Source organism: Nicrophorus vespilloides, unplaced genomic scaffold (assembly GCF_001412225.1).
Source record: "Nicrophorus vespilloides isolate i.1.1-1 unplaced genomic scaffold, Nicve_v1.0, whole genome shotgun sequence".
Lineage (NCBI taxonomy): Eukaryota > Metazoa > Arthropoda > Insecta > Coleoptera > Silphidae > Nicrophorus > Nicrophorus vespilloides.
Window position 1 is genome coordinate 1,079,994 of NW_017100112.1, and position 70,677 is coordinate 1,150,670.

The 70,677-nt window shown below is 32.3% G+C and overlaps 7 protein-coding genes and 1 non-coding gene across 10 annotated transcripts; 3 read left to right on the plus strand and 5 right to left on the minus strand.

The window, feature by feature from the left end:
- The first annotated feature begins 22,488 nt into the window (after positions 1–22,488).
- Positions 22,489–26,116, plus strand: LOC108568647 (akirin). Of its 2 annotated transcripts, none has more exons than XM_017929854.1 (4): positions 22,489–22,963; positions 24,441–24,595; positions 25,697–25,853; positions 25,917–26,116. In XM_017929854.1, exons 1-4 carry the CDS (start codon positions 22,732–22,734, stop codon positions 25,925–25,927), a joined length of 555 nt encoding a protein of 184 aa, XP_017785343.1. In that variant the 5' UTR covers positions 22,489–22,731; the 3' UTR covers positions 25,928–26,116. The 2 variants fall into 2 exon arrangements, with proteins under 2 accessions (XP_017785343.1, XP_017785344.1); XM_017929855.1 differs by having other exon boundaries at positions 24,444–24,595.
- Positions 26,117–28,892: 2,776 nt separating this feature from the next.
- Positions 28,893–32,059, minus strand: LOC108568633 (ankyrin-3). Its single transcript, XM_017929834.1, has 7 exons — positions 31,545–32,059; positions 31,321–31,484; positions 31,149–31,261; positions 30,953–31,095; positions 30,664–30,901; positions 29,905–30,341; positions 28,893–29,849 (listed from the first exon to the last, which is right to left on the minus strand). Exons 1-7 carry the CDS (start codon positions 31,719–31,721, stop codon positions 29,085–29,087), a joined length of 2,037 nt encoding a protein of 678 aa, XP_017785323.1. The 5' UTR covers positions 31,722–32,059; the 3' UTR covers positions 28,893–29,084.
- Positions 32,060–36,461: 4,402 nt separating this feature from the next.
- On the plus strand, positions 36,462–38,752 carry LOC108568634. Its single transcript, XM_017929835.1, has 3 exons — positions 36,462–36,649; positions 37,757–38,471; positions 38,546–38,752. Exons 1-3 carry the CDS (start codon positions 36,635–36,637, stop codon positions 38,689–38,691), a joined length of 876 nt encoding a protein of 291 aa, XP_017785324.1. The 5' UTR covers positions 36,462–36,634; the 3' UTR covers positions 38,692–38,752.
- A 510-nt stretch (positions 38,753–39,262) lies between these two features.
- LOC108568558 (PR domain zinc finger protein 16) lies at positions 39,263–41,294 on the minus strand. The gene is made up of 4 exons (XM_017929728.1): positions 40,851–41,294; positions 40,499–40,796; positions 39,497–40,151; positions 39,263–39,434 (listed from the first exon to the last, which is right to left on the minus strand). The coding sequence occupies exons 1-4, from the start codon at positions 41,028–41,030 to the stop codon at positions 39,263–39,265; spliced, it is 1,305 nt and encodes a 434-aa protein (XP_017785217.1). The 5' UTR covers positions 41,031–41,294.
- Positions 40,199–40,280, minus strand: Trnas-cga. Its single transcript has one exon. It is a non-coding gene; the product is annotated as a tRNA-Ser (tRNA).
- A 2,037-nt stretch (positions 41,295–43,331) lies between the features above and the next one.
- LOC108568570 (uracil phosphoribosyltransferase homolog) lies at positions 43,332–44,572 on the minus strand. The gene is made up of 4 exons (XM_017929744.1): positions 44,212–44,572; positions 43,843–44,155; positions 43,632–43,787; positions 43,332–43,579 (listed from the first exon to the last, which is right to left on the minus strand). Exons 1-4 carry the CDS (start codon positions 44,337–44,339, stop codon positions 43,505–43,507), a joined length of 672 nt encoding a protein of 223 aa, XP_017785233.1. The 5' UTR covers positions 44,340–44,572; the 3' UTR covers positions 43,332–43,504.
- A 1,010-nt stretch (positions 44,573–45,582) lies between these two features.
- Positions 45,583–46,870, plus strand: LOC108568571 (SET domain-containing protein 4). Its single transcript, XM_017929746.1, has one exon. It carries the CDS (start codon positions 45,590–45,592, stop codon positions 46,847–46,849), a length of 1,260 nt encoding a protein of 419 aa, XP_017785235.1. The 5' UTR covers positions 45,583–45,589; the 3' UTR covers positions 46,850–46,870.
- Positions 46,871–47,070: 200 nt separating this feature from the next.
- On the minus strand, positions 47,071–52,228 carry LOC108568587 (radial spoke head protein 3 homolog). Of its 2 annotated transcripts, XM_017929766.1 has the most exons (9): positions 51,368–52,228; positions 50,833–50,917; positions 50,548–50,601; positions 50,125–50,424; positions 49,613–49,979; positions 49,457–49,543; positions 49,229–49,393; positions 49,126–49,169; positions 47,071–47,109 (listed from the first exon to the last, which is right to left on the minus strand). In XM_017929766.1, exons 1-8 carry the CDS (start codon positions 52,102–52,104, stop codon positions 49,144–49,146), a joined length of 1,821 nt encoding a protein of 606 aa, XP_017785255.1. In that variant the 5' UTR covers positions 52,105–52,228; the 3' UTR covers positions 47,071–47,109; positions 49,126–49,143. The 2 variants fall into 2 exon arrangements, with proteins under 2 accessions (XP_017785255.1, XP_017785256.1); XM_017929767.1 differs by lacking the exon at positions 50,548–50,601.
- Between the last annotated feature and the right edge of the window lie 18,449 nt (positions 52,229–70,677).

Here is a 70,677-nt window from a genome sequence, read left to right on the forward strand (position 1 = left end):
GACAATAAACATCTGAATTGGTTCCTTGGATGCATTCCTTCAAAATATACAACACCTTAGTAATTCCACTAAATTCATTATTTTTTATGTGTTTTTTTTATGTCTTTGATTTGGTCATCATAATCTCCAGAACCGAATTTTTTAAGCAATTCTAATACTTGCATTTTGATAAACAATTAACATCACAAAATTCACATATCTCTTTATGAGCCTCAATAGCTTTCTTGCCTTTACGAAATTAAAAATAATTTTATTAACGTTTATTAAGTCGAAAATGTTTGCTTAAAATTGATACTAAACTTGAAGCTTCAAACAAAATTATGCGCAATTGGATTTGTAAGCTAAGAGTAACATCTTTCAAATGATAAAAGGGAAAACAAATATATATAAGGGAAACCCGAAATTACTTTCTTGCTAACCCATTATTTAATTTTGTGGTAATTTTTCTATTGTTTTATTTTAAAAAAAAACAGTTCATCAAGAATATCCTTTCACGTTATTGTTCATGCCGAAAACAATCATTTTTTCAATTTCACATAAATATATTTTTTCTCTCAAATATGAGAATATTCATGATACTTTTTTTCCTTCTTCTTACGTCCGTAGTGGGAATAAGCAATAAAAAAATGCATCGCTTGAAAATTCTGTTCTCTATCGCGTTCAGAAAAAGGGGGGAGTGGGGCAGGGACTGCTTTTAAAGGACGTTTTGTATATCATCGAACGCACGTGTATCGAGAAGAGTGATATAGGTTTATCTGCTCTGAATATGTCATGAAGCGAGATGACAGGCCAGGGATATGCCGCTTATAGATTATATGAATACGTGCCCAAAGACCGATGCGAACTTTCCGATCAGACTTTTGGATTTTTGATGAGATCCAACTCCCCCCCTATTTTCCACCCCTTTTTCCATCCCGACCGCAGAAAAAAAAATATATATTGTAAACGTCGAGGAAGTTTTACGGCCTCGCAATAAAATTTCGCCATGGTCATAACAGAATTTAATCCATGCATTTTTTACAGCTGTTGGAAAAGAGAAATGCAAACACTTTTCACTAAAGAAACACTCAATCAAATATTTAAATATATTCCTTATTTTTTAATAATTTCATAAATATATTCTTGAACTACTGATTTATTTCATTAAATAATGATATAATCCAAACTTTATTCATGAATAATCTATTTATCTTATTATGAAAATTTTAAATTGTTTAAATTTCACAAATATATATTTTTTTCATTATGTATTAGTAATATATACTAGAAACTAAAATAATTCTGCATGGTTTATAATTATTTAGCTATAAACAAATATAACGTACTGTATAATAAAAGAAATTATGGAACCTCGAATAACGAGCATTTTGCTTAGCGAGCAAAATGACTCGCTTAATGAACGACGATTCGCATAACGAGTGACGATAAGAAGAGAAGTCCCGGATTGCGCGCCTTCTACATTATATATAAAACTTGTGTACACATATTATGTGTATTTTTGAATATGTTTCACTATACGAGTAAGAATCCGAAAATTTTGTTACGTATTAAACTCGTTAAGCGAGGTTCCACTGTACTATTTTTAAGTTTATCTCCATATTGTAATTTTTAATAAATATAAAATAAATTCTATATTAAAGTCATATTATAACTGAGACTTTTTCCTAATTTTGTAATAATTAGTAATGTAAAAGGATGTATACATCAAAATATATAAATACATTTATAAATAAAACTATTGAAATTATAAAGTTTATGATATGTATCATATATTCCTGTGTTGTTAATGTATCGAACGTGAGTAAAGTTTTATGTATAAAGATTAAAACAAGGTAAAGATGTAATTTGATTTTGTTCGACGGCCGTTGTAAAATTGGGAAACGTATGCACGTTGGGAAACGATACTCATGCATAGATAGCAACATATATTTGGGGGCGGTAATGGCAGCAGGAGGAGCAGGAGAAGCAGCCCACAAGTAGCGACCATATAGAATATTTAATCCGGTTTAGTGTCGTTCTAACATTAGATATCGAAGCGTAGTAAAATAAGGTGCCCTAAGTGTCCAACTGAAATATGACATTGAGTGTCCCAAAGGGCCCAAAACCGAGCCCAGGCCAGGCCAGCCGCCTATTTTACTATCAACCCGAGATATGCGATCGCGCTTTTCAATAACTCTAAAAGGTACAACTCTCCGCACATGCATCCCACATACTCAAACACACACACATGTTCCCAAGCACCCGTCTACATCTAAGTGAATGATAGAATGTCGGACCAGTGACGTGCAAACTTAATCATACGTATAGAAACAAACAAAAAAACATGTATTTTGAACATCTTATATACAATACTAAACAAAGATTAACAGATTGTAAACGACATCAAAGTTCGTTGCAACAATTATACAATTACAAGCAAAAATTACGTATGAAATAAAATAATTACAAGAATCATAGCAATGGGTTATTAGTATGCATTTTATTTTACTTTTTATTTTTGACCTAAATATAGTGACAAAAAAATTAGATAAGGAAATAATTGGCTATTTTATAAATATTGATGAAATAATTAATCAGTATATATTTTTGTAAAGTATTTAATTGGTAAAGGTTAAGTTAAGAAAAGAATAGTAAAAATAATATGTAGTTTTCATAATTGACATTTTTTTAAATTATTGTAATTTAATTTGATTATAGTTTATAAGTATGCTCAATACTCTAGTGTAATCTGTTTTGAAGTCAGACCAAGGTTCTGTAATCATTTGTAAGAAAATCGTCTTAAGAATATACTTACATCAAAGAGCGATATTGGATGAGTGAAAGAAATGGTAATGAAGATTAAATTTAAAGAAGAGAAACGTTCATAATTCTGAATGAAAATTTAATAAAAGTCGAATGTGATGAATTCGGGCTTGTATTATTAGGAATGAGATGAGGACTGTTTGATTAGAGAGAGATATCAAGAAAAATGTTTGTTTATAGAAAAATTGTTATAAAATAATAAAGTGTTGGTAATATGGAGGTGGGACGACGCTGCTGGGGGCCGTATAAAGTGGGAAAGGAGGCAGCGGTCGGATAATATCGATGATTGAAAGACATCAAGACAGGGCCAAAAGCTTGATGAGATGCACAAGATTCGGTCGTTTTATGAATTTTGTTCCATATTTTATGCCGCGTGTGCCCCCACGGGGACACATTACCTACGTCCCTCCTTCGAGCTGAACATTCCCCGTTATATATATAACAGCAATATGTTCTTTTTTATTAGCGATTTTTGCGTATGAAAATTGAAATTTCCAAAAAAGCTAATTTTCAGAAAACATTCGTGATAGCAAGTTCGATTTTCAATGGTGTTAATGTTATTGTAGAGGAAATCAGGGGAGGACTCTTTTGATATATCCTGGCCTCCTGCTATTAGAAAGTGTGTTTCGCAAATATGGACAATATGTGTGTGTCCCTTTTCTTTGGGTTGGCACCGACGCGAATCCTAATGATCGGTGCAGCTTACGTTTCACACCGTCGAACAATGGTCCCAGTGATTGCCGCAGGATTATCCCCCGGATTACATCCTCGATTGACAGGATTCGCGGTGGGCGCACTCGTCCCCCTCTCTTACAACAAAAGCTCCCACAAAACAAGTGCCGCCTAAGGCTATTTGCCCTACATTTAACACCCCACATACACTAAGACTTTATTTATATTATCTTTACGGCAAATTTGTTTTCGCGCATACAAAACGAAATTTACTGTTATTCTATTAACATGCCTTCATTTATATTGAATTGCATTACTGTTTATTACTCATTACTTTGTTATACAACTATATCCAAAGATATAATTAATATTTATTTTGTATTTCTGTAACTATTCGCAATTTTTTTTTATTAATTTTTAAGTAATTTTTATTTATAAGTTTTCATTATTTTACTTTTCAGAAAGAATAATTAAAAGTTACTTATTAACAGATATAAAATTTTAAATTGCCAAACATTAATAATTCATCAAATTTTGATTCATACAAAATAAGTAAATCTTAGTTGACTTAGTTAACTTCATGACAATTTCCAATAATAATAATATTTGTTAATCACAATTGTAACCAAAGGGCTATTGACGTAAGTCTTTCCGTCCAGAAACACAATGAAAATGGCGTTCTGAAAAATGTGATACGTACATATATAAGTAAAAATAAAAATATGAAATTATAAATAAACCAAATAAAAAGTAAAAGAAATGAAAGAAATAATAATATATTCTGAAGCATCATTTGGCTGAAGAATTTTCAAAATTCTCTTAAATAATAATTTTATTTGGATATTATTTTCATTTTTTTTTTTAAACTTGTGTTAATATGAACATGTTATTACCTTTATCTTCAGCGAATGTTCTCAAATGTCTTGATAATAATAAAAAATATCTTATGCAATTGCATTAGATAAATATAAAAGTTTGAATATAGTCTCACAATCAAAGAGTGTTTTTTATTATGAGAATCAAATAGAATATTAAAGATGCACTTTTGTTAATGACGAACATTTTTGGATTTAAAGCTTTTGAGAGTAACGGCGAAGAGAGAAACAACGCGGCCTCAGATTTGCATGCGGCAAAATCATGTAATATTAAAATAATTTAAAGCTGCTGCGGTGCAGGGTGGGTGAAACGAGTCATAACTAATTCATGCAGAGTTCGCGACATAAAATATGTCTCTGCATATAGAAACCCCAAACGGGGGCCAAAAGGCAAAGCGCCGTTGGATTTGTCGTAAAGTGTCGAGACCACAATAACTTCTTGTGCAGACACGAACGTACATTTTTTTCTCCACCTCTCCAACTCCTCCCTTGTTCTAGCTAAAATGGCGAACAATCTTGGATTTAAGGGCTTCTTCGCGACAACATTCCGAATACGTTATAAAATCCAATCTAAACTTCAGGGATGACAAAGTGGCGACCTTATAAATATGCGGCTTGCTCTGCGACGCCTTTGCCGTAACTCAAGTTACGCCCAAAAAATGAATATTTCAAAATTTTCACTACTGGATCAGTAGATTACTGGATCCTTGGTACTCGACGGTTTCAGAACTTGTCAAATTTACATTTTAAAAAGTTAGGTACTTGACAAAATTTATAACTTTTTCCGCACATAACTTTTATCAGTAAAAATAAATTTGTATACAATTTATCAAACATTTCGGTACTTAATATAAGTTCCGGAACAAATTAGAGACAGGTACTTTACTACACTTTTACGAATTGTTCTCAACACACGTGTTCTCTTATTTTTTAATAAATGATTCAAGTAACTTAATTCTATTCCAAACGTTAAATTTATTCTTGTTGTGACAACGCCGTGGCACAAATGAAGACACATACGCTCATTAACATTTCAACATTTTTGGAATTATCTCGAGGACTAATGAATAAACCACACGCAAACCAAGTAGAAAGAGGAAAAAAAAGTAATTTTCATGCTCATTTCGTTACGTTTACCCGGTCCCTCTTTTTTTATATATATTTGTTGAAGATACGGTGATGATTTGCATTTGGTCGCATGCCTCCGTTGTGTTTAACAATAATTTATTAAGGTACTTAACAGCTTAGGAAGTAATGAAGATGTCGGAACGTATAAAATTATAGAAAAAATGTGACTTTTATTAGGTGGGCCATTTACATATAATTCGGTTAATTTTATCGTAGCCATTTCTCATTTTCACCCATAGTAGATTACCTTCAAATAATCCATAAAATCATCTACAAAAACAAAAATATCATGATAATTTTGTCACACAAATTTTAAAATTTTACCATTTTTATTGCATTAAAATTTATTGAAAATAAACATACAATGAAAGAATAAAAATTACATTATGTAATATTATATTTTTATAATATTTATATAAATAATGTTATGGTTAATTATTGCAACATTTTTTTTATATACAAGATATATTTCTGTAAAATTCAGTAAAAACACAGTTATTTCTTTTGAACAACCGCTGATTAATAATTAATAAATGATATTTGTTTCTAATTGTAGAGTAGGGAGTCGATAATCACCATTTGTTTACAGAATTTCGATTTTTGATATATACAAAATAAAATGCTTACATTTGCATTAATATAACTGGGCGACTAATAGCCGAATGGTCGTCCTACCCACGTGCCAATGATCATAGGATCAAATCCTGGTCAAGGGACTTTGTGGGCCCTTTAGGTGCCTGCAGCAATAGGGCCATCGTTCATCACACATGGACAGTGAAATGAATGAGGTTCAGCATATGGATCTTCAGCCAAGTCAATGAACAATGTGTTAAGGATAGCAGCAGATTTACAGTGAAAGGAAATATTGGAATCGCATTATACATTAATATACTACTGAAATCATCATAATGGTAGCTATCCACCGAGAAATATTACCATACTATAATGTCAACCGCGATCTTAAATTTACTCACATTGATGAACAGATTGTAAATAAATTACAAGACATAAAAAAATAATATAACTATTTTTTTATTACAATGATTATATTGTAAAATTATCGATGTCTAAATATATCAGAATTCTTAAAAACAATTAATTTGTGTACATTCAAAGTTTAGTTTGGATCAAATGATTTGGGTTAGTTTAGTACTCTTTGGAAGATGAAACTATTGCTTACGGAGAATTTGCTTTAGCAAAATAAACTTTAAGAACATAATTATCTATGTTTAGAGTTGATGATTTCAGCCTTATAGTTGATCGAGAATAACCCGCACTACACGACAAGTAATTGAGCAGAGAATATCTAAAAATGTCAAAAACAACTATCGACGAACGGTTTTGAAGCTTGCTTACATAAACCGTTAAGATATATAATTTTTGCATAATTTAATGGACAAAAATCACAACAATATCAGCCCTTAAATTTCTTTTACTACTCAATAGAAATTGTTGGAGTTGGACAGAGTTGTATTTGCAAAATTCAATTATCTGCAAGAACGATTAATTTTTCGATATAAAAAACCACCTGAAGAAGTATTTTTGAAGAAAAACCTAATACATTCTGAGAAGATGTAATGTTTAAGTTGAATGTGATGTAATGTGAAAGATGAAGAAAGGTTTATAGAACAACCCAATGTATTTGATATATCTTTCTATATGTTAGCGTATGTTAGAATAGATGCATATAAATTCTGGGCTAATTTAAAATTCCAGTAGGAAAATTATGATTATGATAGAAAAAGAAAAACAATGTGGCGTGTCAACGTTGGAAGCGCGATAATTTCCTGATTACGTCCAGTTTGTTTGCCAATGCATATATGTAATGTCTAGGTAATATAATATATAGGTCGGGCCCATCGCATATACAAAAAAAAACAACACACCACACACATAGAAGTATTTATTAAATACCCTATAAACCTGATTAAAACTAAACCCTCTCTTCGTTCACCCCTCTCCCTCTCTCTCATTATACATATCTCCCTCGAACATATAATGCCCTTTCACCTTTCGAACAGCTAATTAACGAATCGCGAAACGCACAACGTATTTCATGTCAACGGGCGCGACACCTGGGGGACATCTAAAAGGGTTAGGTTTCGAACTGTTTCCAACTGACAAAAATCTTAATTACAGAGCAACAAAAAAAAAATAACATACTTTGCATACAAATGATTGTAAGGTGCGCCTACGAAGCTTCCCCCAAATTCTATTACCGTGAATTTTTAGAAAATTGTTACCTTCCTTTTTTTTCTCTGTCTCTCCTCGCTGCGTTCGTAATAGATTTTGAATTTAATCAGTACCGCACATGTGAATGGATGATAACACTGTCATTTTAAAAGAACGATAGCACCTACGGGATATACGCGCATGGTCCCCATAGAAATATATTAAATTTGTTCCACTGTTTTCTATTATAATAGCTTCTGCATTATTGTATCAGCATGTGCATATTTTATGGCCGAATTGTGACGCTTTTATTATAATTGCCGTGTCGATCTCTTACATTTCATTCATCTGCATGGACCAATTTAATTATGATTGGCTAAACGCTTTATTGCCTTATTAACAATATTATGTTAATACCAATCATTTATAACATACTCCCTTCGTTCTAAAATAAGTGTTCGTTTTTAGTTTTTTTAATGAATTATTGAAATATTGAAATTAAATGTTTCAATAGATATTTATTTAAATTAAGCGTGAAGTTTCACATTTGTCAAAATAGTTTTTGTAGTAAACAGCTAAAATGTTGTAATATTCGAATAATTAATTCCCGCGATAAAAGAAAAATTGCCTATTGGGAGTAGAAATCAACATCCAAAAAGATAATGCTAAACCACATTGCAGTGTTGATAATGAGGAAGTTGTTTGTGGTAGTACTGAAAATGAGTTGAACATTAGAATTATTTGTCAACCATCAAGCAACCCCGATTTGAATGCCCTCGATTTAATCATTACAGCAGTCCAGTCCCGTCCAATATTGGTGAACTTATTGCGGCCCTGTATGGGACGAAATAACCGCGGAAAAGCTAGACATTTTTTTCATTATATTGCAGAAGTGTATGAAATTGACCATGTTTCATAAAGGAGGCAACGATTACAAGATTCCTCACATGAGCAAGGACATGCGTTTGCACGGAACATTGTTAGCATGTCAAAAACGTGACCGTTTATAGTTACTAATTTGTTAAATGTTACACATAATTGTTAATGTTTTCTATTTCATGTTTTGTTGTGAAAATACATATGATAGCATATTTTTTTATGAAATTGGACACATGAAATATGTAACTAAATTTGTTTAAATTGTGGAATCAGATTAATCCCTATACATAATATCCCTATATTAAAGTCTTCCTGGTCCCAAACCTAGAATTAGATTTTTCTTATTTTCAGAGTTTATTATGAATTTATATTTCTCTTAAACCATATTAAAAATTAAACGCAAAAAAAATATCGATTACTTAAATGGAAATTATATTGATTTACACAATAATAGACGAAATGATGAATATATAGCAATAACTAAATTTCTTATTCATTATGTAATTTTATATAAATTTGGTGATTACTATTATTAAGCAAGGTACAAATATGTAATATAATAAATATAATTCATATTTATTTATTCATATATCGAAATATTTGAGGGTTTGCGTTTGAATCAATCAATAAATATTGGCAAACGCTAATCATTTCGTGTGATGATTTTGACTATATAAAACTGAAAAATTTATTATGCAATAATAATTATAAAAATTGTTAAAGAATCTAAACGTATGTTTAGATCTTAGAGGAATTATACCACTTCCTATAATAACATATTTTAAAAATTAATAACCAGAGGAAATTAAGTCCAAAGCGGACTTATACCACTTTAAAAATTGATATAATAAATAAACTTTTTAAACTTCAAACTAAATTAATTGCCTTAAATTTGTTCACTCCACAATATTATTGATAAAAATACATTTGTATATTTTAATTTTAGTATATTTGAAATATTGACATTAAATTAATATAAATATTGATATTTCTAGTCTATTTAAAAGAAGATTACGAGTTTGTGTGTGTGCAATTAAAGCGGAAACGGGGCCCGGCTTTAATCAATTAAACAAGCAAGCAGGCAGACAAATGAATATAATTTGCGAGCTGCATATTGATTGATTGCAATGGGTCAAGGGGAGAGAGGACGGACAGACGGACGCAAAGAATATTGGTCGTTTCGGCAAAGCGAGGTCGGACGGAGGAGGCGATATTTATGAACAGTCACTGAGGTATGTAATAATCTGAGGCCGGATTTAATTTGGCGGACTGATTTCACACTGCCTCTGCAGAAGTGTAGTTAATCACTCTCCCGGTTACCAACCACCCCTTCACAAGGGCAAGAGCACAGACGTACAGTGCCGTAGACAAAATACGAACAAAATTTTCTTATTATAATAAAAAAAATTTAAACAAATTATAAGTTGTTTTATGTTGTTTTAATTATAATATTTAAGATGTTTTCAGTTTAAATATAGTATTTTTTTTAAATTTAATATTACATATGTTTATTATATTTTATTACACTATAACTGTATAGTACGGGAAATCAGTTCCGGACTGTTTGAAACCGGACTAATCGAGGACCTTAAATGAAAAAAACAAAATTAAACATTTTCATACAATAACAATAAAACAAAGTTATTCAAATTGAGTATGTTTTGAATTGAAGATATTATAGTATTATATTGCTGTATTTTTAAAGAATTAAATCATAATTAAAGAAGCATGTATAGAATATAAATATTGTATTTTCGGACCATAAGACGCACTTTCATTTTCATAAAGAATTTGGTTTAAAATTAGGACATGTCTTATAAGTTTTACATATACTAATACATATATCATTAACAGTATTATTTTCAAATTTCTCAATTTTTGTTATAACACCACACTCAATAAGTTCGTAGGATGACAAATAGATGGCGTTTCTATCGACAATTCCATATGATTAGGAAGTACCAACCTTCGGACGACGCCTGTCCAAATTTCATGGAAATCTGACGTTTAGTTCACAAGTTACAGTTGATTTAGTAACGCTACTTTTGTAATTTGTTATAATACATGTGATATACAAGAATAAATATAAATCACTCTTATAAATTAAATATAAGATATAAGAAATTACATGCAAATCTATATTAATGAAATTACTCAATTTTCTTAATATAGAACAAAATTTAAATGGATATTGTATAAAAAAACATCAATTTACTCTATTTGTTAAATATATTGAAATATAAATTTAAACAGCAAATAAAAATGGTAAATAAATATAAAAAAAGTCCAGTAAATAAAATAAAATAATTGGTAATAGATTGATTCAATTCTGTTAAATTTAGTAAATAAATAACAAACATTTTGGTAATGTTATTGTAAATAAAATTTTAAAAATAATTTGATTTTTTTTTTTCGTTTGCGATGCAAAATTGTAGTATTTCGTTGTACGCTACTGTGGGGTTCTGTGCAAAGTTAGCGTCGGAACAAAGCGAAGGGGTGGGTCGTTCGTTCCTGTAGGATGAGTGCGAATACCTCCCAGGGATAACTAGCTTCATAAACAGCTCCTGATAAATGGGAATTCTAGCATGTACATTCTCTGCAAATTGCATCGCGCCATTGCATAAATTGAACCCGATAAACCATCGGTTTTCAGGAGCTCCAAATCCAGCCGCCGCAACAGCATGCATGCACCACCACCATCCCTACGAGCGAATAATGCCGACAACCCCACAACAAAAAAATCCAACATCTACCAGACAGATAAACCGGACATTGAAGAAGAAATAGATAAAGAATAAGAAAAAAAATCCAAAATTAAATTCCTATCGCAACTGTTTGCGTTCTCGGGAGGAGGTCGAGCGAGCGTCGTCCATTTAATAGATTGCAGCCATTTCATTAGCAAGTCGCTAATACAACAAGGTAACTTAAGCTAATAAAACGTAGATAGAGAGTTGTGTTTGCGTATTATCAGGATTATTAACTGATTGGTTTCGTGTTACGATTGATTCCCTTCATTACGTGATTAGCTCGCCCGCAGAAACAACTCACACAAGTATTCAATTACACCCTCAAGTCGATCAGGAAGTTAAAACTGTATTAGTTCCATTTCTAAATTATTAATAAATCTCGTTGGAGAATTGAAAGAGCATCCCTTTTGCTCTCTCATTCTTCTACGTCCTTCCATCCTCTCCTTTATTTTTTTTTATTTTGCTCCCTCCGCTGGAAGCTCTGAATTGGTTTTTGGGTGAATTTCAATGAACTATTCAAAAATTCAATTAAATACATAACGATTTATACCCACGGGTTTCGTTGTTACTGCACCCACGAGTATTACAACTAATCTTAGATTTCGAAGCAGGTTTTTTTCCCTCGCATTTATATGTTAATTGAACTATCTAAAAATCATACATTAATAATTACTATTGATGTATCAATAAAACGAAATCAAATAAAGTTTCAAAACTTTATAGTTGTTCTCAAAATTACCACTATTTTATATGTTTAATATTAGTCAGTTAAATAAAGTCACGTTAACACTTAGAAATATAGGTAAAATTAAAGTTTTTTTTAGTAGAATCAGTTCTAAACGAGTTCTTTTTGGTGTATCTAAAGTTATTAAATAGTAGATTTATGCAATTAATCAATAGACATAATTTTTAGCATAATAAATCATGCTTTTATAAACAGAAATAAATAGTTATATACAAAAGATAATTTCATTGTATACCAAAAAATCACTACTGTAAACGGATATTTTGAAAATTTGTATAATAATAAATACATCAAATTCTATTGATTTGATATTAATTCTTGTGTCTAAAGAGATTTAAAGTTAACGTTATTAATTACATTTTCTTTTTTATATTAATTGCAGAAGCATATTTCTAAAGCCAATAAACCATTTTTTTTTAATATTTCCATCGAATATCAAAGAAATCACCAAAATTTCTATATGGTCCAGATTTCTACAATTAAATATTAATATTAGACACACTCATGTTTCACATAATTCTCTGAATATAGAAAAAGTACAAAATATTATAATTAATTAATGAGAATAATAATACTCAAAACAATAGCCTTAGCATGTTGTTATACAATAAATATTGTTTATTATTATGATTATTGAACTAATTTTTCAACACAAAGTTCAGATTATCAACTATTTATTGTAAATAGATTGTTTCAAATAAATGTATAAAAATAATATATATTAATACTTAAAAATAGAATCTTCTAGAACTGAAATATATATTTTCATAATATTTAAAATACTATTCACATGTTAGAACTAATTATATTTGCTTGCATTTATACAGAAATGAAAACGATTTGGTATAAAAATATTATGATTTGATTTTGAAAATTGAGTTTCTCTGGCTTTATGAAACGGCGCAATAGTAATAAAATTATTGAATAAAACCAAGTACATTTAATTTTTTGTTATAGGAGTATTCTAGGCGGTAATTGTGATTGAGGCAGTTTGAAATGAAAATATATATACGGAGTGGAAATTAGGATGAAAAGTGTTCCTGAATAAATTTGAGAGTAATATCGCTTGGGGATTTCTTGAAATGTTTGGAGTGATATCAGGGACGGACGAGAGCAACGCTGGATGAGTATGAGTGTATGTGTGTTTGAGAGAAGAGTGTATATTTTGCAGTAATATCCGAGCACGATAATTAGTAGTAAGGTAATCATAATAACCCAGTGTAGAATAATATCACTTTTAACCGGTTCCAGAAATTAGAATAAAACAATAAAAGGCAGCAACGGTGCTCCCATTAAATTAGTATATAAACGGGGGTCGAAGAGCCGCCGCCGCTACCTCTGCCACCTCTCACCGCCTCTTCCTCACTGTACGGCTCTTCGACGGCCACCGACGCTCGGCAACCCCACCAAGTATATAAACAATTACACACTCACACAACCTTTTCCAGGATTATTATTTCTTCTTCCTGGAGGGTTGTGTAATAAAAAGGTTAATTATATAGTGCGGGGTGCGCTACCCCCTCACTCCCGCACAATATTTACACACCGTACAAAACCCCTCTTTCTGTGTGCGTCGCATGTGAGTGCGACCGAACCAACTTTTAGGGGTTGTCCAGCATAACCAACCACTCCGATGTTTGCACTACACTCAAATAAGTGTACACTATACACATAAACTATATAATAAATGCTACAACAAATACTGCGAACCGTTTCATTATAACCAATTCAGTTATTAACGGAATGATTAATAAAACTGAATTAACGCGCAATGCACCAAATTGAGCGAAATTAGTGCAGTGTAAACAACAAACAAATAGGACGCTAGTACACGTTGTTAACACTTGAGATATTTAGTGTACAAATTGTTATTTCGAGCAATTTTGATCTAAAAAATAAATAGTAATGTTAACCATTTTTAATAGAGTTTGTTGGTTTTTGAAAACCGGTTTTTAGAGGAAATTTATGTAATTCTAAAACCGGTTTTTCCAACTTAAAAAACAGTATTTGAGCCTAAACTTAAAATTATTTAAATAATAATAACAATGTTTATTGCATCAGTATACAGAAATAAAAAGAACAAAAGTCAACTGATACAAAGGGCTATTGATGAAATAATTTAATTATTTTTAGTATTTGATTAAAAACATAAAAATGTTGGCACAAAGTCTCTGTTAGGTGAATTGAAAAGAATGAAAACTGAAATTAGTTGTTTAGGTTTTAGTTTATTGAGGTTTTTTGTTAATTAACAAAATCCACAGAACGTTTAGACAAACACATCTAGCTTATTTATTTCACTAGCTCAATTCAGTTTTGGGAAAAATATTATCAAGATTTCATTCTAATTTTTAAATAGAAGATGACTGCGACGTTGAAAAAGTCGCGAAGAAAAAGAAAAACAAATCATTAATATCTTTAAGAACCTGAAGACGTTAATTTAGATGGTACAGAATGAAGAATGAATAATTTAATTCATTATTTAATGGTCTAAAGACGATTTAACCCAGCTAGAAATAGCAAGTGAATGTTTTTTCTATATCTGTAAATTTTGTATGTACAATAGATCCGTGTGAACAATAGAAAATAAGTTGTAAAAATCCCTTTTCTCTATTTTTTGTGAAAATTCGAAAACCGGTTTAAACCGATTTTGAAGAAAAGTAGAGATTCTAAAACCGATTTTATAAAAAATCTGTTTTTGTATAAACCCTCGACCTTCAGAGTATTCGGTTTTAATATTATTTCTTGGGACTAGAACAATTTCAAGTAAATATAATTATTTTATATATAATAAATCACTCAGATTGAGTTTATATTAACCGTAACTGGTAATAAATAGAAAACATATTTATTCGATAATATCAAACATTTTGGTAAAATCAAATACTTTAAGAAACGTAATCATTCATTGTGTTGATAAATCATTGCAATAAATATCTCTCTGAAGGAATATTCTGTACAGTATCATTTTTGAAAATAACGTCTTGAAAATCTTTGTGCAATTTAAAAATGAATCCCGCATGATTTTAAACATCCAAATGCATCCGTTATTATTTCTGCGTGAACGGAGATCGTATTCTGCGGAAGTATTTGTGCATTTTAGCATATTTAAATAATTCAGAGCGCGGTGTGTTTTCAATATAGGCAGGGACGAGGCTGGCAGGACGATAAGTTCAAGTCGGTATAATAAAGATTCTGAGAGATTGCCGGCGATTTTTTCCCTGTCCGCTCGACTAGCGAATTGACTTCAAAAAAAAAGTAAGAGAAAAAAAAGGGGTGGAAGAACAAACAGCAGCGCCAAACCTCATTTCGCTCGAATGAAATTCCGATAAGGACGGCTGTTTCTTTCTATAAAATAAAATAAACAATCGTATAGAAAAGGAATTAAATTTACGTTCGAGGGTGGTTTTTGCGTTCGTCATTATGTCTGTTTTTTTTCCTCCTATCGTACCTGGTTGTAAATATGTTGGGATAGTTTGAATGACGTATAAAAAATGTTCACATAACGACATAGTAACAGTTAAGACGTTATACATATTGATAGATCAATTGGATTCGAAACGATTACCCGATAAAGACGCTCCGGAGGGAATCCCTCAACATCCCCTATCTACTGATCTGCCGAAGAAGGGGAGAGTTTGATCTATAGCCACGGACATTCGTATTCGCCACCCCAACCAATTGAAATCTATTGCTGCTCCAACCATCTTACTAACTTAACACAGGAACAGCTACCGAATATACGTCGTGACTACTACATTTGCGCTTTAATCGCAAACAAAGATGTCTTGTAAAGACAAGCAAAAAAAACTCATGAAGGCTTGATTTATATCTTTCTACAAATAACATTGATCAAATAATATAAATTATGTAATGTTAAAAAAAAATAGTTAACTTCAATTAATTGTATGATAATGACATGAATCTTTATCCTTATATATCTCATAACAAACAATAATACTTAAACTATATTGAAAATTAGGGTTTATACAAAAACCGGTTTTCGAATCTCAACTTTTCTATAAACCCGATTTAAATAGGTTTTCGAATTTTCACAAAAAAAAAATAGAGAATAAATGACCATAAAATATTATTTTATTCTTTATTTTTAATCGTTTTTAGTACATTAAATAATGAATCTAAGTTTTGCTTTCTTCTGTTTTTCCTTCAATACCAAGAAAAATGAAAATAAAGAAAAAGTGTTACTAATTCTCTTTTGAATTCGTATATTTACAGCTTATAACTAATTTCAGATTTCATATTTTCTAAATCACTTGACATAATTATAAATATGTTATAAGTTATATGTTATAAGTTCAAATCTTGTCGTCCTAAAGCCTCAGATGAATAACGTATTGGTTTTCCAACTTTAAGGAATGAGCAGTGTTCTGCTCATTCAATGATGTAATTGAGAGTTAAAACATCACATTTTTAAGTATACAAATCTTTCTATCACGATTATAAGTTTAGTATATTTCATCTTGTTTGGCACTCAAGAATAAGACTTAATTTCTTCCCGATTTTCTGCTTGTTTCAAGAAACTAAGGATTTAATATTATAGTTTATGAGAAACGATCTTATGTCAAAATTTGTATGTTTTTAATGAAATAATTAAATTAATATATTCACTTTTATATTTTAAATCTAGGCTTAAAAACCGGTGTTTTAGATCGAAAACCCGGCTTTCCAATTATACAAATGTTTACAAAAAACCGGATTTTAAAAACCGACAAATCGTATTCAAAATAAAATAAAGTCATAAATATTTAATTGATGTTTACCTCTTACAAAAATGATTATTATTGTCTCAACAATATTTATTGTTTAGTCCAGAATGAGTACATGTAATAAAAATAACAAATTCTTATTTAAAATTTGGTGTTGGAAATGTTATCAGAATCAAATTAATTAAGAAGTAGCTGAAATACTGTAATTTATGTGCGGAATAATGAAGAATGCGTGTTACATATAATTTTTTTGTCCGTTGTTTGGATGACCCTTACGCGTATGAAATCATTTCCGAGGGGGAAGTATTAGCATAAATGACACGTCACGAAGAAGAGGTGAGTACAACTGATAACGATCGGAGATATATCAAACCAATCAGGGAAATTAGATATTCAAATTGGGAGGCCGTTAATGGGATTAAACTGAAGCCCTGCACGTCACTCAACTCATTCCGATGGCCACGATTACAAACGAAATCCAAAACGAAAAAGAAATTGATTTACATCAATGCTTCATTTACCTTTCCGGACTTGTTGATTTATTACAGAATTACATCAACGTGAACAACAGTATAGATATTTGTTTCGAGATTTTTTAAATTCAATTCCTGTTTCTTTTTAATTCAACAATTTTCAGTTATTTTTTGGTAGCATCTTTTTAGATTTGCATCTAAATCATGAGCAAAATTTATTAAATTATATAACTACTTATTTGCAACTTCGTATGATATATTATTTTTAATTGTATTACTATTTCTATAATAAATTTTGTTCCGGTTTACGGTTACGTTCCAAGTAAATGTATATCATTCCAGATTCGGTTTCGGTTCGTCTAAAAATTTCGGTTCAGTTCCGGTTGAAATTAAAATTGAAAATCGATAAAAAAAACAATTTAAATTGGTCAGTTGAAATTTAAAATCAAGTCCAAATATCAAATTTTTATTTAATTTTATTTACCAAATTCCCGTATTATAAAATTGAAAATACAAAAGAAATAAAAATTAATTAGTCACTAGTTCAACACATGCACTTTGCAATGTTTCTTCAGACATGTTTACAGTAATATCCTTTTTTAGTCACTTTCATTTGAGTTTGTTCTAATGTTAGTTGGGCAAGACTTATGCTTGCCATCAAATTTTCTCTTTTTAGTCGGTGGTTAATTGGTGGTGATTGAGGCGTTCCCACGAATTTCGGTTTTCTTTATTATCTATTTGTTTATTTGAAAAAATAATTCGGAGTATTCATCGGTCTTCAGAATAGACTGACTAAAATTTTTTTTTTTCGAATGACTATATAAATAAACCAAAATACTAGAGCATACATGAAAGAAAGCAATTATAAATTAATTTAATGAAAAAAAAATAATTTAACCGAATTTAACCGTAATTAAAATTCCGTTTTCGGTTTTTCAACTGAGCAATTTTTCGTTCCGGTTACAGTTACGGTTCAGTGAAATATTCCAGTTAATTTCGTTTTACGGTTCGGTTCCGGTTCAACTCTCTGATTATACATAATAAAACAAAATAGAATGTAGTATATATAACTTCCATTAAATACATATTATTATTTCTTGATTGATAGCCCTTTGGTAATATTGTATGACCAATAAATATATTAAATTTAAAAAAGACATATTAGTTAGTTCAGTTCAGTTTTAATTTCTTTATTAAATTGTTAATTATATTACATTTATGTTGTTATTAGATTTGTGGCCTTTTGTGAGCTTTTGCTCTTTGTGCCATTACATCATATTAGTTAATATAATCTTTATAACAATAAATAACGAAATAGCAAAATAAGTAACAGAAAAGCATTCAAGAGTCCTCTGGTTTCGAAAGTACATACTACATTTATGTGCGAGGATCAACAAAGAATGTCACCGATCCACGCCGTAAAGAAGTTAGCTCCATCTTCTGGGAAAGTTCTTAAAGTAATGTATAGATACCATAGTTGTACACTAATCCCTTGTATTACACGGTACTATCTTAACACATTTTCGCTCTTACACGGTTTAAAAAATAAATTAAATGTTGAAAATAGCATATAGCTCGTGTTACACAATAGGAACCTATCTTGGGATAGATTTACTTCTATCATGGTTTAATATATCATACTTACTAAAATTATTTGTAAATTTACAGAATCAAATAAAATATTCTTAATTGGGCAAAAAGAAGCCCAATAAGACAGTGTCTTATTATTATTATAAATTTCTACAATAACATTTTTATGGTAGTCGGAATTTCGATATAGTTGGTATTTTGATTGTCGGGATTATGGTAGTCGGGTTTTCGATAAAGTCGGGATTTACATTGTCGGGATTATGATAGTCGGGATTTTGACATAGTCGGGATTTTGAACGTCGGGATTTCAATAGACGGTCTTTCGGTTGTCGGGCTTGCGATATAGACCCCTTGTATGGTATTAAGAAGAACGTTAAAATACATTTTGTTTTATATACAAATAAACCTTTGACTTAGTGTATATTTGGTTGCCTATAGCAACATGATCTGTGTAGCAACTGCACCACCTAGCAAATAGTACACTTACAACTGTATTATCTATCAAATTATGAATTTATCTATCTGTAGTTATTACATTGATATATAATATTTTAAAATTATTATATTGCAGGAAGGAAATTTTAAAATCTGAAAGAAAATCGAATTACTACATTGGATAATTGAAATAATAATTTGATATTATTCCAATAGGAATTAAGGCTTATGACAAATTTTATGTCTGACACTTTGATGGCGCAATCCAACCAACTTTTGATTTTTTTTCAAAAATCTAGATGACTTTAATTAGTCTTAAAATATTAATAAATCTATAATTAAACATAATTTATTGCATATTTGTTTACAAATAAATAAAGGGCCATATTTTCCGTTTTATTAATAAATAAATATGCTTTAAAAAGAAAAGGATGACAAAAATTCTTATTATTTACATTTGGATAATTTTTAGACCATTATCCTATTTACAGTATACTTGTACATATTTATTGTAAATTTATGAAACACATTTTAGTAATTATGAAGAATTATTTGTAAAAGGTTTCTGAAATGCAAATATGTATACATATTATTATATTATAATTTAAAATAATATAAATATAAATCCATATTAATAAAGATAAAATAGATTTCTCAGTATTCAATAGATCAATATTATGTAAATAAATATATATATATTTGTATTATGTTGTAGGCATTTAAAAGGAACATTTATTCATACAAATAAGAATAAAATTACATTGTCTATAATTTACTTATTAATGCATAATTAGACCCTTTAGGGCAGAAAGATCTACGGTCAATAGTAGGGTTTAAACAAAAACCGGTTTTCTACTCTATTTTATACAAAACCGGCTTAAACCGGTTTTCGAATGTTCAAAAAAAAATGAGAATTGGGATTTTTACAACTTTTAGCGCATACAAAATTTACAGAAATTCTCACTCTCACTTCCTAGAAAACTGGGTTTAATCGTCTTTAGAGCATTAAATAAATTAAAATTCGTTCTTCTCTTTGTACCATCCAAATTCACATCTTCATGTATTTATGAATTGATTTTTTCAAAACAATCTGTTATTTGATTTTCTTCTCCACCGCTTTTCATCATCGCAGTCATCTTCTATTTAATAATTTGAATGCAATCTTGATAATATTTGTCCACAAACTGATTGAAGCTAGTGAAATAAATAAGCTAGACGTGTTTGTCTAAACGTATTGTGGATTTTGTAAATTAACTAAAAACCTTACTAAACTTATACTTTACAACTAATTTCAGTTTTCATTTTTTTCAATTCACTTAACAGATACGATTTTGTGTCAACATTTTTATGTTTTAAATCAAATAATTAAAATAATTCAATAAATTTTATATTTTAAGTTTAGGCTCAAAAATCGTTATTTTAGTTGAAAAAAAACCGGTTTTCGAAGTACATAAATTTCCTTTAAAAACCGGTTTTCAAAAACCGGGTTTTAAAAATCGACAAACCCTATTCAATAGCCCTCTACATCAGTTACCGTTTTGTTTTATTTTTATTATAGTGTGAAGGTTTTGCTATACCTTGTACTATAATTATATAAAATACACATTTTAATTAAATAAATGTATTAATAACAATTTAACAAGTTTTAATTGCTCTAATCGGTTAAAAAGGCGTAAAAATATTGCGATTATGTAGCTTTATTTTTGTTGAAGGTTCGATAAGAACCCTGCAGAGGCGCCACTTTAGTCGCCGCTACACGTCATTGAATAACCTTGTATACCAACCTTAAAACAAGAAAACGAGTGGGTTTAAACGTTTGTAGCAGGGGACCAAAGACGCTGTGTGGTGGCGTGCTCTCGCAAATTTTAAAATCGAGTGGCGCCATCTTCAGTGGTCTCTATGGAACCTTAATTCAAACAAAAGCAATGGAAAGCAATGTACCCAAACATAACCTAAATATTTACTGTGTAAAGTGTGAGCTGTGTTCCAGTGGCATCCACATTCTCGACATTTATTAAATTTAAAGGTGATATTTTACATATATAATTTACTTTTACATTATCTAATATTACTATTTATTGCAAATTATACAATTACATAAATAATTACAGGCTTCTCTGTAAATTTAGCCAACTAAATGTTCATTTATATTATTACAAGTTCAGTACCACATATATTAGTTAATTTTACTATTACTCACTAAATCTAAAAATAATGTATTGAAATAAATAAAAGTTACTAATATATTCTTACCCTTACATTCGTTATTTCCTGATTAGCTAATGTTTAGATATTTCATATGTCTACTAATTAATTTCTCCATTTTGCAGATGAAATAACATAATGAATCAAATATGGTTTTCACAACAATTACTTGAGTAAGTAGGTATCGAACCTACTCAATCCAGCATGTAAAAGTACCAACAAAGTCAGGAATGAAAAAGGATATTTTGTTGGCTCAATTCAACCCCTGTAATGGCTAACGGTAAGTGATCTGAAGCATATTGGAGAGGTGCAGTATTTTCAGTACAATGTATGTATTTTTGGATATACATCCAATTTCTGAATAGTTATATTTGTTTACTATTGTGCAATACATTTTAAATATACACTTACTGGAGTTTACTTGTTGTTCAGTTTATTTAAATCCTAAATGAAATTCTAAATAGCCTAAAACAAATTAGTGAAATTTATCCCACCTTATAGTCCTCGCAAATGTTCCTTCAATCAGACTGAAAAGCTAAAATAAAATAATTAAATATATCCAATGGCACAAGGATTTTATCGCCATCCTACTAATTTAACAATACTAATTATTAGACTAATCACTAGTAATATAAGTCTTAAGAAAGACTAAAATGTTTAATAATTAAACTTATTTGGATCAGAACAAACTCGGTTAAAAGTAGTAAATAGTGCGAAAACGTTAAAGCAATAAAAACCATTTGAAAGGATAAATTAAATATAGGTAAAATATATGCGAAAGTATTTTATTGTTTGAAATTTCAAATTATTTGGCGCTATTATATTTGCTGGTACTTGTGGCGCCGCGTTATGTGCTCTCCATGCACTAAGGAACGCCACCGCAGTGACTATACAACAGATTTCTCATAAGACTTGGGCTTGGTCCCCTTGGTTTGTAGTGCTTCTCGGTGTACGTTGGAACTATAGTTAATTGTTTTCCTAAGTTGGTGAGCATGCGCTGTCGTTTAACGACTTTTGTTGGTGGATATCCATTGGCAACCGACCCGAATGTTTCGTATCGTATTTCTGTTCGCCATATTGGTGTAGATGCTAGCTTGGGAAAATCCAGAAACATCTTGGCCTCCATTTGTGAAATACGTTAAAATTTTAGTATCCAGTGAGTTTCTTGTGTCTATTGGATGTGTTTGGGTGACCATTTCTGAAATCTAGTGGTCTCTGAGACAAGTGCATTATTATTTACTGTGGCTGTAGGCATCTCTGTGACAGAAGAAGTTCGAATCAAAAATGGCGTGTGCTACACTGAAAAGGTCTCTGGATTGGGAACCCGTTTTAGGTGCTAGGCCTGCGAAAAGGAGAAGATGCATTCCGTTCTGTGGTACTCCAAGCCCTTCGAAGGAAAGGCCCATGGTCTCGCCCATCGGCCTCCACCATCAATCCGCCTCACAGTCGGCGTCGGTGACGAGTACGCCTTCCAGTTCCTTTTTCCCGGACGTCGTTGGCAAAAATCTCACGCCAGGTATGCCTTCAAATTCCGAATTGCACTATTCATCTCCGCCCGGCTTCCAAATGTTATCTAGCAAACGCCGGAATAATAATAATAGACAAGGGAAGCCATTCATTACGGGATATGTCAAATGCAATTTGTTGACATTTGTGATTGACATCAGCTGATTGAAACTCATTGTAATCCATTCATAAAAAAAATATATATATATCCACTGAAAAGTGTCAAAATTTTAATATTACAATAAACAATACATCAATCATTCCCACGTATTTCGACAGTTTCATTTGCAAGTCGATATAAGTTCTAACCATTATTTTATGACATGGCTTATTTTTTTTTTTTGCATATTTTGCAATTAATTCTTTGAAAAGTTGCTTACATTTATAAATGTAAGCTATTATAATTATCAAATTTTGATATAAAAAATGAAACATAATGAGTAATTGTTGGCATTGATTTATTATCAGACCATGTAAATACAAAACAAACATTGTTATGGCTATTAAATATTTTCCAGTGAAAAATAAAATGAAACTACCCATTGTTTCACGTTATCCAATTTGCATATGCCGTTTCTTTTGTTATTCACTGGATGGCTTTTATAAAACGAAATACATTTGAACTCCGTGATTATCATAACCTAACCTTTTGGTCTTGAACTTACATAAACAAAAAGAAGTAATTGCAACATTACAGAAAGAAACTTCCATATATAAATTATTTGAACTTTAACATGTTTTACATCATACACTATCTGTATTATTATTATTATTTTGTATACAATTTGTTTATATTTATATCACTTTTATTTAATCCTATGAAAATTCAAGTCATCTCAAATTTATTTTTAAGATGAATCATATTCCTAACAAAACTAGTTTATTATATTACTAATAGTTTTGAATTACTTAGCACTTTAAAAATAACGCCTGAAAAAAAAAATAGTAGGCATTTTATGAATTATTTTAATATTCTAAAGTCATAACAGCTTATTAGTAGGTCTAAAGTTAGTGATAAAATGTATGACCAAATTCTAGTTACTTCATTCAATTACAAATTTCATTGAAAATTGTATTTTGAACCTTACTACTAGTGTTCTCTGAAATTCGTTATTTTTTGTGAAAATTTGAAAAAAGGTAGAATTTCCTTTAATTCTGAAAAAGCTGTATTATATCCCTTCAAAAAAACTACTTATATGTAGATTAAGTTTCACTTTTCTTAAATTGCTATATTTTGTATACCAGTTTTATAAATATACTCATATTTTCATCATTATTAATATTCAGACATTTTATCTAATGTTTTTATTTGGTTGAGTATTGAGTACTGTATTTAAAGTTTTGATTGATAGCCATAATTATTTATTTATTTCCATATGTAAAATGAGCTGGCTCGTTTTCAGTAGTTCTTATTTCACTATTAATATACAATGTTTTCATTTCATTCTCTGTTATGTAATTGTGTATTGACGCATTGTATCTTTCAGAAGTAATGGCAGCAAACATAAGGGCAGAATTGAAACGGTTCCAGAGGCGTAAACAGCTTCAATTTGGTTCGAATTCAGACAACGACAGCGGCTCAGGAGGTGAGCAGACGGAATCACCATCAAAATCAGAAAAACCAGTGTTCACATTTAAGCAGGTAAATTTCCAATGTTTGTTCTTACGTCATCTCTATTTCATTTAATCTGTTGTTCTTTTTGCAACTTCATTGATAACTTGAAATTTTAAACAGTTCTTCTTTAATAAGCAATTCAAATATGTCTCAAGTTATTTATGACCTTACGCAATTTCAATTCTATAATTGTAAATAACATTCATATTATTGACGTCACCTGCCTATATACATATGTTATACAACGAAAACATGTGTATAGTATGTATAGCTTCTAAGAATATTTTGTAGTCTTTTTGGATTAGTTACATTTATGGAATTAAATATATATATATGAATAAATTTACGTAATCTATGAAATGTTAGTAATTGAATATACTTATTATCTATAGCAGTGATGGCGAACCTTTTGTGTTGAATTCTAATTTTTTTCATGTGTGGTGAACATAATTTTTTTTTGACATGTCACCCAAAAGTCTCGCCGTGTGTCCACTGACACTCGTGTCATAGGTTCGCCATCTGATCTAGAGCATCGGTCGCCAACCTTTTTGACCTCACGGATCACTAAACTCAAAATTTGTAATCCCGTGGAGCACTACAATGATTCTTTTCTATAAAAATAAGATATGAAATTACTTGTTTTTACATTGGGTCTTTTATAAACGTGATCTTATTGCAAAATTGCAAAAAAAAAACAAAATCAGAAAACAATAAATAAAAAATTGCTTAACGAGTTTAATTCGTTCCAAAATTTCTGGATATTTACTCGTATAATGAAATACTCGTATAGTGAAACATATTCAAAAATACACATAATATGTGTACACAAGTTTTAAAAATGATGTAGCAGGCGCGCAATCCGGGACTTCTCTTCTCATCGTTACTCGTTATGCGAAACTTCGCTCGTTAAGCGAATCAATTTCTTACAACTAATTTTTGCTCGTTAAGCGAAATGCTCGTTATGCAAGGTGCTCGTTAAGCGAGGTTCCACTGTATATACATATTACCCTGCGGATCACTGGTTGGCGACCGCTGATCTAGAGATTAAGTGATTGTTATACGTTAATTAACTTATTCAAATATTTACAATAAAGAACTAAATATCTAATGTGTAATTTTCATTTATAGGTGGGATTAATTTGTGAACGAATGCTTAGGGAAAAGGAATCAGAAATTAGGGAAGAGTATGATAATGTCCTCACAACAAAACTAGCCGAACAATACGATGCCTTCGTCAAGTTCACATATGACCAGATACAAAAAAATTATTCATCTGTACCTAGTTGTGAGTATACGCGAAAATTTTACCTAATACCTGCTAATGTAATACCTGCTTTTCTGTTTGCAGATTTATCGTAAGAGAAGATTATTTTTCTTTATTGAGTATATCAGCGCATAAATATTAAACAAAACTTATATAAATATATATATACATACAGGTAGTTTTGCATATGAAACTATATACACTACACTTTTACAATTTTGTCGGTAATACGTTGTTGAGGTAGTCCCGCCTTACATCATTATAAATATATATATATATTATATTTAAAGAAAGGAAAGAAATATTTAATGACATTTTAAATCTAAGAGGATTCCCGCTGACAGCAACATTTGTACATAAAAACTCTATATATACAAGAGCGAGCATACATAACATGTGACTTTTGTCTATTATATTGGGAATTGAATGATTATATTTTGTTGTTGTAAATAAAAAAAATGGTTTTTATATTATATATAAAAATTGAAAACTTTGCCAATTCAATGCAAAAAAAAATGATTGATATATAGTATGTAATGTAATACTAGATAATGTATATTTTTTGCGTTTGACACTCAAGTTTAATTATATATTTTTTTTATATAAGACGAAGCGCGCATGTAAAGAAATTTGTTGGACGTGTAAAGAAAGTGGAAAAAAGCTTAAGTGTCTCTCCTCTATATATATATTTTTTCCCCGTTACTATTTTGTTTTTCTTAGCGATAATTTCTTTAGCCTTAAAGATTTAGTACTGTATTGATTTTATTGACCATGCCGAGGGTTTATCATTTCAATTTATACTGCTTTCAACGGATGGATTGAAAATCATTCCTTGTTTGTTTGTTATTTTCTCTCGCCGGGATTGATTTTGATCTGCTTAAATTTGAACTGTGATTATTGTACTTTATTACACGGTACATAAAAGCAACAAAATAATAATTTAAAAAAAGAAAAGAAACGTAAATTAGTACGCAAGTAATTCCAGTTAAGTTTAATCATTCGTTAATTTATATACTTTTCTTCTTCTTTTTTTAAAATTTGTTTTGTTTATGTGTTTTTTTTTTGTATATTTGATGGTCAAAAATTTATTCGAAGCACTGAATTATTTAAAATGTATTATCTCGAAAAGGATTTAGCACTGATACGAATTATTTCACTTTTTGTTCGAAATTTATGTAAATGAAATCAATGCCTTATTAATGATAAACTTTTATTTAATTCTCTATTATCACTAAACTCTTTTTAGTTTGTTTATATTATTTTTATTTTCGTTAGGTTAAGTTAGGAGAATTATTGTTTCTTTTTTTTTTAGATAGACTTAAGAAATTTTGTGAATGTGTGTACTTGTATGAATGAATTAATATTTTTATTTAGATTAATATATTATATAAGATTTTACAATATACCGCAAAGAAATGCCATAAATGTGATTATTTTTCTCTTATTATTTCGTTGTTTTCTTTAACAAGCTTGATTCAAATTGTACAGACTAATATACAGATCGTTTTTAGTTTATAAATAGTAGTTTTTTTTTTGTTTCTGAGCTCGTATGTTCATCGGGATGTAAAAAGTTTTCAAAGTCTTCTATTTGTCGTCGTGATTCGGTGTAATTCATCCGAGATTAAAACTTGTGCAAGCTTTGATTTAATTTTAAACATTGCTCGGCTGAATCACGATTCGGGCGGCGATCTAATTTTTAAGAATTCATGATTCTTAAATGGAAAAAATATGTTTTTCATTATTATTAATTAATATTATTAATTTGTTACTTAGCTTCATAGGTTAATACCGAGATAAATCTGCTTTATTATTCTTTATTATGGATATACTTTTTCGCCTTTAGTTAACTTTTTCACAATAGGGTTTAGTATCTAAATATATATACACACACACATATATATTGTTTTCTCGCGACAGTTAAGGTCATATCGCTTTTTATTTATTTCATGCGCCAAAAATAACTTTACCTTTATATCTTATTTCTTCTCATTTACATTATACTTGTGCATCTCGTTTGGACAATTTTTTTTGTTTCTCCATGTTGTTACATACGATTTCTAACTTCCAATTGTTTTATTTGCCTCTCCCACATAGACACGCACCAAAAACACAGTCATACGTTTTCATTACCATTGTTATTATAATAGGTCACATATACTTTACAAACATTTTGTGTTATCATTTGTAAGCCTGATTGAATGAGAGAACAAGTAAATGGAATAAAGAAAAAAAATGAATATATAATATTATATACTTGGGTACGATAATTTTTTTTTAATTACTAAGTTATGATATGTAATGAGGATTTGAAATCGCATAAAAAAAATGTAAAAAATTATAATGTGTAAATTTGTTAATTTAATAAATTATTTAATTTATAATTTCGTAATTAAAAATTTATTAAATTATATTTCTTGTTTGTATTTACTTCCAAGTGTGACAGGTTCATCTTTTCAAGCAAATTATTTTGTCACAGATCAAAATGAAAACATGTTTTGTTCAACTGGGTAGGTATAAATGATTTCTACTATTTTCATGTAAGTATATTATATAAACATTAATTTCTTGATAACGTTAGATTTATAAGTTAGCATATTTTCTATAAATCAGCTTCTTTCGATTATTAGAAATACATGACTGACAATACGTGACATTAATATTGTAAATGAATTTGGGAATTAATTAAAAAGCTGGACATTTTTCATGTGTTTTATTAATTATATCAACATTAATATTATATTCATTTTCTTCCAACAATTGTGAATTTGAATGCAACCAAAGATGTATTCATATAAATATTTATCATCTGCAAGATATTTTTCTTTCATTGGACATCGCAACCAATCATCACACAAATCACACGATTCGAAATCAAACAAACCCAATAACGAATTTAGCTTCCTTTACTTCCATCAAGTTTCGTATTCGTTAGGCACTTTTTTGCAATCGTATGTCCATTTATATAATCACAAAATAGCATCTAAGATTTTCCGTCATCATAGAAAATATCAAATAGAAACAAGAAAGAAAATAGGAAGGATTCCGCACGGCATTGAAACAATAAAATCTTGCCGCTGGGTTTCACTTCACACTAAAAGAATTTATAAAATCTCAGATCTAATAAATCTTTGGCATTTTGTTGCTATTTTGTACAAAACCCTGTTTGGCAATAAATCAACTTAACCACTTCGAATACTACGTAAATTATAAAAGTGCAGCTCAACCAAAAATATCGTTATTATGTGCCATACCTTACGGTTTGAAATTCAATAAATAATCTTTAAGAGGTGTAGGAAGATTAAGCTTGTTGATGAACAGACCGGGCTTCCTACCCATGCAGTTGTGTATCCTTACGCGACACATTTGCTTAAGACTGCGAGGTCTTTTGTACAAATGGCGTATGATGTAAGTAAGAGGTTCCGTCATTTTACCAGGAACCAAGCTTAGCTGTTGCGTGTACAGTATTTGCAGGCACTCGAATAATTGCCTGTGCTCCATCACAAGGTAAAATAGCATTATTATTTTCGAGAAGGACATGTTGGGATCCATGATGATGTTCTCTTTGCGCGAAACAAGCATAATGTAGTAATACAGTATGTAGTTCTTGCTCTTCCAGAACGTCTGAGAATGTTGTATCGGCTGATTCTTGATAGCCTCCGAGATATTGAGGCTCAAATCAGCGTTCGCTCCGTATTGGATGAGAGTAAGTGTCAGGTCGTAGATGTAATTGATGTCCTTGCAGTCGCGCACGTTCTGGATCATGTCCATGCATGATTGAAGGATGTGCTGAGTTTTGTTGCTGACCCTCACATTGGGATCTAGCCCGTGGGTGAGCAACAGTATTAACAAATTTTTAATAAACTCGAAGTTCAACTTCTTCTGGCTATCACAGTTCAAAGTGATGTTTTCGGACACGGTGAAGACCAGTACGTGCAGCGGCGTCAAGTTGGCGCGGTAGCTGCAGTTCGGATTCGCGCCGTACTTCAGTAAGATCCTAATGCAATTCAAATAGCACACCTGCGAAATAGTCGGTATAATTGGTACGATTATGACTTCAGCTTGATGCGTTTACCTTCATGCTATGAGTGAAATGGTGCAAAGGATCCTTGTTGATTAATGGCACAAGGCAAATCATAATTGGCACAGATCCATCTCTTCCGACCATATTTGGTAGGCCGCCTTCGTTCAAGAGCATGTTGAGCAATTCGTAGCAGATTTCCCAGTCTCTGACGTGCCTCAAGACGCAAGCCAGGGCGGAATTACCGGCTTGATTTATCGACTGCTTTGCACCGGATTGAAGGAGGTACCTTACCAAATGCAGCACATCCCATTTGTTCCACTTATCGTAACCATATCTGGCTTCCTCCAGGGCGTATCTTACTATGAGGGCGTGTAATGGCGTATTTCCCAAAGTATCCGGTGTATTTATTAATTCCTTACATCCGTTATCCAACAGCAATCGTATAGTTGATATTGTATCTTCCGCCGACTTATGAGCAACTAAAAGAACTGAAACCAACATATAAATATTAAAGACAAATCATTTATCCACAACAACAAATTAAAGTATTTTTTTTAAATTATCTATTTCCAAACAATAATTCTTTAAAGGTCATTACTTTTTTTAAAACATGTTCAGAAACTTTTCACGCTACTCCTACTAATGGCTTTGAACTTTTTGACCCACAATTGGAAACGGAATAATCGATGTCACGCGCTCGTGAAATAATACAGACGGAAATTGCCTCAACACAATTGATCTCTTTCTCATTAAGTTAGGTGTCAAGGTAAGAAATAGCATTGATCCTGTTCATTTGAATAATTTACTAACCAACGTGTAGTAAAGTCATCTGCTGTGTGCTTGTTCGCACCGTCGTATCAGCTCCTGCGGTGATTAACAACTCTAGGAATTTGCTGTCGTGCGACACAGCATAATGTATCGGATAATATTCATCCTTCAGGATGTGTATTTCTTCACTGCGCTCAGTCACAAGGAATTGGGTGCATCTCCAGGCCCCTCTCTCGCAAGCCGCATGCAAAAGCGGTTTACGTGATCGAAATACAACATTCTAAACAGTTGATATCAGATTGGTTCTAATAATAGTTAGATAGGAAATTACCCATAGATCTTCGCATTTCTGCGCTAACATAACGAGTATATTGACTTGATCACCATCCAGGGCATAGTACATTGCAGACTGCAGTTTACTTGGAGCCCTGTCCCTATCCCTTTCAATGCATGCCTCATCCTGTTGAATAGCAGCTAAAATTACTCATTAATAAAAATACACCAAGATCTAATTAGAATGAAAATACAGTATTTTCCAATCTCTTCACAGTTGCTGCTGTGTGTCCCTGGCCAGCACATTCTTGCTTCCACATCAACTTTAGCTCCATTTTTCAACAACAAATCAACACACTCATCATGACTATAAACAAAAGTAAACAAGTATAACAACAATTTATATATCTATTGCTTTGGGTATACCCTTTGAGACAGGCTATGTGCAAGGGTAAACTGCAAGGACACCTGTTGACATCTGCATTGTGCCGTGCCAACAACCACCTCACTAAATCAACATTGTTAGCACCAACACACTTTTGCAGCAGGTTGTAACCAGCGTCATCATGTATTGCAAGTATATTCTCGTGCTACAAAAATTGTAAAATTGATCAAGTTACTCAATATCATGGAGGACAATGTACAAATACTTTGGGGATCTGCTGTAGAAGTCCTTCTAGTCTTTGCACACTGACTTTGGGGTTGGCACGCAATGCATCAAACACTGTTTGCACTTTCTGCCTGGTTGGATCGGACACTTTATGGCCATGGCTGGTTGAGAGCAGGGCACTGCCTGATTGAAAGACTTGGCTGACAGAGCCGCCCATGATTTTAGCAAAAAATATTTTATTTACTACTGTTAGTGAATTGTTAGGGCACTACCGAAATCACCCTTTTAATTTGTAGTACTTCTTAAAGCCAGACACGTCATGTTAGGTTAGATGCAGGTTTCATTCGCTGTGCCGCTGAATTCGCACTGTATTTCCACGATCATCGTAGATTTGTTTAAGTAAAATACATATGATATCATTGTTTATATTTATTTTATTATCTTACGTACGCGACGAGCGTAATTGTAAAATGTTGACAATTAGTAAACTGCGCACTATTATATATATATACGTACTCCATATACTTATTCAAAAATCAATAATAACACTTCGGACGACATTTACTGACATCTACCATCCCACCAATGAACCTTAAACTGCATATAGCAATATGCATCATCGTAGACGAACAACATGCATTCATTTATGGAAATAGCTTTAAATTCAGTCAGCATTGCAAGCAAATCACATCCAGAATGTTCGTCCTTATACTCAATCCGCATAACATTCATATTTACAAACAATTTTCGTTCTATAAATAAAGTCATCACCATAATTATATCAAACTAATTATTGGACGAAAGCGTACGACGTTACGTAACGCCTTTAATCGATTTCGCATTATATCCATTTCTATTTATATACATTTGTCAATTTGAAACATCTTCAATTACTTAACGAGCAAAGTCCGAAGGCTGCGAAAAGTTCATATTATCAAAGAAAATTGCAATGCATTCAACAGAGAGAGATTAAGACTTCGAGGCGTGCCTTCATATATGGAACTCGCGTGCGTTGCACCTGGAATTCCCGTGTCCGGAATTATACCAATAATTAGTTTAAACCGAACAAAAATGAGAGTAGGTCAATGCGATTATTTTCTTTAATTTGTAAAATTTGTTACTCGGTCATAAAGTTACTAGCTTTAAAATTTAAAAGAATATAAATAAAAACTTGAATAACTAGTATAAATACAATATATACTAGTATATATATAGAATACATAACGTGTTTAATGTATATTAACATATAATTTCACATAAAACATATATTATAATTAATATTAGATTACCAATTTTGCAAATTAATAGTTAGAAGTTTTATAGTACAGTGGAACCTCGCTTAACGAGTTTAATCCGTTCCAAAATTTCCGGATTTTTACTCGTATAGTGAAACGTATTAAAAAAAACACATGTGTACACAAGTTTTAAAAATGATGTAGCAGTCGCACAATCCGGGACTTCTCTTCTCAGTGTCACTCGTTATGCGAAATTTCGCTCATTAAGCAATATATTTATTTTAACACATTATAAAACTTCACAATATAAACATAATTATTGCTGTTCTATACGCTTCAACAAGCTCGGAATCGCGTGAAATTAGAAAATGTCGGAGAGAAAAAGAACAGTTTTTTTAAATCTTCAGTAAATTCACTTGCACTTTCTTGAATTTATTGTTATTTCATTATGGAGCTAAAATTAAACTTAATTTTTAAGACAACTATTTACTAAAGTAATTTCAAGCTTTAAAATCAGACGATTATATTCTTTTCCTATTGCTATATATGCGGTCCATCGGTTATTATAAAATTAAAGCCTTCAAACATATTTATACTTCAATAAACAAACACAATCAAATAAGGTTTTAATAGTTTTAAGTGTATACTAGAGATAATAAGTAGCATTAATTAAATTTAGTTTAATAAATAAAATTTTCTTATTAATTTCCTTATAATTGAAACTAATTAATTTATTAAATATTATTTGAATATTATTAAATGTGTAATTAGTATGAACTGGCTGAAATAAAAATATGTTGAGTGGTTTCGTCTAACATAAAATGTTTTAATTGAATAGGAAATCTTTTGTTTTGTAAATTATTACCATAGTGAACAATAGCTAAACGATTTCATGTTCTCATTACCAATTTTTAAAAAGTTGTTCAGAAAACGATTGTTCGTTTGAATATCTGGCTTTTGTGCGTTGTCGCATAGATCTAGTTATTTTTTATAAAGATAAATTAATCAAATGACGCAGTAATAATATAAATAAATACAGCGGAACCTTGCTTAACAAACACTTTGCATAACGAGCAAAATGAATTTGAGAAAAATGACTCGCTTAACGAGCGACGTTTCGCATAACGAGTGACCATGAGAAGAGAAGTCTATATCATTTTTAAAACTTGTGTACACATATTATGTGTATTTTTTTTAATATTAAACTCGTTAAGCGAGTATTTTAGTTTATAATTCTTTCTTCAGACGTCTTCATAAATTAGGATGATCGACTAAAAATATGTTAATTAAATTTCTAAAAAAATAAAAATAAAACGTACGCGATTAGCGATAATTTATATGAAATCTACCCCGAATGGTAATTCCATTATATTATGGAACTATAAAATGATGGTTTAAATTCGCATAATTTATCTTCATTTCGTCCTTGCCCCTCACGGGATGGCCGGGTTATTGGTTACAAACATTCTAAATGTGAAGATCATTAAGAACGGCGAGGAGGATGTGCGAGAAGGAGCAGCATTATTTATTGCTATTTAATTGTGGATCGGATTCATTAAACAAATGACGTTTTAAGGAGACGCAAATTATATACATTTTGTACGGCTATCCGAAATGTAATCTCGCCATTGCACGCCAACATAACTGTAACAACTCGAAAAGTGAACAATCAATGTTTGAATGTTTATTTATATATATACACATACGCACACTCACACAGATGAACTTGAATCCCAAGATCCGGTTCAATAAATTCCTGTTCACCTTTTTCAATTGTATATGTGTGTGCTTGCGTACTAAAAATTGTTTTGGTCTTCTTTTCCGTTTCTTCCTTTTATAGCATTTTTTCTTCTTCTCAACGTCGTCTTCTTCTTGTTCTTCCTCCGTCTCGTTTTATTTTATTCCATGTTCATTCGGTCGTTTTGATTTATTGCCCAAGGAGTTTTTTTTAAATGCGAGAAGACGTATTCGTAAATATAAAAGCACAATATTTCAAAGTGGATGCTAAAGAGCAGCGATATTGCGCGACCATCATTTATAATTTTGGCAAATTGTTGGGAATAACAATTCATTTTCGAGAAAATAAATGCAATATTTTCAATTTTGTTTATTTTTTTACTCTCAAATTTAAATTTATGTCATATAATTCTCATTTTCAGAAAAATATAGTTTATCATGGATCACTCATTTTTGTTTCGTAACTGCAATTCTATCTGGATCTTTTGGATATACAGTGGAACCTCGCTTAACGAGTACTTTGAATAACAAGCATATCGTTTAACGAGTAAAATGAATTGTAAGAAAAATGACTCGCTTAACGAGCGACGTTTCGCATAACGAGTGACGATGAGTAGAGAAGTCCCGGATTTCGCGCCTCCTGCATCATTTTTAAAACTTGTTTACATATATTATGTGTATTTTTGAATATGTTTCACTATACGAGTAAAAATCCAAAAAAATTGGACGGATTAAACTCGTTAAGCGAGGTTCCACTGTAATTATATTGACATGATTTGGAATATACATTTTTTCTTTTAATATTTATAATAAATCTTCTATATAAATGCATTTCAATTTGATGACGTTATTACTTTATTGTTTTAAGTGATTGTCATTCAGAAAACCTTTCCTATTGTGAACATGCTTATATTATACGAGTACAATCAATGGAATGATTAATTAATTGGTTTAATTAATAATTTTAAAAAATGCATTGCTCCATTCTTCTAGATACATAATTTCATACAATTTGTGGCGCAAATGAATAAATCATTAAATAAATATTTAATTTATTATTATTTAGTTAACGGTTCAAAATTTTATCTTTCCATTTGTTAATTTTTAAAACGAATGAGTGAATCAAATTAAATTATAATTTAAATGAAGAAGGCAAACACATTACACAATGGAGTTAGAAGAATCTATTGAAATTGTTTTTTTTTTACTGGTAATAATGAGAACAAAGTAAGAACAACCGGTTTGTATTAAGTACCCAATACGCACATGTTGAATATTCCGTGCTTTGTGAATTCTTTCTATAACTTGTAATATTTGATAAGTAATAATTAGGATTAATTGTCAGAGGTGAAGACGGTAACATTTGTTTAATATTTTTGTTGATGAGGAATTTGGGCAATGAATTGTTTCGTCAATGTTTTTTTAATATGATCAAATTTATGCTAACAATTATTTCTTGAAATATCAATGTTCGTTTCGTGCGTATTAATAATATGCTCATAAATTGGACATGTAAGGTGATATAAAAAAGAAGGTGAAAATGTTAAGGTAAAAACCCGTGGAAAAAAGGAGGGCCCGGTTTTTTCGCAATTCCTCGACCAAAAAGAATTATAACAACTTAATTTAATTATTGTATTCTCGCTGTCTTAACGGTCACCCATTATTGGTGACGAACGATGGAACAATTCTTTCTGACTCCTTGAACTTTATCTGATGGAGCTCTGATTAATTACATACCCCGCCAGAGTTTTCTCTCGTCGAAAGAAACCTTCGATGTAAATTTCTTCGGCGGATTCACATGAAATATGCACGCGGTGGTTCTCGTTGCCGCGCTTATTTTTACTCTTGTTTTATTCCCTCATATAACTGTCCCTCCTGCCGTTTCTGCCTCGAAATATAAAAATAAAATATATTTTTTTATGAACTTTTCGGTTGCATTACAAAGTGGGGAGCACACACTTCTTCAGCATGTGCTTGATTCGCTATATAAATGAAACCTGATAAATGTTGGCCGGTTAGTCTTCGGATGTTGATTGAAGTGCTGCTACGCTGATCCTCTTCTTCCACCGTTTTCCACAAAGAAATCGTAGAGCTGCTTTTTTTCTTCGGTTATTTTCTTTGGAAAAATACTAGTTGTAGTAGTAGTCAACTCAACATCATGAACAAATTCATTGTAAGTATAATGCAAAAAATTATGAATATTATTTTTAACCAACAAGAGACAAAATCTTTAAATTGTTTAAATTAAAATAATTCTTATTTAATAAATTTGATAATTGTAATAATTTAATATCATTGCAACAATTATAATAATAAGATTTCTTTTAAAAATTGTATAAATTGTTAAATATAAACAGATGACAAAATATGAATAATGAAAATCTCACGAATCATTGCAATTCCATCAAACAATTAAGATATGTTTACTGTTTACGTAATCGATTTAATTCAAAATTTTCTCGTTCCAATTTTGCACGCAATTAACATTCAGGTCGCGGCATCTCGCAAATATTTAATACAAAATACAATGAACGAGTAACGTTAATTTCTGATTCCTCTTGCCTATTTATTTGGTGCACGTTTGGTGTGAGGGAATTTCTGTTCGCGAATTTTCCGACGATTGATCCTGTCAGGTCAATCAAGAGAGGCAATAGCATGTACAGTTAGGAGTCAGGTGCATCCGCAAATTCAAAGACGGACGAAGATATCGTTTGGATGGAATTAAAGTGACGATGTCGGAGAAGTTTTTATTTTTTATTATTATTATTAACACTTAAGAGTCATTGTGCAGAGGCAATGAACTCGAACGCGGTTCTTTTCATATTCGCTTTTATGCTCCTCATATTTGCTCACCGGTGAGTGTAGGTGTATGTAGGTTGGTCATAAAACGATGACCAAATTCGCTAGTTTTATCTTGCCACAAACGATTGCGCTTTTCTCTCTTTAATGACTCTCTTCTGAATAAACAGGTGAACCGCAAGGATCTACTGCTTATTTTTATTTTTGCACCTGCTTTGGTTTTTGAATTCAAGTTCATTATCTCGAATTACCGGTCTCGATGCATCCTTTTTACATTGTTCTTGGTCGGCATTGCATTTTACGGTTTTCGACTGCGATTTCACGCATTCTGCAGGATCGCTAATGTCCTTCACGAAACGCGGAACTCGGTCTTATGGGCTGCCAGCCTTCGCTGCTCAACAACAACAATGATTTTATCGGCGAAACCAAATGAGATTCTTGTGTCCTGCCATTAATTTTGCTTGATTTTCCTTCTTTGCAGTTCCTTTTTCTGCTGAGCGCGACAAACGCATACCTTTATAATCCCTACTACAGGTTCTTCAGGTACCACGAACCGTACTATGGTTTAACGTATGCGAATCCTTATTTGCATCATGATAACGCTCTGAATTCGTACAGCGATCAGTCCAATTACTTATACACACTGAACGTGCTTGCTGAAGTTCCTCACGAGATCAAGAATGACTTCACCGTGGTGCCTCTGTTGGTCGTGGCGCAAGAAAGCATGAAGATGATCAACGATGGGGATATAATGGGAGTATCCCAGAACTTGCCGATGATGACTGTTAAGACCAAGGATGAGAAGACTGTTCAATGCAGCCCAGCCGTTAAAATAACGCTGAAAAAGCCGATTTTCGTATATACCCTGAAATCAACGATCGTCTTCCCATCAGAAATCGGAATCGTCCATGGAGATTACAGGATTCCTATTACCGTCGGTGCCGTCATTGCTCCAATCCCGCAGACTACGTACGTATCTTTGGAAACTCCGGCGAGGATCGAAGTCGTCTACGCAGTTCCTACGAGTCCAATTACTTTGGACTACATTAATAACAGCGATGTTGTCAGCGATGATGGTCAGGCGGTCGTAGTTGAGAGCGCTCCAGATTACGAACCCCAAAACATCACGATCATAAATTTCCCCGATAAACAAGCAGAACCTGTTTTGGATGTTGACGAGGAGAACAGCGAGCTCGGTAAGCAATTGCATCGTCAATTACTCAACTCGTTATTAAACGAATTGCCTTTTTGTTTGCTTGTTTATGTGCAGTCAATAGAAATCCACCGATGTTGTTGGCGCCGGCCGGTATTGTTCAATCGACCCAACCCCAAACCATCGTAAGTCAATTCATAAACTCCAAGGAATCTCCGGTTCTTATAGCTATCAGAGAGGAATCACTAAAGCATCGGTTATAGGTTATTCCCCTTCAGCTTTCATCATCAATACGTTACTAAATTCTCAATTAAAATATACAAAAACAAGACTTAATTTATGTTATTATAATAATGCTTTTATTTAAATAAACAATACTTTTTCCTAATACCAAGCATTTCAATTTAAACCTCTCCTATCACAATATTATAGTTTAAATAAGTAAACAAATTATCAATATCATTTCTTCCAATTAATTAATAAGTTTTTGCTAATTATTTAATATATAGCATACCGCATTATTTATTATACTGTCGGCTATAATTAAACTTCGACTGTATTCATTTCCTTTAAAGCGTCTTCGGTATGACAGGTCATTATAATTAACTGATTGAACGTCGAATATTGATTCATGTGTACAAGGACAAGGACGAGCTCGGTAAAATGCAATCAACGATATTAAAAAATATAAAATTTATTTTAAATTTACATTTAATTAAACTCTTCAACAATTAATAAATATTTACAATATACATAATATATAAATAGAATTCGTTTGAATCACAAATATGACTAGATTTTGTTGACTTCGTGGCTCTATTAAGAACAGTAAGATTAATTATCAACGGAAATATTTTCATCTTCGTCGCTGACTTCCAGCGAAGTGCCATTAGATTCCTCGTCGGTGATGACGCTTGTAACTGGATTGATCTCGTTCATGTGCCTTGACTTTAGGTGCCTTTCCAGATCTCTCCTCCGCACCAAAACCTTCCCACACAAGTCACACCTAATGGGGTAAAACATATTAGTCAGATTTGTTCTTTATATTCAATAATAATAAACTCTTACTTATAAGGTGTATCTCCTTCGGCGTGTAATCTCACATGCTTGTTCAAATTGCTCGGATCTCCGAACGGCCGCAAACAGAATTTGCATTTCAAAGGTTTGTAACCGGTGTGCGTCCTAATGTGTATCTTCAGTCCGTACTTCCTCGAGTACGATTTGCCGCAGTACAAGCAGATGTGCCCTTCCTTGTACTTCCCCAAGCTGCTCACAAGCGTCTCTATTTGCGCTTCATCATCGCAATTCTGCCCGAGAACTGGAGTGTGCACGTAGTCCTGGGGCATGTTAAACCTAGGCCACTGCATCAAAGGCGTTACATTGTTATTCTCTATCCGATTCTCGATCTTCTGGAACGGCTTGAACGCGGAATTGCTGTAAGTATTGTACGGCTTAAACAAATTTTCTTGCTTGATCTTTTTCTCGGCGGGCGTCGACAGATCAATCGCAATCTTCTGCTTTGGACACATCATGCTGGATTCAGGCACTAACCTGAACTTAAATTCAAGTCCGGTTCTGTGTTCGTTCTCTTGAAGAGCCATTGAAAGCTTATCCCAGAGGGTGGTCATAGAGAACTTTCCGCATCCTAGAGTCAGATGAAGTTTCAACGGATTCGGCGATTCGTAAAGTGCGGAACATCTTGTGCAGACGTAATTCTTTTGACCTGCAAAAAAATAACCAGTTAATATTAAGGGTGAATAAATAAAAATACGCAGCCGGTAGGATTCGAACCTACGCTCCCAGAGGGAATCTGATTTCGAGTCAGACGCCTTAACCACTCGGCCACGACTGCTATAAAATAATTTAACAATTTGCTCAATACAATAATATCAACTAAATTACAAAATTCATGTGTATTATTGAAATTATAATTTAGCAGATTGTGATTTATTCTTTTAGAATTTATTTATTATATAAATTAAATAAAAGGTAATACTGTAATGTTGTTGTTTTTTTCTTAGAAAGAGTTTTATTGTAAATAATTAAGAAGTTTATAATTAATTGACTTACCTTGTATATTTGCTGGAGTTAAAAAGCCCATATGAAGAGTAGCTAGAATATCTTCGGAAAACCATAAGAGTAATTCTTGTCCTGGCTCAACAGATCTGACTGCTTGTAAAACAAGTTTCGGTTTTTCCTCGTTTTCCAAGTTCGATGAATGGTGAGGTAATTTTCTTAACTGAATGTTGTAGCTATGACAATCGTCAGCCAAACGCAAAGCGCGAACCCAATGGACGTCGCGATTCCAAACGCTCTTCGATCCTTCTTCCAGCTCCATCGTTCCATATGAATTAGCGCCCACTGAAATCTAATTAGAACTTGGGTGAGATTTATTCAAAACAGGTGGAAGTGAATATCTTACTTGGACAATTTCAGTATTTCCTTTCAGCATCTTGGGATTGATGGGCATAGATAAGCATCCTTGTGGGATCCGCGTTGATGAAATGACCCGTCCAGGCACCAGGAGTTTCGAGGATGCTGCAATGTCGCCGACCGCAGCGGAGAGTGGCTGTATGTACCTGCTAGTGGCTGTCGGGAACATTTCAGCCAGTTTATGCCAAGTCCAGGTGACAGATTCGAGGTCCAGGGCACACGTTTCGAAACCTGCAGGATATATCCGATTGCGCGCAGGATGGGATCTGCAGACGGACTGACTAGAAGGTGTCCTTTTGGTACATATCACTTTAACCACCACCAATATCGAAGTTGGGGGATGGACCAAAGCCGCACCACCACCACCCCTAGTATTAAGTTTCAATACAAATGCATTGTCGACACTCCGCCCCAATGTTAATAAAGCCCTTAAAACACCACTTGCTGCACTTTTTAGGGGTGCGCCTTACTAGAGGGGCACTACTTGTTATTGCAAAACAAAATAATTGTTTTATAGAAACATATCTCTTGCAATTTTAAATTATTAATTTATAAGATTTATCTTATAAGATTATCAATTGTATCAATTTTAATAATTATTTTTGTTTTCATTAGTTTCATTACAAACACATTTCAGAAGTATCAATGTATTGTAATTTCATTTTTAATTATTACAATTTTACCAACAAAATTATTACTAAGGAAAGTACATAAAATGAATTGTATTAAATTGAAATATGTTATAACTTAATAAACATTAAATTATTGAATAAATTTAATATAACTTTCGTTTTGTACAAAAATAGATCTTTGTGGGCGGAAAGACCTCGGTCGTTAGCCCTTTGACCAGCCTATTAGTATATATATTTTTATTGTATGTTAAAATTTATTAATGTATAAATTGTACTTTTTTTTTCTCTTCTTCTTATGTATCGATGTTTGGCCAATAAATTATTATTATTATTTAAATCTTTGTTGAAATAAATTAAATTGTATTATTGTTTCTTCCTTTTGTTTGTGTATAAAATTGTTGATATTAATGCATGAATGTAATTAGGTCAGAGAAGTATGCCATTGGATGTTGGTTGCACCTTGCAGACAAGTGCAAGGGTAGTGGATGGATGGCACGTGCTGCGGTTCCCGGGCACGTGGCTCGTTTCCCAAAACACTTGCGAAGTCAGCAGCCCGCACAGATTGGAGGGTGCGATATTGCTATGCTATTTTGCTATTCTCCTCCTCCGCCGATTGGACAGATGCTATGGTACCCATGCCCGGATCACAGGTGCATTCTGACCATGGTACCGAATTTGAATGCTGCATAAACCATATCATTATCATCGCACTTATCACCATTTGATCAGCATTAATCCGACAATCAAGTTACCATTGTTGATGCAATATTTTCTATCTGATAGTGGTACGTAAGGCGGACAATAGTATTAATATTGGTTATCACTTTACGAATAAACATTATCTTATGGCTCAAATTTAACTATTTTATTTAGTCATATACTAATAATATGCGTTAATATTATTTTTGGTATGAATGAAAATGTTTTTATATATTTTAAAAATATGTCTACAAAAATGAAAAATAAAATTTTAATGTGAATGAAATAACATTAATATACGATGTATTAAATAATAAATAAGAACTAATTTCTAACAAGCTAAGAAATATAAATGACTAATTTATTTGAAATCATTTAATATTACATAGAATTTAATATTAGACAGAATTAAAGCATTCCATGTCAAGTTTTAGGAATTAGGTTTCAATTTTTCGCCCGCTTGTAATGAATTTAAAACCTAAAGCATACTGTGTAAAATTTAAATGATTAATCGGTCGTGATGTGATCGCTTAAGAGGGCGATTTTAAGACGCACGACAAACAAGGGCTGCGGCCCTTCGCTCTGCACCTTCCACAATAAACAAATCGCATTAGAATGAAAATTATGAACCAATCGGTCGTGTGGACTGCTGCGGTAGAAGCAGTAATATCTGCTGGGCAGGGGTGGCTTAGCGATGCCCAAATGAACATTTAATAGGGGGACAGAGACCAAATTACAAAAGGCAAGTGCCGCAGTTTATTTAATAAGGGTACACATAGAACCCCGGCACATACACCGAAAAAAATATGGTATAAGTATAATTGATTCATTTTGTGCTTTTCATTGGAAAACTTTTGATGATGGAAAAATATTTAAAAAAAAATGTTAATGAGATTCTTGATAGTTTACACAAGTATTATAATTAAACTAAACCTATGTGAATGAGACTAATTGTACAATGACTTTATCAGTTAGTTTGTTATCAACTATTAATTTATTTTGTTATTATTTTAATGAATTAATGTTGTCAGATCTTACTGAAGATGATGGATAGGTCTAATAATAAAACATTAACTACACCTGACAATTGGGAAGAGGATAAAAAGATGATAGTTCACATAACCAGTTTAATTTAAAAAAAACTAAAAAATATATCGCATAATGTTGCTAAAAGAAAAAAAAATAAGGATTATTTCAAAGTCACAATTTTAGATAAATACAATAAATTACGTTTGCAAATTGTAAAAATTGATAAATAAAGAAACATTAAAAAACAACATCGTGCATAATCGATGTAAACGTTGGCACATAATTAATCAGTTCCAAAGTACTTTTGACCAAAATGATTCGGAGCTACAGGATGCACTTCGGACGTTAATATTTTCATCTGCAATAAAGGAATATGTAATAATGAAATAGTAAAAAAATGAATAGTTTACTTTTGGAAATGAGTCGGTGACTATTTGGACGGCGGCTGGGGTACAGAATAAATTGCTTAAAATAATACAATCTTCCTTAACCCCATGCTCTTTGAGCACTTTGACAGCTTGTGTAACTGTGTTACCAGTTGACATAATCGGATACATCAATAATACCTGCAGCAAAAAATAATAATTAATAATGTGCAATACAAAATGTATATATTATTACTTGTCTTTTTGCAATATCCTCTGGGAATCTAGCATAAACCACTCTCGCTTCATGTGTGTCCACATCGGATTCAACTAAAATTTTACCAATCCTAATACTTCTACAACAATCCCTCAAGCCTTGCTCCATAGCCTCCCCAGATCTAACTATAGAAACCCCACAATTCCCAGACCGATATTTCAGTCCATGATATGTAGCTCCTGTGGGTGTGACCACTTTGCAATCTGTGAACGGCAGCTGATTTAGACTCTCCTCAATCACCAATCTGATTAATCGATCTGCATAGAATTTGAAGTCATTACGGGTTGTGTTCCTGTAAGAAATTCCAACGGATTGCATTATTGAAAACTATTATTGCAGATTATGTACTTGTCACGCAATATCGTCTGCAGCTCTTTGATCTGGTCGTTGCCAGGAAGCAACTTGATGTTTTTGCTTATGGATTCTAAATTACTGTAGTCCACATTAGTTACTATTTGTATGTCTGAGCTTCCCATGGTTGTTGAGGTTAGTTAAGGTGAAACGATCGTCAGTTCGTGATCCTAAACTTAAAAAATAGTTGTAACAAGACAAAACGGTAAATATACAAATTAGCTGCTCTTATTCCAGCTGGTAGTCACTGGTATATTAAATAACTGGAAATGTTTGCACTTTTCGATTTTGAGGTTATTCTCAGTCTCTCTTTCATGCGCATGCCAAATTATTGCTGAATTTCACGTCAAGCAAGCTGACCACATCTAATTCTTATTGATGTTCATTTCTTTTAGTTTTTTCTTTTATATCATTTTATAGAATGGCCAATAACCAGAATAAATATGTTAATATTTTATTATTGTTTTGCATGTTCAAATAAACGATGTAATTATCGGTGGCAATCGCAAGCCCGACAACCGAAATCCCGTCTATGGAAATCCTGACGTTCGAAATCCCGAGTGTATCGAAATCCCGACTATGTCAAAATCCCGACTATATCGAAATCCCGACAATCTAAAACTTAATAAGATTATAAATTGTTGTTATTTATTGTTAATAACATAAAATAATTTTATTATAGAATATTTCTTATTCTTAAGTTTTATAATGAATAAGTCAATGAAAAAAAAATACAATAATAATTAATATTATTTATTGTTATTAAAAGTATTTTTTTATATAGTAGAATAATTTAAAAATATTATTGTAGAAATTATAATAATAAAAGACACTGTCGGGATTTCGATATATTCGGGATTTTGATTGTCGGGATTTCGATACACTCGGGATTTCGAACGTCGAGCTTTCAATAGACGGTCTTTCGGTTGTCGGGCTTGCGATATAGACCCGTTAACATATTTCCTTTATTCGATAATTAGACCACGTTTCCCAAAATTTTCCTGCAACGGAACACCTATTAACTTTTAGCGGAACATAATTTAGGAAACCCTGTTTTAGATAATTAAGAAACTTTTGACTAGACCTAATTTTTTAAATGTATGAAACTCAAAAGATTAAGACTGTGATACATGATACATTTGTACTATAACTTAGTTACACCTTTAATTTAATAGAATGGAACTTTTAACTCTAGCAGAACAAAGAAACTATCCAAGAATTATATTATTTAACACTAGAAGATTACCAAAATATATTATTAATATTAATTCTTTAAATTCCGAGTTTCTACTTCCATACTCATTTTTAAATACCATTATTTTTATTTTTAAATATTTAAAAGTCGCAATTAATATCGCATTTGTTGTTTAGGATAATGGGCAGAACTAAACGCGTTCGACGAAAGAGGAAGTATCTGGATAATGGATCTAGTTTGGACGATGATTCAAATATCATTGATTTACGCAAATGGATGAAGAAAAAGGGTTGGAGGAACGAAACTCGATTAAAATTGAAAGAGTTTAAATATACAGGAAGGGGAGTCCATTCACGGGTTTCATTCCAGCCAGAAGATTCCCTAATAGAAATTCCGTACGATCTAATGATAACATCAACAGTTCTAGATCGTTCGGAATTGCAACAATTTTTAACAAATAAATTAAAACTACAAGAATTATTAGCACTATTCTTGGTTTACGAGAGACACAAAGGTGCTGCATCCACTTGGAAATTTTACGTAGACTCGCTTCCGATGAAGAATCCGGAAGTACCATGGTTGGAATCGGAGGAGGCTTTCGGTGAGTTGCCCGATGACGTGATGACAACGGCGAAGGATAAAAAATGGGCTTTGGAAAGGAGTTGGGAGAGTGTCCGGAGATCGATAAAGTTTCAGCAGTGTCCTCACTGCAAGGAAATGTTGGATTGCGTGTTCGACGCTGATTCATTTGCATGGGGCTACGTTATGGTCAATACTAGGGCCGTCTACGTAGACCCCGACATAGTTTCAAGTCTGGCTGATATTAATTCGCTGGTATCAGATGACCCGAACATGGCGCTGTGCCCTTTCCTGGACATGTTTAATCACTCACCTGAGGCCCATACCAGAGCGGAGCTTCGCTTCAGCGACGGCAATCTTATCTATAGATTAACAACTCTTCGGGGCTTCCAGAAATATCAGCAGATATTTATTTCGTACGGCGCTCACGACAATAACAAACTGTTTTGCGAGTACGGATTTTTCCTACCAGATAATCGATTTGATAAAATTGCAATTACGTTCGGATGTGTAATGGATCAGATAAAAATGCGCACGATGCAAATCAATGAGAGGCAGTTCAGGTATATCAAGGATAAGGCTTTGTGCGATGATCTGAGCGTTTCGTTATGCGGTCTCTCCTTCAATTTATCCGCTTTGCTTTACGTTGTCTTCCACACCGATGTCAGAGACTGGAGTTCGAACATATTTACTGCCACTTACTCGGAATCGGATGTGAATAATTTTGTGAAATTTGTTTTGGAGCTATTGGAAATGAAATGTAAACGGACAAAGACTTTTGGAGTGTTCGGGGATTTTTTGACTAATAGATGGAATTTCGTAGTGAGAGTTCTGGACTTTTTAAAGCAATCGTCAGTTTAATAAATATTTTATTGCCCAATGTACAACGTTAATATCATTTTCTCTATAAAGAATATATAATATATTAAGTAAACAACATGAATTATATATATTTTTTTTTGTTTCTTGCAATTCGTGGATCGTGCGCGTATCTAAAATATAACAAAAAAAATCATACGAATTAATTTATCCAGGAACCAATGTCCAATTTTCTAAAGAAAACAAAAATATAAATTTAAATACGAGGACTATCTGCTTCATTTTTTTTGCATCCTCGTCATCTGTAATCAAAAACAAAACATACTTAGCAATATTATAAATTTTTCAAAACTACATCTATAAAAATAAAGCTAATAGACATTTCAATGTTTGATATATCTGGTACAATATAATCAGATGAATTTAATTAATACGAAATTATAATTTCATTTTTGATGTGGTTGGTCGGTTTGGTATGAAACAGGAATAATTGCGATTTTATAAGGGGTGCGCTTTTGTGATGGCGGCAATTCAAGTCGCATCATAATACCATAATTGTGCCCGACATTGGTCACGGCTTCGGCAAGTGCAAAGCCACCCCCCCGATGTCGCCGCAGCACCTGTGTAACCGCATCGAATGTCCCCTTCTTTTCCTAGTGTCCATATATATATATAATTTTTTTTGCGAGGGATGAAGAACACCCGGTCCACGCGAGTGGGGAGCAATGGACCCCATCTACCAAACACCACACGCATATCTATCTGATTACGTTCTCGGTTCGTTTGACTTCAAGAGATTTAATAAACCGATCTGTTTTGCATTTGCATCAGAACCCGGGGATTGTATTCGTATGTGTACACGCCTGTCCGATTTTAAAATTGTTTTGCTTTCTATTCCGATTCATAAAATCATCCACCCTTCCCGAAGCCAAACGAACAGGAGAACCCCCAAAACCTATTGGAATAATATTGTCATTCGAAAGTAGTAGAAGCAACACGGACATACACAAACAAATTTTATTTTTCTTGTGACAATATGTTGATAACGAATTGAAATGAAACTAAATTCCCATTAAATAAAGTGTACGACAAAATCGAATGCGTCATGTAATTTATTGATACGTATTGATTTTTTAAGTAATTTCTTTACGGAATTATAATTAAAGAGTTCAAGCTTTGTAATTACCTAAAAATTGATTTGCGAAATACACAATGCGATATTTCTATTTTTAAAATTATCAACCTCATCAACCTTGTATTGTAAAGATATTATCTTCAATTTTTCTGAAGGAACAAAAGTATTTATGTAAGTATAAAATATTAACAATGAAATAATATATCAAATGAGTAGTTGATTTTAATTAGTCAGGATCCTTATAAAGTTTTTCTTTTATTTGAATTGATGGAATGAAATACAAGTATATATAATTTATGTAGGAAAATATCGATTAGAGAAACTAATTTCCTAAATTGTATTTTAGAATCAACGTGTACCTCGCATAACGAGCAAAATTAATTCTAAAAAGAATCCGGAAATTTTGAAACTCGTTAAGCGAGGTTCCACTGTATATTGGAAAATAAGAGTTTTCATAAAATATGTAGTATTAACGTAATAAACAAAAAGTATCTAATAAATATTTCATTAAAAATGGTTATAGATAGTAACACGATTTACGAGTAACATATAAATAAAAAAGTTATTTTCTGTGGTTGACTATTATCTATCAATTTATTATTAATAGTAATAATGATGTTAGATCATGGAATGATTGTACCAATCAATATCGGTTTTAGTAGGGATGCAGAATTATCTACAATTGTAAATTTGATTATTATTTCTCTCGATGGATCCATCAAATGATATACCTGAGTGGACTTAAGCCAGCGGGGATTTGGACCCACATTAAGTACAAGTGCATTTGTAATAAGGGACTCGAAGGGATAAATTTAATACTCCAAAAACGTAGTCAAACACAGTATTCGGATGGGGTGCAGCGATTTAGTACAGGGTGTCGACATGTTATACATGTTGCTACTCTCTCTTTTTTCTCCACCGCCCTAGGGTAATGGCAGTGTGTGCGCAGCTGGCGATCGGCAATTTAAAAAAAATCACCCTCACGGATATTCGTAGTCCAAATTTATTTTTTTCTATACCCACATTTTTTAATACTTGCAACAATGAGATTAGGATTTGTCAAACAAAAAGGATTGAAAATATACTAGTATAGAAAGTATTAATTGAATGATGGAAAATGCATTTATATAAATTATACTTTTATCTCTGGTTTGTTTAACAGAAACTAAAAAAAATAACTTACCAAAATTTCAATGTATCTTCAAATCAATTTATCCATGTATTTTGCTGAAATAGTTAATCGATTTTAGATGAATTCCTAAAACTGTTTATGTGCATTTAATTACCAATTTCTTCGTTATCATTTTGTCCCTGTTTGATCTCGTCTCGGAGCTTCATGTGCTCGATGAGTTGGATGTCTTGCGTTGGACCTTCTTCATCGCTGGTGTCCTTTTCGGCGTTCAAAGCCCTGTAGATCTCTGCTCGATTCTCCAAAATCTCTCTAACGATATCTGCAAAGCGAAGCAAACATTGTCACGGCGTGTTGGATTTGACCTTTACAAATTTCCGTTTACCGGTAAGCACGTCTCTGCTACTGACCATTTCCTGGAGTTCTGAGGTAACTTCCTTCATCAACCACGGTATGAACGATTCATCGACATCTGCAAAAGGTTAAGGTCGACTCAGCATTAGCATAAAATCGATATGGTATTTATTTTAAAACAACTTACTTTGTTTAATGTTATCGGTGAGGAAACCTTCATCTTCGAGGCCTTCGAGCACGGACGGAAGAAGGTCGGCCATGTAGCCCTGCATGAGAACGGCTCCAGCTATTCTTTCCTCCAAATCCTTTTGGACCCTCATACCTTCCTCGTACTCGGCCAACCTTCGTTCCTTCTCGTATTGCAGACGTTTCTCCAATTCCTGGAGTCGCTCGCTTTCTGCCAATTCTGCGGCGTGCTTTTCCATGAATCTGCGTTGTTGTTCTCTCAACGCGGCCAATTCTTCCTCTTCCAGCACTTCGATCAAGGCTTGCTCTATCGTCTTGCCAACGAGCACCTCGAGTATAGGCTGCACTTCCATATCGAAGTCGAATAGCTGTGTGAATTCAAAGAGCTTTAATAAGACCCTTGTATACAAATGTATACAAATGAGGTTTGAGATTGGCGATAAGACAACCAGTCTTAGTCACGCCTGCTAATTTCAATGTCGGCTTTTCTTCAGCAATCGATTTTTTACTTACATCGCCTGGGTAAATTTGCGTCTCCACGTCAGCTCCCGTTTTGGCTGGTACATAATAAGGCGAAATAGGTCTATCCAAGAATAGGTCTGTCTGAGTCGTAACATCTTCCATTATTGGATGTTCCCATAGTTCTTCTAAATATTTATCGGTTTGAACCGGCTCATGACGTCTTCCCTTAACTGGTGGAGGAGAACCCAGCCTAAGTTGAGCTCCTCTTAGTTGCTGAGTTTGAGCTTTCTTTCTAGCCATAGCTCGTCTCCGCGCTTCCGCCGCCCTAGCCGCAGCGGATTCTCCTTCACCCTACAATTCAATATACATATCTATTCCATAGTTTATATCATATCTTCAATTTAGTGTATGTTCAAAACTACAAATCGGCATCATTAAAATACAGGCAGTTCTACAAGACTCAAAGTGGCTTACCCATAGGTCCCTTGAGAGCAATCTGGCATAGGCAAAATTGGGATTCCACCTTTGCTGCTATCGCACAATCCAAAAGTAAAGATAAAGAACGACCATGCGTGAGATTATTACTGTCTAATAAGAGTTCGAAAGCATCTACGTACGAGAAAGGAAAATAAAACAAAACTGATACCAGGTGCAAATATTAATTTAGAAAACAAACAATGAGCCGATTCGTAGGGAGGGAAAACAATAACGTTTATCAAAATACACGCTAGAGTTGCGAACTTTATCTGATTTGATTACCGTTGACATCGGCTGCTGGGCAAAATTGCTGCCCCGGACCACTCTCCTCTCGAACATAAGATTCGCATAGGGCAACGGGGCATCTCTGTAATCAAAGTGAAAAAATACCAAGAACGAAAATAATTACGTGGAGAGAAAATTGTGGCTAATGTATAATTCACATGTTTGTGAAGTTGTGGAAATCTGTTACAGGTAGGATCAATAATGTACTGCTAATGCATAAATCGTTTGCCACACATACAATTGCTTTTCACCTAGTTTCTTAGCACACGTACGTAAAACTTCATGGAAGACAAATGACTTTGTTATTATTTTCAAGTGGGTTACGTAATGCACAGAATCAATAAATTAAAATTCGATGCAATCTCGCGTAGCGCGACATGTGTTTGAGTTTGAACATTACTTTGGAACGTGGAATTTATTATTATCTTGTTTCAGCAATTAAATTAATGGTTTATGCATGATTCAAGTCAATTCCATCCACAATCGATATGGAAAGTATATTTCTAAATGATTAATTGGTCGTGTGACATACCCCAAATGTTTTGGGACCGAATTAGAGTTAACGTCTCTTTTGGTGATGATATGGTCTTCTTGGACAACTGCCGAGGCTACTGTTGCTGCGGCTTTAGCAGCCGCCTCGCATCTAGCTTTATGACCTGTTTTTGATGGACTCCTATCTAAAACCCTCGGATGACTAGCATACGCGTACAATTTTTTCTCCTCCTTCCGCGGCTCTTCTTCCAATTTGATTCCTAATAATGTCGCCAGTTCAGGCGGAGGTTCTAAGAATTCACCCTTCCGCACTGTCGTAACGAATCTGGGCTTCGAGATATCGTTTTTCTTCACCACCGATTGCTTCTCGTCCCGTTGCAACTTCCGCAACTTGGCGTCCAGGGATTTGGTGAAGTTCTTATCTAAACCGTGATTTTGCAGATCCTCTATTCTAATCTTGCAGTTGTTTAACTGACCGTGTGAGTTGCTGTGGTTCTTCTTGAGATTAATAGTACTGTTATCGGCGATGAGACATCCGTTGGATTTTGCGAAAGGCTTCTGCTTGTTATCCTCCAGCGAGTTGTTGGTGATACGACGTGTCGGATAAACGATCCCATTGGGCCTGACCTTCTGGTTATTCCCGAAGGGCTTCAGAAGGGACTCGCCTATTATGGTCATAGGGAGATCATCATTGTTCAGCACTTTGAAGGCCACGTCTTCGGGCTCCGGTTCGGATGGCTCAGTAACTACAGGAGCAGGCATCGAGACTTCTGTCATATTTCCTACCCGAAAATTCACTTTCCTTCGAATAACCGCAGTTTCATCGTTTTCCAATATCGATCAGATAAAAGGCTTATTGATAGTAAAAGCAAGGTTTCATATCTACGATCATGTTTATATATTTGAAACTTTAATTATTTTCTTAAAATTTAATATAAATAATTATATTTTCTTAGTTTTTCTGATTTCTTAATGTAGTTTTATAAGTCTTGGGAATCGTGAACAGTCGAATCGCGGTTGTCGTGCGGCGTCCCGACGTCGGCTGACCGCACTCTCTATACGACTGACTGACCGGCGTCCAACACGTTTTCAATAAAATACGAATGCGGCGCATGGCCTTTTGTTGTTCACCTTTTTTTTCTTTTTCGATACAATTCCACATAAATGAATTCATTTGGATAAAATACTCAGACATATGGGTCCCACGCGTGCACGTTCTTATCATCATCACCAAACCACCTAAACCCTATTAAAAATGCACATATGCTGGCAAACATAACTTCCATTTCCACGTTAAGTATTCAGTAACACTAGTGTTTTACTCAAACTACAATTACAATAATATCAATATTCAAAAATATTAGAAAAATTTAATATTTGTTTAATACAATATTAGTGATGATCAGGATATTAGCTTAGATTAAAGCTAATCACATTTAAATCACTATTTATTTTTATCGACATATTAACATCAAACATCATTAGAGCAATTTCGAAATAAATGTTTTATGATAGGAATAACATTTGTTATAAAATATAATATCTTGCTTTAATCCTTTAAGGTGCAGAACTATTTGTTAATATTGTGTACGCCCGCATGCAGTGATAAAATAAATAATAACTTTTCAAACTTCTTCGTACAGCTTCAGAAATTGATCACATATTTAACCAACCAATATTCCATAAAGACTATAATCCATTGTTTTTTATAATGATTACATTGAGGACATTACATTACGGACAAATTAAATTGTAAATTATCATAAGAATTTTCAGTAATATTTGGATGCTTCAATAACATAGAAATTTCTGGGTAAACTTGTTTCATATTATATTATAATACAAACGCTTTAGTGTACATTTCTTATACTACTAATGGCCTGTAAAGATAAACACACTATGCCAAGGATAATTAGTTATAAACTATCGATTGCATTTGCTTTGAGATACAGCGGAAGGAATTGAAAAGGACCCAAGTGTAAGAGGTTAATTTAGTCCAGCGGAATGAATACCTACGTAATTGATAATGACACGAATGGGTCGTATAATAGTGTGGTTTTCACGTCCGTCGCAAATGAATTAAAGCGAAGATTATCGGTTTCACATCGCATGTCTCCTTTATTATATTGTTCTAGTTTATATGTTCAAGCTATAATCCGACGGATGGAAATAAAACCGCAAAACCTATAATTTATTTCATCCGTCGCAGGTAATACTAACACAATACCACGACGAAGTATCGATTCTAATCATTCGATGCACCATCATACTGACACTTAAATCAATTGGTTTAATTTTGAAGCCAAAAAAACTTTATAGTTATTAACTTTATGGATTTTATGCAGAGATTAAATTAATTTACCGGTGTAAAATTGTAATAAAGATTTTATGGGTTTACTTCAACGATAAATACATTTTTATTTAATTTTATTGCATATAACAATTAATAAGAAATTAATTTCCTTTCATAACATAAATTAACTTGTTAATTGCTCATTTTGTCAAGAAATATCTCACGTAGTGCGGATTCAGGGTTTGAAAAACATTTTGTACTGCGCTGAATTAGTCTGGTTTCAAACAGTGCGGGAGTTTGAAGTAACCTATTACTCGTACTTTGCTAGGTAACAATTTTTTACAAATATTGAATTGACATATTTTCATTATTTGATATCTTAAGTATTATAAGTCTTCATTGAAATATACAAGCTTCATGAAAATTATTTTCAGTTTAATATAGTGACCTGAAATTGTATGTTATGAATGTTTTGCTTTAAAAAAATCAATAAATAATGTCAGTCATCTCAGTACAAACAGAAACTACAATAATGTAAAATGAGGTAACCTCAATAATATTTATAATCAAGTTAATGGACAAATAATCTTTGTCAAATAATCAACACTGTGGATGCGCCGGGTAAATTGGCTGAACAATTAATTTCTAAAGCTTTAAATGTACATACAATTGATTGATTCAAATATTTACAATGGATTCTATTATTTGTTATATGAATTATATAACGTAATTACATTTAATAGTCAGAACAAACCATCTGCACCTTTATGCTACGCGTTTCTTCAGACTGTACAAAATACCAAATAATAAATGAATGTGTTTATAGTTGGAGGATATTTTTTTTATAGGTTTACGTGCGCCGATAAAATGTTGAGATTAGAGCGGCAGGGATTTGCATACGAATTATGTCCGGCCAAATCAGCCAACATCGGCCAAGGTCAAGGGATATCGTATTTATTTTTACGTCCCGTGTAAAACCGAACTTTCCTTTTTGCCAGGAAAAAAAAAACAGAAACAGGAAAATTGTATTAAGCAAATATGAATTTAATTGCCGTAACCCTTTTCGTCCTTGCTGCATTATTTTCTGAACCATCGAGTTACATTGTATAATTTTCAACTGCAGCAAAGAAAATTAACATAAAATTGTATTTTACAATTTAACTGTAATATTTGAAACTTAACAATAAGAGAACGAAAGATAATAAATAATCACTATGAAATTTGCTTGTAATATTACAAACAATTGGGTAAATTGATATAATCGTTACAAAATTACATATTACTAGTTACGTAATTGTATTTATATAATAATTACTAATATGAGTTTATTCACCCTCCTTTCTACATTTTTTGTGCTTATATAATCAATTGAGTAAATATATCTAAAACAAATATTACATGATTAATTCTATCATCATTACAAAACTGTTTTGCATTACCACAAAATACTTCAATTGTATTAATAACATGAGTTCCTTACAATTTGATCATCTATTCAAATGCTTCCAGCCAAATATATTGCTTAACTATAATAACTTGTGAAATAACTTTCAAAGAAATTTCAATTTCAGGGGGATGGAGTTATTACAGTTTCTTGAAACGTATAATTGAACTACATATTTTATACAATTGACCCGACATACTTTCATTGAAATTTCAGAATTCTCTGAAATTGATCAATTCTAAAAAATAAATGTAGTATATATTATTTATTTAAACATATTTATATGTGCCAACGGATAATGGACTAAAGTTTTCTCGCCTTGTATTCTATTATATAAGATGTTTATAAATGGATATTTGATAGTTAAGAGGTTTTTCTTCAAATTATATTTATAAATGTGTATTATTTGTTAATTTTATTTCATTTTCTGAATTCATAAAATATAATGTAGTAATTAACTTCAAATATCTTTTGAAAATTGGAAAATATTTGATTACTTATTTATTGGAAAAATTATTAGTAAAGGGCTATCAATCGAGGTTTTTCCGTCCAAAATATGTTTTAATTATAAACAATAATTTAAAATAATTGCTTAATAATTTCTAATTATTTAAATTGTAATTATAATTTCATTTTTACGAATACAACTTTAGACATATTAGTATATAAATGTGCATGAAAACAATCATAAAAAAATATCTAAATTATCTTTATTTAAATTTCTGTTTAAAGATTGTCCCAACATGCGAGATTTAATTAACTTCTTTTATGCGCTCTTAAAAAGATTTGTTATGTGCAAAAAAAATAAGCTGTATCATTTCATGTGTATCTCAACGTTTTTGCTTTGTTTCGGGGTAGGAGAGGGTATTTGAACCCCGTAAGTCACTGCTGTATACGTGCTGTTGTTGTTTTTTGTTTGTCGGTTTATCGCGTGATTTCCGTCGACCCTTAGGAAAAGTACTGGCTGAAAACTTCCACCCAGCGCCCATTAATTGGCTTGACCTTCGTCCAGAATAGTGAAATACAAAGCGAGGGGTGGGTGGACTGTGTGGATCCTAGGTGTTTCCAGAACCGCCGTTGCCACCCGCCAAGAAGGGCCAAGTCCATTCACCTCGCAATCTATAATTTCAAGCGCGAATCGATTCCGATGGTCAAGAGGGATTTTTTTTCTGTCTATTAAAATTGAAACTAATTCCATCCATGATTACGTTAGCACAATTCATCGGAATGTATAGTTTATGAATTTGTTGCCTGACCGTTTACGCAATATTTCCTAATACTCGATATTAAAAATAGATTTGACCCCTGGGACAAGTCAATTTTTATTTACTGTTAATAATACAAGGTACAAGAATATAATAATTTTGTTTCTTGACTTTCTATTTCTTGACACTATTTAAAAATATCCTAAACTCCTCTTACATCAATATCAACATATACATTTTACTACAATTTATCACATGTTTATAAAGAGTATCCATCCTATTATTGCAAAAAATATTGTATGCTGGAGTAAGACTTACTCCAATTCAAAGTGGATTTCTCTAAATAAAAAAAGTGAGTCGAATAGTCAAAAAAAAGTATACTTAATGGGATTCATGAAGTCAATAATTTCCTAGAACATGTCAATTCCATGATAGATGATAGATTATAAACTAATTTTTCAATATTTATAATTCACTACGATTTTTAAAAGGAACGGATTAAAATATTCATATTATGATTAAATTATACAAATTTACCTGTGAAAAGTGATATTAAAAAAAAATGAAATATTGCACAGTAAACTTTATAATTGAAATATTATAGCGTTTTATATTGCTTTCATAAATCGCGTTTTTTAAAGTCTAGTAATTAACACGTGCTTGTATTTAGTTAGTATTTAATTTATATATTTTGATACACATACATGTTATCTAAGTTACCAATTAGATTAATTTGATCAATTATCTGTTAAGTATGTATGTAACCTGTTTAATCCGCTCAAAAATTTCCTTATTTTTACGTGTATAGTGAAACATACATATAATATGTGTATACAAGTTTTAAAAATGATGTAGCAGGCGCGCAATCTGAAACTTCTCTTCTCATCGTTACTCGTTATGCGAAACGTCGCTCGTTAAGCGAATCATTTATCTTAAAATTCATTTTGCTCTTTAAGCGAAATGCTCGTTAGTCAGGTTTCACTGTATTTAATAATATTTTAAAATATGTTTTAATTTAGCAAATTATTGTTCATCAATTAAAATAATTATTGAATATTGCCATGTAATATAGTATAAAAATGTCTTGGGGTGAATGGACTTTATACATTATGCAAGGTGGTTTGTTAGCCTACCAATATTGGATACCTTGGGCGTTATATAATTTATAAAAAAAAATATATTTCACTCCGGGTCAATAGCGGCCAAATTGGTGGCACGCAATGATAGAACTTGAGCGGAATTTAATAATTAAGATATTTAATAATCACCTAAGTAGAAATAAATGCTAGATTAAGAAAAATAATTGTTTAATATATCATATTGGTACTGAGATCTATTATAGGAAACGTATTATTAGAAGAATCCAGCTATTAAGTACATAATTCATAAGGCATTATGGATGGCAATTTATGTTTCGAAAGAAACATTTAAGTTTAATTGTATTTAAGTGCTTTTGGAGGAAGAGGTCTTTGAACAAAAGGTAAATACGTTTCATTCGCTAAACTGTTGAATCAACATCTCGCAAATCCCTAATGGGCTGTGTACATGGAAAAGTGGTGCACGTCTTCATATTTGAATCTGATCCCTAGAGGATACTCCAACTTACCCTCCGATCATGAGCTTCCTGTTGGCGAACAAAGCCCTTGGGGAATTGCTGTACTCGTACGTGCCCTTCTTAGTTTTGGGTTTGTCCTCCAGCTCCTCGATGGACGGAAACTGCTTGCTGGGTACCAAACGCCTGACATCGTGCATCGTCATTGTACGATTCTTTCTCAAATAAACAAAGAAACACAAAAAAAACTGGGGACGAAATTAAGATGTCCAAAACGAAATTTGAAAGTACTTACAACTTACTCTAAAACGTCAATCAAAATTTCACGTCACATCACGTGCACTCAACAATCAACATGTACAGTCGATTCGAATTGGAGAACAACAACAAAAAAAAACAACAAAACTGCAATACCTTGAGTATGTCAGATGGGAGGTGACACTAAAGCGGTTCGATTTTCACATGATTGCTTGGGCATTCGTGCGGTTGTGTGTATGTATGGACAATATATTTTATTTCTATCAAAGCTGTGTACACGCGTTTTTCTTTTTCTATCCTCTCCTATATTTGTCACCGCTTTTTGACGGCCCTTCGATTCATTTTCCGCCCCATTATTCCAGCTATAAACGTATCCATGACTACCGTCGACAATACGCGCTTTATGATTTTCCCGAAAGACGGGCCAACAATTGTTATCAAAGGCGAGGAGCGCGCGAAATACGCGCAGACACGAATTCAGTTTGCACTTTTCGCTTTGTCAATCAATAGTTTTATATGCAAAAAATTTGCAATGCAACAAGTTATATAAATTTGAAGATTAAGTTCTTCAGATTCAGCTTATTCTTAGTTTGGATCCAATCAAACACTTTATATATAACAGTTAACAATAAATATAAATTTGCTCAAATACACAAACAAATCATAGATTTGCAAACTCAAAATTTGCTGAAATAATGTTATTTTATTGATGACCAATTTAATCTATTTGTATACCACGGTATTTCTTATCCAACTTGTTATTACAGAAAATTGTGTCTAAAATTAGATATCGATTATGAAATATCTATACTATAAAACAATTTCATTCCAATAATGTATATATCCAAAAGTTTTATATAAACGTTATTATTAATTGCATTTTCCAAATGTTTCTATATTTTCAAAATAAAATATAGGATTTTTAAAATAGGCTTACTTACATGATATCACATTAATTTGTGAATCAAGCAATAAGAGGAAATATGAGCAAATCCCAAAAAGCTTTATGAATATCGATATTCAGTGATTATAACATTTATGATCGCGTGCATTGTTTTTCTCTGTACACTTTATTATAATTGATAAAGAAAAGCTGCAACAAACAAATACTTAAACATTACATTTATTTATGAATAGATGAAATAGTAATGCCGGAAGTACATATAATTTTGTATATATTTTTATTAAACCTTATTTAACGTAAATATCAATAATAATCAAAATACTGCCTTTACTTGTATCTACATATTTTCTTATATAATTTCCAGCAGTTTTATTTTTAGTTATAATTCATGTTGATTTTATTATTTATTAACATTATTTAGATAATTGGAAAATAGTTCTCAAATTATGTAAGCTGTTATTTAAGAATATTAATATTAACACAAAAAATATTTTTTAATGACATTTATAAAGAATTATATAATTCATTTTACTACATGTAACTTCAAATACTATTGTCAAATTGAAAATCAGATTTTAATTATTATAATTGTTTAATTCGTATATAAATTTTACTGTAGGCAACAGTACCAGCACAAAGCGGTGTTGACTTATTTGGCCATCTATGATTCAATACCTATAGATTCAATTTTAGCTTTTATCCGCTTCGAACTAAAATTAATTTGTTGTATTTTTTATAAAACACCTTTAAAAAATAATACTGTAGTATCAATTTATAAAAAATAAAATGCATTTAATTGTAATAAATTTTTTTAAATAGTTATTAAAATTACTTACGTAAATGATTTTCTTTAAGTAGAAAATATAATGTTTTTAATCCCAAAAATAATAAATATAAAGTAATATTAAAACAATGTTTATATTTCATGGGATTAGGGAAATTTATGAAATATCTGATACTATATGCAACTCCATATACTCTATTTAACTTGCGCCCTCTATAATGATAAAATGGTAGGTTATAGTTCAAGCTTATTACGGTTGGAAATTGTAAAGCAATTTTAATTATGCAATTACGCTAGTTTAATTATATGATATTGCTAAATATCTATTGCTAATATCTAAGCGTAATTAACAATCTGGTTCTAATTGATAAATATAAAAATAAACGACATGCATGTAATTCGAATTAATGTTAATTGGATATAAACAGTATGTTTTACAGGATAATAAGCTTGTAATCATAGCTTTCTTGATGTTACTAATAACATATTGAGTTTTCCGACGTTTAATGTAAACGAATTACGTTGATTGATGACACGTGTATTCGTTAATTGATTAATTAAAGACGAAGGGGTTTATAAATGGGGCGTTAAATTATTAGGAGGATAATAGTGAAACAGTAATAGACTGAAAGTTATTTAGTGGCTGGCGATTTTCTTTGGTTTGGTGGCCCCCCGGTGGCGTCTGGGGTGCCTCGTAGAAGCCCCCCAGTGATTCAGGGCTGACCAAGAAGACTATGATTAATTACAACACATTCCGGCATAGCACTAAACACACATCATCACTCCACACTCGAAGAATGGACAACGCTATATACAAGATAACAATTATTACAATTGTATTAAAGCGTATATCATTAATTCCACAACCAACGGCATTGATTTGTGTCCGAAGCGGACTTAGAACGATCTTTCTTCGTCCTCCGCCACGGTGCTCCTTCGTCCTTAATACTTTCTTCGGGCCCTAATTTATTCGGTAGATTAAAAAAATTAAACGCACAGCGTGTGCTTAAACACACCTAAACTTACCATCCGTCCCAGTGCGCTTTTACCAAAATTAATATCTTCTAATCATTTTACGTCATTTATAATGCCAGACAGCCAAGACACCAAGAGGTTATTCTTTTTACATCCTCCTCTTACCTGCTATATTTGTTTTCAACCATTTATCTTTGGACTCGTTTAATACTTATTAATCATTTCTGAACCCCGAAGGAGCTGAACAGTTTTGCGTTTCTGATCAAATTTGCCAACTTGTTGTTTCTTATTCTCGAATCTGACGTTGAGGGGGAAACAAAAAAATATATATATATATAATGTGAACTGCGAAGAGGTAGATTTTTTTTTAATTAAGTGTCTAAAAGAGGCTGTAAATAAAAGACGGGTCGGGAATGAAACTGGAAGATTATTAGCATAAATCAATGTTTGTAATACGTATATAGCCCACCTGTCGAAGAAGTTAAAAGCCAATCAATCACTAAAAACAATCAGAATACCACCCAAACGAAGAAGATTATTTACTGCGTGGATTTTTTTCGACATTAAAAAGGAGAAACAATTACATTCAGCCAGTTGTAGGTAGGTAGGCGTAAATGCGCGGAGGAATCATACGGTCGTACGTGTTGGATATTCGGAGGGAAATTGATTGGATCGATGGCGTTTTGGCATTTGCATTTTTTTAATTATTTCCGTCACACACCGACATTCAACCACCGACAAAAACGAAGTGGAGAGACGAGATGGAAATGAAGATGGACTCGATGGAAAAGTGATTTATTATTTACAAATACGCTTCAAGTGTGTGTCTGAAACTAATTTAGCTGTGAGAACGAAAATATGATTTTTTTTTCTACTTGAAGTCTTCATCTCTAAAGATTATTTTGGTATTTGTAAATGACTGACCGACATTGTTAAAAACATTCTTAAATATCTTCAAAACGTTTCTATTCTTGAAGCCTTCATTATACAATGATTAATTAATGCCCTAAACTAAATGCAAGGTGTATTCTTAAATGAAAATATGGATAAAATTTCATTAATATTTTTCTCGTCTGAAAAAACCTTTATAACAATTATATATGCTGCAGTTATTTTGAGAAACAATTAGATAAAGTATAAAAAAAATCAAACAAATACTATTTTTTGTAAACATTTAGTAATCATAGAAAACTTATAATTCATGAAGCAATTATAACTTATTATTTTGAAATTAGACACTTATAATACTTTTTAAAATTGTTGACGTTAGTTATGATATTAAAGAATAACAAGGAAATTATTTCGATATAAAAATAAACTCATAAAATTTTAAAATTCTTGTTACATTCAATAGAATATTTCTGTTTATTAATAGAATAGAAGTTGTATATAATGAAGAATTTTAGAATTTAGTTCCCATGAAAATTAAAGTAATTGTAAATTTTGGTGGAAGAAGACGATTGCAAATTGTTTGATATCACAATCAATGTAAGTGGAATTGAAAAAGGTCCTCAAAAATATGATATATTATTAGCAAATATTGTTGACCGTGAAACGGATTTAGCTATAATTCAAAAGAAGAGAATATTTCTCATGAAGTCTTCATCTCGAGTATAGTTATTTATGGTTCATGTGTCCTAATCGAGAATTGTGTGGAAAGATGAAGAAGCCGAAATTGCGGCACCAAACCGAATCCCGGATCTTTTTTTTTTATAGATATTTGGTATATTTTTTCTTGTGAGAGGGGTTGAGGGACAGTTCGAAACACAAAAGTAAACACAATCGTGGGCGGAGAAGGTGTCGAGATGGTCGATAAATCGTCCAAAAGGAAAGAAGTGTATATATATATATATAAAAAAAAAGGAGAAGTGGAGAAGAGAAGAACTTTCGGTTTCACATTTATTTTTATGTTTTTTTGATTTATCGCCAGTCGGCAGGTTAATTTTTCCTTTTTCTCCCCTTACCTGCATTAATCAGCAGATGTGTCTCCCCGATAGCAAGTTTCCTCTCCACAAAACCTCTGTCCTCTCCTTTCCTCTCCACGCTTCATCTTGTCCACATCGACACATTTTTTTTTCCACCCAATCGGGAAGAATTGTATTGCAAATTTAATTAGGGATAAAGCGGCGGATGCGGAAATTTAACGGACCGTTGAGTAAGTGGACACTGCTTAACAAGGGTGATGTGATTTGTTCGAAAGCTTCCGATACATTAACCACCGACCGCAACCAATCACTGAAATTAAATTATCCAATCTCACCGATGAAGAATACCAACAGCTTCGTGTGTCTTGTGATTTATCATTTGAAGACCAAATATGTTTTGAAATGCATCCAGCGGGCTTTTTTCTCGCGCGGACGGGCGCCCACCTGCAAGGGTTGAAAACGGTCGGCGGGGGGCGGCGCGCGTTTTTTCTTCTTCTTCTTCTTCTTCTTTCTTCCACCTTTGCTCTCTAGATGAGCGCCCACCCCTTTCAAATTCCATACTCACACTTTCGAAACAACCGAGTCATGCGAGTTTCTGTTTCTTTCGAACTTCTCTTGTTCCTTTCCTTTATTTCTTCTTATTCTTCCACCTCTTGCATTTGCTTTACTAAGTAGATGCACTCCGCACCTTCGAGAGAGGATGGAAAAATATATATGATTTTTATTATACGCAGCACTCTGCAAGAGTGCTTTATTAATGCCAGATTTATTCCTCGTTTAGTATTCAATATTCAAATGGAACTTATTTGGGGGGAATTTATCTAAATTAAAGGGAGGTGTTAACAATTTGATCTATTCAATAAACACTGATATCGACTTCATCATCGCGCATACAAAATAACCATTCCCTAAACTCCACCAATAACTTTACATAAAAAGAAATAAATCTGAATACATTATTTAATAATATTTTTATGATCCATATTAACCAAATTTAAATCAAAACATCTCTAAATTATATAATTTCACCTTCTATAAAATTACAAAATGTAAACAAAATATAGTTTTCATGTCAACAAAAATAAGTTGAATTGTTTTACATCACGATATTTTTAATAAATCATCTTAATACTATAATATAGAAATATCCAGTAGTCGACTACAATTTACAAATTAAACACTTTAGTAAAAATGTATTGAAACATTTGTAATCAGATAAATTTAGTATTTTTTATCATAAATTATCTCATTGAATTTAGTGAGTTAATATTTTTTAATTAACAAAGAAAGAAGGTACAAAATTTAATAGGAATTTGTTGGTCCTTGAAAAGAAACTCATAAAACTAATTTTATTGTTATTGAGACCGAGTTCCTTGTCTCTTCTTTAGTGCAAAGATATATTTTTTTAGTAGATTAGTGGATGCAGGTTAAATAGAGGGAAGTTCGTGGGCGTGGTGAGAGCAATATTTTTAGGGTCACTACCTGAAATTAGTTTATGACATGTGTCAGTGGTCTTTTTACATACCGAGAAAAGGAGGAGGATAATGTCAGAAGGAGAAAATGATGTTTTTCTTTACTTTTGTTTTTCGTTCTTTTTAAAACTGGGTCTCTTCCATAGATCAGACAGCGAAGGCATCAGTGGATATTAATTTAAACCAATTGTTAATAGAAGTAGAATGTACGTTTGTAGATGTGGGAGAGTGAGATACAGCATCTTTTAGTTTTAGTGGGTCCATTAAAGATTTTGACGGGTATTTTGACGCGGGGCAGTTAATGAGTTTTGGGGGAGGATCTGGGTGGAATATAAATACATAAAAGTCCGCGTTTGGGAGACGTCGAATGGACGAGAATGGGAGAGGAAAGAGGTCGTTTTGTAAATTCCGGCCGTCCACGAGGGCATAAATTCACGGGTTAATATCTATTAACGATTCCATCCTCCGCGTTTTAATTGTGTTTGAAAAGTTGAGAAATTCCCGTACGCTCGTGTGTCTCTGTTTATTTTCTCGTTTCCTCCTCCAATATCAAAGCCTCTGACATATCTCGTTATTCCTGCTGGGCACCCTAATTGCTGGTCCACCCCCGGGGGGCGGCGTACCCATTCTTCTCGTCCTCCGCATCACGCCTAGGCGTACAGGTGTAATGGATTTCACTTTGTGCGCTCTGAAAAATGATGACTCCACTGATCGACGTACATTAATAAAGCCGTATCGAGACATTCTATACTTCACATTTCCTACAGACCCTAATCGAAAAAAAACAACTCCATACTATTTACCAAGCATAATTAAATTACTAACTTCTTAAATTCAACATTAATCCCCTTGTTAACATATCGATTACATAATTGTATATAATCAAAACATTAAATATGCTTCTACAATCCAGTGCGTCTGTTCTATTTGATTTCAGGAATATTGTACGTTTTCTTAACGGTTGTCAATTATGAAGATCGCTTCGGCGCAATTTATTGCTTGGAATAAAATGAAACCGACAAAAGGATGGTCTGTGATGGGGTGGCCCTCTTCGCCTCAGTTTTCACAAATTTTCCTCGTAATCATTTTACAATTCTTCGTCTCTTGCCACCCATTTTTTTTTATTGCCACCTGACTAGCTCCACGGCACCTTCAAACATCCCCCAGGAAAGCAATAAAACCATCGACCGACATAAACCAGAACAACAAAAAAAATAACAGAATGAAAGAAAAGCTGAATATATGAAACCGCAATAACGAGATCATGTTCTTCGCCGCTTTTTTGGACTTTTGTGAAGCATACTTTACGAGCTGTATTTAGATAATGTTAAATGGTGGTCAATATGAAGCGTTACAAAGGTGATTCTTATCCACAGAGAAAAAGGCTTGTTTTCTTGTTTAGGGAATAAACGTTTTAGGGCTCTCTTGTGGATGGTAATTGACCATTATTGTAGGTAGATTATCCGTAACTATAAAATATAATTATTTTTACAAAGAAGGAAATTTATTATACCTACAAATATAGAGGTTTCTTTAGGTGACGAAATAAGTACTATACAAAAACTTGATCGGATTAATAAATGTTACTGAAATGAAACGAGTCATTAAATTGAAGAAGTTTTTATTTTAAATTGATTATCATAAATCTTTAAATTGAATTAAATTATATGAAAGATAAACAATTTCTTGTATTATACGCATTAATAAGAAAACTAACTTTTGTTCACTCATTCTTTTTTTATATGTAATATATTTTTATTGTTACATAATTAAATTTGTGTTCCCGGGCGGAAAGACCTCATCGATAACCCTTTGGCTATATATTTAGTATTTTTAGTTTGTATTGATGTCTGGCCAATAAATTATTATTATTATTATTAAGAAAACTATTGCATTTTTATATGATGTCTTTATAAGTATCTATATATAAAAGGATTTTTATAAATTTTAATATTTACTAATAGACTGTAAATAATTAATTATTATTATTAATTGCAATTAGTGACAATAAATTAATGAAATTTGATGAGATTGATGTTTACAAAAATCAATTTTATTGCAATTAACGATATATGATGTAAATAAAATTGGATCTACTATATCATCAGACATAAATGAATTATGTGAAATACTAAATTGATTTGTACTGAACAATTACAGTTGCTATTACTGCCATATATTATGTCTCATCTTATTATTTATATAATTTGAACAAATTAAATTACTAGTATTAATAGATTTTTTATATGAATTATTTAAAGCTTAATTTTGTTCGAATTTGATGAGTCCAAACCTAAAATCTTATATAACAAGGTTTGGCAGGCATAACATGCATTTGAAGTTTATTGGTTTTCAGAAAATTTGAAAGAATCCGAAAAGAGATGATTACGCAACGAATCGCATTGGAGGCCCCACGCAGACCAAACTTTTTTATTGTTTTCCTTTTGTTCTACCCCATTTTTACCCTAAAATGTGCCCTTTGTCGGTAGCACGTATGAATATACAAATATACTGCGTTGACGATAAATTTGTCGGTTTTACCGCAAACGATTTTCATAATTGACAAGCGTTGAAAAGGTGAAGGGTCCGAAACGACAACGATGGTACAAAAAAAAAATATGCAAACACTCGCCCTGCGGTATTCGTTTTTATTTGTTTTTTTTTCTCGGTGGTCAACTTGTGTGTTTCTTTTGGTTCGCTGGTAACAAGATGGCAGATACAGTAGGAATTTTTAATTTGAGTATTAAAGTTGAGGTATTTACGATGTGAATTCGGTAGCAAATGTATTCACAAATCAAGATAGGCCCTCGTATTGTTTATTAATGCGCAGCATTGTTGCTGCTCGTTCCCGTGCACATCGCATGCATATACATATATAGGTATATTATAAAAGAAGGGTTACATGATTTATAGATTTTTTGGTTTTGTGATTTTGGGCGGGCGACGGCCGCGCGACGAATACTAATTTAATGCAAAGTGAAAATCTCAGTTCGCGTATCTCTGTATGTTGTGTGTGTGTCTGAATGAGCCGGTCTTTCTGCCAATGCATAAAATCCTCCTCCTCTTCTTCTTCGGGCTACCTCTACTCCTCGTGCTGCTGCTTCTTCTACTACTGCAGCAGCCGTGTGTGCTTCTATACTTCTCTTCTTCAACATCTCCACGTTCTTGTTCTTCTTTCACCGGCGCGCCCCCCCCGTTTTATTTTATTTATATTCTGCGCGCTGCCGTTTTATATTTCCATTGCCTCTTCTTGTTCTTCTTCTCCGTCTTCTTATTCTTCCTCTCTCCTTCGTGTGCACTTTTTTTTTATTATCCTTTTTGGAGAATTCACAACTGTATTGTCCACGGATGCATCTCGGGGAGTAAAAAAGTTGACATGTCGATATTCCACGGTGCTCGGGCATGCAGTCATGCCAAAGTCGTGAGCTACCTAATATGGAAAGGATTTGCACAGGGCGCTACTGTTTTGCTACTGTTTTCCTTGTCATTGCACATACCGATTGCGATTTACAGTCTTTCACCAAACACACCCAGATAAAGACATTTTTACTTTTACATTCGCTCGCGGCGCAACAACCGGCAAAACACAAACACACACAGTCCATAACTATGAATACACATACACTCCTACAGATCATTTCGAAAAATTTTACACGCAAATGCATAAATCAAATACACGACGAGCAGAGAGGACTTCTGTTTTCTCTAATCTCCCTAACCGATTTTATCTCCGCACATAAATTTGTTGGGATTTAGTACCGGCATGTAAATACCAGAAGTTTTTAACGGAAATAACATCACTTGTGTCGTGTTTCTTTGTTTTCTAGTATTCTAAATTTCCATTGTTAGTGTGAAACCCTTTTGAGCGAAATACAAATAAATAAGGACGGATGTACGTACGTTGAATTTTAAAACATCCATACATATTATGATTTTGCGCACAACTACTTCAATTTTTAAACAAAAACTAATTATTTCTAAATAAAAGTTATTTCGCTGCATTTTCAAATTTATAACAATTGTAAAAGCATAGCATTAGAGATTCCAACAAAAGTTAAGTTGAGTTTATGTTCCAAAAAATACTTTTTATTAACCTTCTATTGCTTGAGACCATATGAGAACTTAACATAATATAAATATAATGAGATCTAAACATTGACATTGTTGTAGGAGAAAAATATATACTAGTACAAAGTTGTTGTTATTTCCTACAATGTTGAAGAGGCATCGTATTAACTAATTATTTCAATTTTTCTATCAAATTTTACTAATCTTATTAAGTATTGGTAAAAATAGATTGCTTAAATTTATATTATGTATGATAGTTTAAGAATAGTAAAAAATTGTATGGGTTTTGAAAAAATTACTTAAGATAAATTAAGCCCATTACTATAAAAATACCAATTATTATTCTTATTGGAAAAAATTGTGAAATTAATTTAGTTTTTGTATAAAATTTGATCCAAATTAGGGTATATAAAAATGACTAAATAAATAAACATAAGTTTTAATTTGATGATTTTTATCTTTTTTGTACACATTAATATTGCAAATGTACATTCATTTATCTATATAATAAATTTTGTTTTGAGTAAAGATAAGATATTTGGTGAAAATGTTTTGACACTTCCGTTTCATGGAAATAGAAAGAAATGAAGACGTCCAAGGAAAATATATCCTTCGCTTTTGTTTTCGTACGTTTGCAGATTGTAACACAAGCCACGCAGATTAGGGAAGAAAACATGCATACGAAAGGGAATCACCGAAAAACAAAAACAAACACGGGCAGCGGGAATTGATAAATCATCAAACCAAACTTCTGTTTCGCGATGTAATCTCGCTTACATAAATTAGTCGCAGGTTCGTTCTTCAACTTTGCGGTTGTGTTTTCGATTATTTAAAAGCATGTCGGACACGTGTTATCTCTCGACATTTTCGCCGAAACGATAGTGTTGACATTTTTTTTTTGTGTCGTCCTCCCTTGGAGATATCACGATAAGGGCCGTGAGGACGTGAGGGCTGTAGGTATAACCTGACTGCACACTTTTTTTTTGTACATGTACCCTTAGCCTCTCTTTCTACCTTCGAAAGGATTCACCCAACTGAAAAATGAAAATCAGAAAATATGTTCAAAGCCATATATCTGAAGGAAACACAATGAAAGCGAGGTGTTCGCAGGGTTGTCCTTATCAGAAGCTGCGGTCCTCGCGGCCCGTTTATTCTGCATTTATATCTTCGGACATCACAATAAACAATGGTAGCCCCCGCGTTTTGCTCTCTATTCCTTTATTCCGAGAACGCGAAAGAAAATACAAAAGAGTAACGGCTTTGATTTTCTTCTTCTTTTTGTTGTTGTTGTCGAATACCCACTCCACCTTCGAGGATCCTCGGTAGAAGCGTGTTAGTGCGTGCATGAAGATGAGCGATTGCAGCTTCAGAATCAAGATAAGGAGGAACTAATTATGAGCCTCGTAACTTTACACTTGCTACTGACCGCAGTTCTAAGATATTGTCAACTTATCTTGATTGTTTAATCAAGAAGTTAACTTCCACGAAACTTCTTCCTGAAACTAGAAGTACCAAAAAAAAATACATGTTAGAAGCAAGAAGATAAAATAGCGAAACGTTGCCTCCTGCCTCTATTGTTTTCTGGCACACGTGCTCTTCCAGAAACTACCTGATTTCCACAAACTAACTGTAACTGTTTCTCTACTTGCCAAAAAAAGAAACAAAATACGGACGCAAATGAAAAATGAAAGTCACTGGCGCTCGCAGACGATTCACGAGTGGATATTATCAGTTAATATAAACCATTAAGATCCGATCCCTCTTCGAAATGAGCTCGCATCCGGCGCGCCGTTTCCTAAAGTCATCTTCCTGTCTTTGATCCGGGGGTGGTTCCATTGTGCGGAACTAAAAAAGCCAATGATGATGTATCAATATGACCGAATCCAAAAGGCCAAACGCAGAACGGGAAAAGAGAGGAGGACAACACAAAAAAAAAACATTGCTAGCAGGAGAATGAGCAATATTATATAGCTAGGATGTTTGCCCCATTTATTACGTTCCCTTTATATTTATTTACTTTTTATACGGACTAGCTTTTTTCATCCTTTTATTCGGGGGTGGCCAAATTTATAGACTCATTTATTTACTTTTTGTTGAGATCTGTACATCAAAAAAAAAAAAGACATTTCAATTGCCCCAAAAATATTATTATAATTATTATATCGCATAACTTCTCTATAATATTAGTTTATAATTAATAATAAATATATTATTAATTTAGAATTATTTATATTTTTTATATAATGTGGAGATTTTTTTACTGTTTTTAATATTACATAGATTTTAATGTAAATAAGACATTTACATGCTGATAAGCTATTTATTTACGTCACTATAAATCAGCTGTTACTGCCAATAAATTCCAAACACTTATATAAATTATTTCAAATTTATTGCAACAAATTAAATAAATAATTATTAAATATCTTTTTTTAATAATAATAAATTGATAAATTAATTAAATGCTTCC

What these genes read in the sequence shown, in the direction of transcription:
- LOC108568633 (XM_017929834.1), bottom strand. Translation starts at nt 31,721, where the DNA reads ATGGGCGGCTCTGTCAGCCAAGTCTTTCAATCAGGCAGTGCCCTGCTC. An exon ending in GATGACTTTACTACACGTTG is followed by an intron (nt 30,342 to 30,663) that starts GTTAGTAAATTA and finishes TGTTGGTTTCAG; the next exon opens with TTCTTTTAGTTGCTCATAAG. An exon ending in ATTTCACTCATAGCATGAAG is followed by an intron (nt 29,850 to 29,904) that starts GTAAACGCATCA and finishes ACTATTTCGCAG; the next exon opens with GTGTGCTATTTGAATTGCAT.
- LOC108568647 (XM_017929854.1), top strand. Translation starts at nt 22,732, where the DNA reads ATGGCGTGTGCTACACTGAAAAGGTCTCTGGATTGGGAACCCGTTTTA. An exon ending in TGGCAAAAATCTCACGCCAG is followed by an intron (nt 22,964 to 24,440) that starts GTATGCCTTCAA and finishes TGTATCTTTCAG; the next exon opens with AAGTAATGGCAGCAAACATA. An exon ending in CAGTGTTCACATTTAAGCAG is followed by an intron (nt 24,596 to 25,696) that starts GTAAATTTCCAA and finishes TTTCATTTATAG; the next exon opens with GTGGGATTAATTTGTGAACG.
- LOC108568570 (XM_017929744.1), bottom strand. Translation starts at nt 44,339, where the DNA reads ATGGGAAGCTCAGACATACAAATAGTAACTAATGTGGACTACAGTAAT. An exon ending in CAGACGATATTGCGTGACAA is followed by an intron (nt 44,156 to 44,211) that starts GTACATAATCTG and finishes AATTTCTTACAG; the next exon opens with GAACACAACCCGTAATGACT. An exon ending in AGGATATTGCAAAAAGACAA is followed by an intron (nt 43,788 to 43,842) that starts GTAATAATATAT and finishes TTTTTGCTGCAG; the next exon opens with GTATTATTGATGTATCCGAT.
- LOC108568634 (XM_017929835.1), top strand. An exon ending in CGAGGAGAACAGCGAGCTCG is followed by an intron (nt 38,472 to 38,545) that starts GTAAGCAATTGC and finishes GTTTATGTGCAG; the next exon opens with TCAATAGAAATCCACCGATG.
- LOC108568571 (XM_017929746.1), top strand. Translation starts at nt 45,590, where the DNA reads ATGGGCAGAACTAAACGCGTTCGACGAAAGAGGAAGTATCTGGATAAT.
- LOC108568558 (XM_017929728.1), bottom strand. Translation starts at nt 41,030, where the DNA reads ATGTTCCCGACAGCCACTAGCAGGTACATACAGCCACTCTCCGCTGCG. An exon ending in AACTCCAGCAAATATACAAG is followed by an intron (nt 40,152 to 40,498) that starts GTAAGTCAATTA and finishes ATTTTTTTGCAG; the next exon opens with GTCAAAAGAATTACGTCTGC. An exon ending in GAAGGAGATACACCTTATAA is followed by an intron (nt 39,435 to 39,496) that starts GTAAGAGTTTAT and finishes TTACCCCATTAG; the next exon opens with GTGTGACTTGTGTGGGAAGG.
- LOC108568587 (XM_017929766.1), bottom strand. Translation starts at nt 52,104, where the DNA reads ATGACAGAAGTCTCGATGCCTGCTCCTGTAGTTACTGAGCCATCCGAA. An exon ending in TCGGTCCCAAAACATTTGGG is followed by an intron (nt 50,918 to 51,367) that starts GTATGTCACACG and finishes CTTTGATTACAG; the next exon opens with AGATGCCCCGTTGCCCTATG. An exon ending in CCCAGCAGCCGATGTCAACG is followed by an intron (nt 50,602 to 50,832) that starts GTAATCAAATCA and finishes GTGCGATAGCAG; the next exon opens with CAAAGGTGGAATCCCAATTT.